Source organism: Triticum dicoccoides, chromosome 6B (genome assembly GCF_002162155.2).
Source record: "Triticum dicoccoides isolate Atlit2015 ecotype Zavitan chromosome 6B, WEW_v2.0, whole genome shotgun sequence".
NCBI classification, from domain to species: Eukaryota; Viridiplantae; Streptophyta; class Magnoliopsida; order Poales; family Poaceae; genus Triticum; species Triticum dicoccoides.
In genome coordinates, this window is record NC_041391.1 from 709,147,610 (window position 1) to 709,199,248 (window position 51,639).

General features: G+C 43.3%; 1 protein-coding gene across 1 annotated transcript; it reads right to left on the reverse strand.

The window, feature by feature from the left end:
* Positions 1–6,538: 6,538 nt before the first annotated feature.
* Positions 6,539–8,312, reverse strand: LOC119325036 (zinc finger protein ZAT5-like). Its single transcript, XM_037598793.1, has one exon. The coding sequence runs from the start codon at positions 7,936–7,938 to the stop codon at positions 6,841–6,843; it is 1,098 nt and encodes a 365-aa protein (XP_037454690.1). The 5' UTR covers positions 7,939–8,312; the 3' UTR covers positions 6,539–6,840.
* Positions 8,313–51,639: the final 43,327 nt, after the last annotated feature.

The following is a 51,639-nucleotide window of genomic DNA, read 5'->3' on the forward strand; positions in this document are numbered from 1 at the left end:
GTGATATTGTTTTTACGTCGTACAAAATATATATTAACAGAGTAATAGCTGGTCAAAGGTTTGTGCCAAGTATTCTGAAACAATGGGCATATTCGAGTTGCATCTCCAAGGTGGACCTGCAAACCTCCAGCATGCGCCCGGACCGCGGGAGCCATCCAACACGGACCTGTATCGGTCCGCAGAACGGTCTGGACACGATTTCTCACTGAAGAGAAAAGTGGGGGCGTTTGCCGGAGTCTGGACCGATAGCAACCCTCTTCTGACTGCCCTGGCCCACCAAGAACCATCACCCGCCCCTTCTGTGCTTTCCTTCTGATGCACGTGCCGCTTACCATGCCACACTCATGCCGGCCTAGAGCATGGCGGAGGCCGTCATTGATGCCGCGATGTGACTGGAGGGATGGAGGGATGTATGCTGACCGACGCGACCTCTCGGTAGCCGCCGCTTCAATGCGAACGCAGGTTCCCGAGGAAGCAACTTCGACTGTTGTGCCGCATTGAAACCGCTCGCTGGGCCTTCGCATGGCCTGGCCACGGCTATTTAAGCTGCGCTCCAGCGTCGTCCACCTTGCATCCTCGGTGGTCGCGGCCGCATGGCGCAGGAGGAAGCGGAGATGATCATCCACAAGCGTCAGGCCACCGCCGGGAAGCCCTGCCGCGACGCCGCCACCTTCCGCCGCCCCAAGCCCGAATCCGACATCGAGTCGGGCGCCGATGACGGAGGAGGAGCCGCCGGCTAGCCCGGCATGACCTACAAGGTCACCTTGAAGTATATGCTAGTTTAGGGTTTTAGTTTAAGGGTTTTACGTACAAATTATCCTAGTATCAATGAAATCCACCGTGTTTATATCGAAATTCATCCGATTTGATTGAATTTCGTCCAATTAGTTTGAGTTGTTGTGAAAATGTATGTGGCTAGCGTTGGATGGCTGCCTTCCACTTCTGTGTCCGTGGACTGCTTTCCCATGTCCGCGGATGGATGCGGGAGGATATTTATAGATTACCATTGAAGATGCCCCTAAGAGTCAAGTTGAAGTCCGTGCATGCGAATTTTGAGCGGATGGAGTACTAGTATGATCATGTGTGCTTGCGTGTTTCTCCCTCTCTGTCTGCTTGTACACACGCATGCCACACGCTGTAATTAACTAGCTAGCTAGTATGAGATCTACATCTGTCGGCAAAAGATTGTTAACTTAAGAGGTAATATCACCAATGGTGTTTAAACTTGTCATCAATGTTCACTTTAGTGTCTGAAGTTGAAAAATACGTCGAACTGGTTCTAGAACTTGGCACGTGTGTGCAAATACGGTGCTAATCCAATCGACAATCGTATAATGCGCTGATGTGGCACCATATTTTGATGGGCTGCAGTGAATGCAGCCCATTTCACACATGTTATGAAATTTGTAAAAAGTTTGTAAACTAATATCACAGTAAATAAATTTTGATTACTTGCATGTTATAAATATTATACATACAACTAAAATAATTTATTTAAAAAGGGTCATGTAATTTTAAAAATATTCACTTATATACATGCGGATTATATTGAAAACTTTTAGTAAATACAAAATTATTAATTATTTAGTATGCACAAAAATTATACCCTGTGGCTTATATTTAAATTGTAAAAAAGTATGGATATCGTGATAACTTCTACTCGTGGCATATATTCTTAATTCTATATAACTTAAATATAGTCACATGTATATATTTATAAAAACTTGAAATATTAAATAATAATCAATATTTTTTAAATTACATAAAATTCTTATACGAAGAAATATGAATTAAAAAATGTGAATATGATAAGTCAAATGTTCGTATAGTTAAAATAATAATAATTAGTTGTAATTTCGAAAATGTTTGTATTATTATCAATTATACAAACATTTCTTAATCATAAATAATAGTTTATTTAAATGATTTTTCAAAAATAATATTTAAATGATTTTGAAAATTACTTGAACATTTTGCTAAATAAGTTATTTTTTGTATGTATAATAATTATAACACACGAATGTTTGAACGTTATTTTTATTACTATCATTATAATTTACGTAATTTTTACAAATACTTAAAAATTTATAAAAGCTAACAAGTGCAATATGGCGGCACATACAGGAACACATTTAAACAACACGACCATGTTCTTTTATAGTATAGGGCATCATTATCCTTGCTTGACAAGAAAACATGAGTAGTGTATTTGTTAGGGTAGGCCTTAGCTAGCTTGCCTTCATAACTTCGAGTCTTGGCGGTACTGTTTTATCGTTTATTATCCGTTTATTCTGACATGTGAGGCCCATTGTTTATGGAGACGTACATAATGCTAATCAAAATATAATGTTATGTCAGCACATTATACGTCTACGGCATGGATTAGCACTGTATTTGCATGCTCGTGCCAAGTTCTAGAACCACTACGACGTATTTTATAAGTTTAGAAATTAAAGTGAACATTGGTGGCAAGTTCAAGCACCACCGGTGATATTACCTCTTAACTTAATTTGCTTCGAAAGAGATCGACGATCGATGTATGTGGTGTGGATATATATTTGACTAATCAACTAAGCACCAGTAGTACTTGCCATAAGGATGGATAATGAAGCAATTAGCTGTACGTACTTGACTACTTGTACTAGTACCGCAAGCTACAAACGTATACCATGGAGTTCATACGTGCACTTCACTTGCACCTTAATTACGGCCACGGGCGCCATTCGTGCATGCCACTGATTTTCCTGTGTGTATTTTTTTTTCTATTGTTCATTGTTGTACGTTCATGTACAGTACATAGTAATCTTGTGTGTGTGTGAATAAAATTTACGCTCTCAATTACCGCAGAAAAAATGAAAAGAAAATGTTTTTTTAATACAGTACAAACGCAAAGCGCTCATATGTAAGCCTAGCCGCTATCATGCGTATACAAGTACGCACATACATACGTGATTGGGCGTGCCCACACGCAAGTCGATAATGTTCCGTACGCAGTTTAATTAGCTGCGTACTGCCGATCGATAGCTCAGTTTTGTACGTACACTTGACTGACTGTGGCAGTTAAAAGTCGTTGTACTAGAGCTTAGCTCCTAGCTAGAAGTAGTAGTACATGTAGCTAGTTCAAACTGGGAGCTTAAAACTAGCAAGAGAGAAAGAAGAAATGAACACGTGAGGATAATAACGGCACGAGACCAAGCGAATGAGACTGATGCATGCCGCATCGATCCGTCCGTCCATCCGTCCATGGACGGACGGCCTTGCATGCACTGTGCGCACTAGATCTTGATGTCTTTCTTTCCCTTTTGTTCTTTCTGTGCTGCTGCGATCAGTTAAAGTGCATATCACGGAAAGTATACTTGCAGCAGGCCTGCAGGCGAGCTTGCAGCACCTGGCCGGTACCCATGCCGCCACACCGCCAAAGTTAGCAGCAGCATATATACTTTGCATGCGTGATCACGTGTACTCGATCTCACTTTTTGGTTACCTTCATCTCGTCCATGCAAAATGTAGTATACCGGTCCGACCATTCCAATTCATTCATAGGATTTTGGTACATAGTTCAGTTGACATCCAATTTATATCCAAAATATCTTTGGGCACTTGGTCACAGGTATATGTAAGAAACTCGCTCTCTTCTGTACCTGGCCATACCTCGGGCCGGGCCAGGCTTTCGGGCCGGGCCTAGCCAAGCCCGACACAAAAACCCAGGCCCGAGCCCGGCCCGGCCCAGCCGTCGGGCCTGTTTTTTGGGCCTGAGCCCGACCTGAACACGTAAAAGCCTATTGGGCTTCGGGCCAGCCCAACCCATCTATCAGAAAAACGCGAAAACGACAGGCCCGCCCCGGCCTTCGAGCTCAAAATCTAGGCCCGGGCCCGGACCGGGAGCAGCGTCGAGCCGGGCTGGGTCGGGCTTTTTCGGGCCGGGCTGCCCATGGCCAGGACTACTCTCTTCTCATATCTTAGTAGGGGCATCCGCTTAATGGATCCATAATATGTTTTGACTGGGGCAAAAAGTTATTGAGTGGGAGCTATCCTACGATTTTTTTTAAACATGACTTTTTTTACAAGAGCACATATAGTTTACTCTAATTTCTATTGTAGTTTGACCATTTGACAGCCCCCCTCCTACTCAGCATAATTAATGAGGGTCTTCCCCTAGCTTTAAGTTGGACTCTTTGGCTCTCCAGCAGTGGCGAAGGCAGAATGATTTCTGAGGTATGGCCAACACATGCAACTAGACACACAACATCACATTTGAATTTTGAAGTTGTCACCTATGCCTGTATACATATAGGATGAAGGCGGAAGACTTTTCAGGTGTGGTGGAGGCCAAACCTCGCCAGATTGCTGCCTCCACCACTGCTCTCCAGGAATGTTGTTGCTTTTTGAGAAAAAAAGAAACATACCCTTTGCAGGTACACTCATGTGCACACTCACTATGTTTGTGATCTATGCTCCAACAATCGAAACACAAAGAGTTATTTGTGGTGGCATGTATCTAGTTGGATCAAGTGGGCATGAAAGATGTTTACCCTACATGGATGTCATGCATTTTAATCTTCAAATTACCCATTTGATACAATTGGTCGATGTTTTTAAATTTGTCGCATGCAACGTTTACTTTTTCGGTGTGTTTTGAACTCATTGGTCTATTTGCATCTTGCTATACAGAAGCGTGTTTGTACTCATCATGGCTGTACCGCTTCAATGCGGTGTTTTGAGTCAATGAAATCTCTTTATCGAAAAAAGATGCATGTAGACATTGCTTGAAGTCATCCAAGTACAATAGCTGTGTGCATAAGGAATCCAGATGTCATGATAACTCAAGTGTCTGTTTGGTATGTTCTTGTTTTCTCTAGGATTGAGGCTATTGCCTAGACATAATAACTTCATATGAGAAACCTTCCAGTTTGTTCAATAGCTCCATCTGATTCGCTCAACATCAACATTGAGCTTTGCTTGGCATTACTGAATAATCAATAATATATCCATGCTTGCGTTCATCAACCGATATAGAAGCCAGGGGTTGATCTTCCTTCCTAAAAAATAACCTACATCCTATTCCAGGCCTCCGGTAATTTGTATGGCTAGCTGACACAAACAAAAAAGTGGGTATGTGTTCAACATAGCACACACTAATTATAATGAGAGGATTATATGCACTTGGCAGCCAGCGCAAGCCTGTGGAGGTAGGTTAATTATGTTAACTATGTCATATGTTTCTGCTGATGATACTGTACCTATTACTCCCTCCATCCAGAAATACTTGTCATAAAAATGAATACAAATGGATGTATCTAAAACTAAAATACATATCTAGATACATCTATTCCTTCGACAAGTATTTCCGGACGGAGGGAGTACTCAACTTGCTTCAGGAGCTGGCTGGCTACTGGCTAGCTTGCAAACAAGAGAAGCTCATCTCCAAGGAAAAGAACCTGATGCATATGCTGGCCCTTTGATTTACTTGGTGGTGGAGAAACCAAACCACAAGATGCATGTATATATCCAAAACACATCTCATCCATATCCAAAGTAGTTCTAGCTAGCTAGTGTATCCAAAACACATCTCATCCACCCAAAGATAGTGGCACTAGCTAGGTAGCTAGTCATCCATCCATATATATACACACATATATGCGCATATATATACATGTACTACATGCATGTATATATGTATGCAGACATATGCCAACTTGCCCAACACCCACACAGTCCTCATGCGTCACTAGCTAGCTTAGCCAAGATAGATAGAGCATCTACTACATACATGCTCAACTAGCTACTTTCCAATTAATTGCCCCCCTTTTTGCTTGCACCGTACCCTCTCTATATTCCCTTTCCAACTTTGCCTACTTCACTATCCATATCTTTCTCAGTTAACCAACTGCAACAAGCTACTAGATACTACTCCCTCCGTTCCTAAATAATTGTCTTTCTAGATATTTCAACAAATGACTACATATGGAGCAAAATGAGTAAATCTACAATTTAAAACATGTCTACATACATCCGTATGTTGTAGTCCATTTGAGATGGCTAGAAAGACAAATATTTGGGAACGGAGGGAGTAGCTGACTTGATCAAGAGGAAACGTGCATGCATGCACCACCACTCGAAACGACTGTCCACTTGATGCATTTTGAATTAAATGCAATTAACAGTGAAGCAAACAGTTTATTAAGAAGAGAAAACGTTCACTGCTTAATCACCTCATCAATTGATTGATTAATTAGCTTATAAGGATACATAAATATAGTTTGTAGTACAATATATACGTAGAAAAAAATGGTGCCTTTTTGTACTTGCATGTGGGCAGTTGCCACTTAGTAGAGCTGAACTAAGCACAGGAAAGAAAAGAAAAGAAAAGAAAAAGGTGGATAGTAGTAGGCCACAACATTGCACCCACTCCCTTAATTTGCATCACATTTCAGACAACCCCCACCACTCACTCACTTGCTCACTCACTCACTCGGCCGGCCTCATGCACACACACTGATCGATCCAACTGGCCAAACATTTTTCTTCTGCTCACAGGTCACAAAGTGGAATTTTTTTCATTCCCATTTATATATTTCAGCACCAATATACATGATCAATCGTGTTTACATGGTACATATACATGTGAGTGTCAATAATTTCCTATAGTCAACCTTACGCCAAAGAATTGAAAGAATCAATTGTATGTTACAGTTTCCTTGATATGTTCCAAGGAGCAAATTTGTAAGTAATTTTGTATAGAAGAAGAAGAGGAAGAAGAAGAAGAATGATCGGACAATCAATCGGTGTTAAGAAAAGTAAAGAATTCGTCAGGCCAGCCAGCTGCATGCGACGTGCCGATCAATAATGGCAATCCACCAGCGCGGCGGAAGCGGCCGTGAGCATCAGCCGTTTCTTGCCGCTGTCGAACGGCCCGAGGCCGAGCACCACCGGTGGCGCCGATGATGGTGGTGGTGGCGGTGGCGGGTGTGAGACGCACTCCTCGTCGGACGGCGCCGGCAGGTTGAGGTCGAGCTCCAGGTTGATGCCGGCCGGGGTGCTGTCTTTCTTCGTTGTGGACGCGGTGATCGCGGTCACCGCGGCAGCGGTGGTGGTTGTGACGCGATCGGCCGGCGCGTGCAGCGGGCGGTGGCGCCGCATGTGCCCGCCTAGCGCCTGCCCGGAGGCGAACTCGGCCCCGCATATGGAGCACTCGTGCACCCGGAGCCTGTTGGTGTTGACGGCGTTGCAAACGGCGCTGCCGCCGTTGTTGAGGCTCAGCACGGTGGTTACGTCCGGCGCGGCGTCGACCTGAGGCGGCGGGGGCTGTGGCGGCGACGCTGTCGTCATCTGCACCAGCGGTGGCTTCGTCGGCGGTGGCTTGGACAGCTTGGCGATGGCGACGCTGGTGGCGTTGGCGGCGGTGTCGTCGTCGGCTCCGGCGAGGCGTGGCTTCTTGTGGCTGGCGCGGTGGCCGCCGAGGGCCTGGAAGGTGGGGAAGCACTTGTTGCACGTCTTGCACTCGTACACGTAGAAGCCAGCCCTGACGCCGTCCGCCGTGGTGGCCGCCTCCGTGTACTTACGGCTGGTGTACCTCTCCGTCTTGGTCGTCGACATCACCGCCGGCGCCGGCAGAGGGCCGGGCGGAGGAAGCGACGACGCCCCCTGCCGGGCCTCCTGCGGCACCGTCGCAGGCGGCGGCCTCGAGTCGACGACGACTCCGGGCGGCGCCGCGCCCTGGGCGAGGAGGATGAGGCAGTGGGCCATGTCCTCCTCCTCGGTGGTGGTGCTCTCAGAGGAGGACGCGGAGGAGCACGCCATGGCGGCCGCCGGCGGCGTCAGGTGGCGCGGCCTCTTGGTGCGCTTCCGCTTGACGACGGCACCGCCGTGCTGCTGCAGCCGATCGTCCACGGCCCCCTCCTCCCGGAAGAGCACGAGCTCCATGGCCGACGCTTGCATGTCGCCGAAGCAAAGAGAGGCGTGGAGAGAGGGAGAGGAAGAGAGTGGCAGGCAGGCAGGCAGGTGGGGAGGGAGGCTGGCTCTGTGGTTTTTATGGCGGGAGGAGAGGGAGAGGGACAAGTGGAGCTACGCTACGCTGGCTAGAGAGAGAGGGAGAGAGAGAGAGAGAGAGAGGCGTTTTGCCTTGCACATATAACAAATGGAAGAGATGAATCCGGCAGCTACTACTCTAATCAATGGAAGTTTCTTTTGGCCTCTAATCAATGGACAAGCAAGCAAGCAAGCAAGCCTAGATAGACAGAAAGCTTTCTCTCTCTAGATATGAGAGAGAAAATTAACGCCCCCACACACAAAGAGAGAGAACAAGAGAGAGCTGTCTGGAAAAAACCTAGCTTTCTCTCTTGTCTTGTCTTTTGGATGCCTCTCCTGATCTCTTCTCAACTCTTATAACCTTCCCATCTCTCTCTTGTCTAGAGAGAGAAAGATAGAAGAGAGTGGTTTTGGTGGTTAATTGCTAAGTGCTATTGTTAGAGAGGGTGGAAACTAGTAATAGTAGAGGGGGGTTAATAGACCGGTGGCCAAGGGAGCTGAGTGGAAATAGCTAGGGGAGGGGATCGATATTATGGGTGTGATAGAGCTGGCTTAATGCCCATCCCCTCCTCACTTAAGCAAGCCCACTTGTGGACAATTCATGGCCATGCATGGCTACCCGCCTAATTTCTTTCATGTGCAAAACATGTCTAGCCACTACTGCTCTGAATTAATAGCCACCCTTAACTTAGCCTGCCCATCCTCTTTTTTCTCTCCAACTGCTTAATTAGCCACTCTGTCTGTGGATCCTAATTAAGCAGTGTGTAGTGAAGGTTAATCTTGTGATGAAGCAAAGCCACCTAGCTAGCAAGCTTGGTAGCTAGGTGAATGAATGAATGGATGGATGGATGAATAGATTTGGAGTATGTTTGGTTGCCACTACATGTGGAGAGAAGGTAGAGGGGGAGAGAAAGGGATCCAATTGGAGGAGTGGTGAGTGAGTACTAGTATTTGTTAATTAGGTGCTATAGTGGTAGCAACAGCAACAAGCCAAGAAAACAAGGGATGGAAGCAAGCTCAATATTCCTCTCTGCATGTGTGATTCCTGGGGTGTCATGGTGCTGCACTGCAAGCCTGGATTGATCAGCCTCTCTGCACCCCAGCTCAAACTAATTCCACCCCCTAGCTACTTTTCTTCCACCACTTTTCCTTTTTAGCAAACATACATATAATAAGCATGTGGCTATTAATTTAGTTGGTGAAAAAATCCTCGCAAATCCACGCGATCTCTTATATAATTTTAGTACTTGTTTGCTGGTTTCTTGTTAAATTCCTACTACTAATATTATTATTTGTTCAAGAAAAACCACAGACAGACAGTTGTGTTGAGCAATATAATTCCACTGATCATGAACAGCTAGCTAGCTAGGTTGCTTGGCAGTTGGCAACTACAATTAGGAGGTAGTGAGGTAGTGGTGGTGGTGCAGCTGCAGATGCATTTGTCCCCAGCCAGTGTCCAGTGGCCACACACACCAAGAAAGAAAACTAAAGAAAATACCTGCAATTATTAATTTGTTCTAAAGTATTTGCACCCCTCACCCAAAATGTTTGTTCCCGACCTGTCCATCGAGCACCTACCCTTTTAATTGCACTGTTTATCAATAGGAACAACTAATTGCTTGAATTTTAAGCTATACAAAAATCTTCAATCCTCTGATGCAAATGGCCCATCTAATATGGTGTTAGTTAGAGGTCACACTGATTATGTGGTACTTCCTTTTCTTACTTCTCGGCATGGCTAGATTTGGGTTGGTGGTACTATAGGTTGCAGTGGCTACACTATCTCAATCAAGATAACATATATGCAGTGCCGTCCTCGCCAAATTAATTGAGTCACACATCAATCACTAATCTGTACGTACGCGTACATGACATATACTCCCTCCGTTCCCAAATACTTGTCTTTCTAGGCATTTCAAATGGACTCAACATACGGATGTATGTAGACATATTTTAAAGTGTAGATTCACTCATTTTGCGCCGTATGTAGTCACTTGTTGAAATCTCTAGAAAGACAAGTATTTAGGAACGGAGGGAGTACTTCATAACCAATAACCATACACATCTATAAAAAAGTGTACTCATCTACCAAAATAGCAGTGGCGTGGTTAAATCTTACTATATTTAACTTATTATATACCAACATATACCACTTAAATTATATCAGTATGTTTATGCATTATACATACACATAAAACAAATTAACTAAATTATCTCGGATATATCCAAGCTTTTTCTTCAGTTTGAAGGAGCGATTGATGTGCCATGTTGTGTGAGAGAAGTCAACGGTTGAGAGGAGAGAGGGATACATATGGTTGAGAGTGATCAAATTAAATTAATCAACCGTGATTCTTGACGTGATCCTGGATCGTTGTTTGTTGTGTGGGGCAACAAGAAACCCCCCTAAAAAATTGCACCCGTCCAATTGGGTGGATGATGCTGCGGTGTGTGGTGGGGGCAAGCAAGGCATCACTTGGCTTAGTTGGAAGCCGGTTAGCTTCCTTTCTCTCTCTAGCACACTTCCTTTCTCTCTCTCTCCCCCTCTCTTTCTCTCTCTAGATCTCCCTCACCACATAGAGAGAGAAACACATGCATGCATGCATGTCCACACTAGCTGGTCACTCACTTGCACTGCAATCCAGAGGGAGTGAGCAGTAATGGATGCCTTTCTTCCTTTCCTGCTTTGCCATAACTTAATTATTAATCAGCTGAGCAGTGCAGGAAAGATGGGCGGCCTTGGGCCTGCCTGCCCCCATGATCCTGCCCATGATTGGCAATTAGCCGGGTTGTCCCACATGTGGAACCCTAGCTTTAAGGATCTATCATTAATCAGTGCTTGTATTTGCTAGGCTAGCCAGACCGCTTAAGCAGCCCCATGAGTGATGAGTGTGTGGGTGTCTGTCTATGTGATCATCCAAAAGATTCAAAAATGCTTTTATATTATTCTTCCTCAGTAGTACCAGACCATGAACATGCCAAGCCACCATCTCTAAAAAGTCAATACCAGTAAACTATTATTAATGGACTGGCTAGTACTTGATGTGAGCCATGATCAACTTGATTGCCAAGCTCAGATGGCGTGACACTCCAATTGAGTGACTTCAATTAACTTAGCTACCTAATTGCCGTGAACGGGCTCCTGCCTCTCGTCGGTGCCGCTGCCGATCTGCTTCGTCTTCTGTACATTGCCTTAAGGTCATGGAGGCGCGACGGATTTTGGCCCTTGCCGACAGGGGACTTTGTTTTTGGCACTCCTCCGGCAGGTGGTCTACGGACCTAGATGTAGTATTTGTTACTTCCGGTGTTTTTTGTACTACTATCTTGACAGTCGATGAATAGACCCGAAAAAAAATTCAAAAATAATTTAACTTAGTTTTTTTTTAGAAATGGAGGATCACCCCCGGCCTGTGTGTCATTACATTGCAAACAACCATATTTAACTTAGGTAATTAAAACTTGTGACCGGCCTCTGTTACAAGCCTTGGGACATGGTGCATAGCTGCTTAATCGACAAACCAAACTGACTGTAAACTGTTAAGGCTTCACCAAACCAGAAAGATTGGTGCGTGTTTTACTTCTCTTTGATCTGATCAAACTAGAAATAGAGAGAGAAACACCTACGTTTAGTCGGTTGATCAACATAGACAAGTCATGAGCAACAGTTAATTAAGCGGTGCGAAAATATGAGTTGGGCGGTGGATGTTGGGCTCCCGTAACCATCCACCCATCACGACGTGGACACGTACGTACCCATGTGAGAGAGAGGGAACAGAAACTGCATGAAATCTGCCAGTGGAGAGAGGGAAATATATATATATATATATATATATATATATATATATATATATAGTGCATATATAGTGGTTGGGAATATATATTAGGGGTGAGATGGAGATGGAGACGGAAGCGGCAAACATGTGGTGCTGTTCATGGACACCCACCATGCACACACACCAGCGGTGCCGGATGGATCGGGCTGAGCTGCTGGATGACGAGTGAAGTAGTAGTGGGACACTCGACAGTAGCCAGCACTGTCATCACTTGGAGGGGAAGGAGGAGGAGGAGATCACTACTGATGATATATAATCGTCGACACCATAGATTAATCAACAAGTGGCTGCTGGCTGGGCCACCACTCCCCACGTCACACTCATGAAAGACATCTCAGAGGGTGGCATGACAAGATGATCTCAAAAAATATGTGTTTATTTCTTTAATTTGTTTATCTGTTCAGTAATTAGTCATGATGGGAATTAACAAGGCAGCAACTGATTAATCAACACTTGTGCAGGGTAGAGTAGCTGGGATTTGACAACTTGGACGAAAATAATTGATTAATTTATATGCTTGGCTTGCTTGCTGATGGAGGAGTATGATTGGTGCAAAAAATTCAGATTAGTGGCGTGGGGTGAAGGGATTGAGAGAGAGCTAGTCAATGGCCTCTCCAGTAGTCAAGTTTGTTGCTTGGTGCATGCCACTCACCTTCAGCTTCACCTTAGGGGTGCGGCAAGTATTGTTGTTGTTGAGATGTTGTTGGCTTTGCTCATGGGCAACCACTCCTCCATCCATCCAGCTACGTGATTGGTGGCTGGGCAGGCCAAGGCCAGGCAACCTCTGGCTTGTTAATATTCCAGTTCCAGAAACATGACACATATGAGATATTCTAATGCTCTCTGTGGCTGGCTGCTTCAAGAAACATCTTAGCCAGTGGTGCCACAGACTTGCTTCTTTCAAATGCTTCTCCAGTCTAGCAGATTGCACATAGTATATTTATAAATGTTTTAAATAGCGGGCTATGAAAAATAGCAGCGGGCCTCTAAATCAGCCATAGCAGAGCTATAGCGGGTTATTTGTGAAGGCGACCATTTAGCGGCACCCTGCCGAAAAGGCTATAGCGAGCTATAGCTAAGCAAAGCTATAGCCAGCTATTTAAAACTATGGTATTTATTAACTTGAGATGAGAGAGGGGATAAGAATAATGAGATAGATAACCCCAGTTCCAGGAATCTCAAGTCCACAAAATGTACTTGACCATCTACATGTTGGACAGAGGAAAAAGGGAACAAACGGAATCATATGTATGCTCTAGTATTCTGGCTCTGTGCATCAATTGTTGCAGAGGCCGGGGTAATCTTCTTTTTTGAAAAATAAATGCTCTAGTAATTCCAAATTAAGCGACCCGCATAAATATTTTAGAAATGTACATAGTTGACAGATAATTATGTACTTTTTAAATAAATACAAGCCATACGTTTCGGTTGCTCATGACCAGTAATCTACCACCCGCATAATTTTTTTAGAAATGTAAATAATTGACAGATAATTATGTATTTCTTAAATAAATAAATAAAAGCCATAAGTTTCGGTTGCCCATGGCCAGTAATCTAGCTAGCACCACTCCACTGCCTAGTCTCTGCTCAGTGCCACTCTAGTCTTATCCAACAGCACAGGAGGAAAACAGATTCCACATAAAGACACTAGATTGATCTCTCCAGCTCCTTCCTTCGCGGGACCGTCGATTACGACCTGAAATGAACCGCCAAATAATATCTAGGATAGGCCAGATGAAGATAACAATCCTTGGCCTTTCTTTTTCTTTCTCGCTTTCCCCTTTTTTCAGAAAAGTTAGTCTGGGATTTGGTTAAGCCGACCACACGATATATATTCACCTTTTTGGATAAATGCCGATGTTAAGTGGCTCACGATCGACACTGTCCGGCCTAACCCAGAGACACACTGAGATGAGATTAAGACTGCGTTTGGCATTGCGGTGATCCAATTAGTTTTTGTCTATATTTCAGAGTTTGTTTGACCAACTACCAACTTATCTCTCTTTTTGCCCATTTTTTTTTCTTACAAGAGAACATAACATAAGCGCAAGGCAGTACATTCAGCAACCGTAAGCCGAGACTAAATAATTAGAATTGTTTCACAAGGTTAATTAGCCATATGGATGTGCCTAACTAAGTAACTGTCAAGTCCATAACTAGTTTGGTGACCGGCCGGCCGAAACAGAGTGTAGCTGCGACTTGTCTGCGAGTTGGCCATTCACCAACTCCTTTTGCCGGAGCTCACTCAACTGATCATCCTGTTGCTTGTATGATTGGAAAAAGGGCAGTGGAGTGGGGACATCGTCCTGATGGCCTGCTTTCAGCCCCGACCTAAACCATGCTTCCAAGATTAGCAAATTCGGTAGCTGCCATGTCAATCTTTATAACCGCACGCCTATCATATGCAGACCCAGCTCGCTCGCATCTACGAATCTGCCACTGTGAGCAAGTGTGCCACACGTACACACCACTAGTACACTTGATAGTTGATGAGGTCATCTAAACTTGATTAACAGCTCACAGATCGACCTCTTCAACGATTAGTAGAATTGTCAGGGCTGATCAATCTGAAGAATTGTGCACCTCTGGTTGGCTCTGTCTGAAGAAAAGGGAGGGCGTTCGTTGTCAAGGTACGCACCGGCTACTACTATTACTACTAGTGGTACTAATCTACTCCAGTAGCGTAGTGTGTCAGACCCAACTGCTAGCTGCGACGACCTCATTTCCTTCCCGGCGTTATCCGCTCGTAGTAGCTAGCTACATACTGAAATTATAGCCAGACCTCGACGTCTCGTCGCAGGACCAGATGAGCTCGGATAAATATCCACAGAGCATTGTGTTCCTCCTCCTCCTCACTATTAGGTGGCCACAAAACGCACACGGCTGTCGTCAGACGACCACACGCTGACCGTGTGAGTAGCCAGCTAGTTACCGGTGACTGCTGTCACTGTACAGACATCTCTCACTCTCTCCATGCCACCACTGGTGCCAAAGTACGTCGTCGTCGTCCGCTGTCGTCGTTGTGGTAATAGCAGCAGTAACAGTAAGCGCCACTCCTACTAGTAGCGGCAGCAGTAAGTGTGAAGTAGAGGATACGGAAGGGTCAGCAACATGCGGCGGCAGCAGTAGTGGCTGTTGTGAAGAGGAGTGTGATCTAGCTAGCGTGCGGCTTGCGGGTCGGAGGAGAGGCATGGAACTTTTCTCTCAGGAGAGGCGGGGATTCAGTCCAGTGAGTGAGTCCCCGAGCGCGACGCTCCAACCAATCAATTCCCTCCCCTTCCCTACACTTCACTCTTAGTCTCAGAGCAACTTTTGAGCTGCTTGGTCCTGTGCTGCGCTGGTAGGGTGTACACATGATTTCTGTGTACGTATGTGCACTTCTTGTGCACCCAAAAGGCCACCCCTTCGCTTCGCTTGTGGCCTTGTCTCATACCGGCCCCGTGAGAAGCATCACCAACCCTTTTACGGACAACTTTCCCCTATTTATCCAAGACGGACCGTAAGAGCATCTACAGCCGGACGCCTCAAACCATTTCTCATACGTCTGCGGACGAACTTGGTCAGCGACTGAACAAGAGAGAAGAAAAAACTTGACCTAACCGGACATCTTATATCATCCCTATTCGCCCGGGCTGTCCGCGAACTCTTATATCCATCTCAGATGTGGGGAGGATATGAGGGCTCACGGACGCGCCCGGGCAGTCCGTCACGTAGGACGCGGCCCCACTCCGAACCACCTTTTCTCTTTCTTTATTCATTCTTTTATTTCTCTCTTTATCTCCACCAATCACATGCAAGTGACCAGACATACAAGAGGAAAAATGAGGAGTGTGACTGCACAGACAGATAAATAGGGGCTCAAAACCGACATGCCCAGTCAGGGACCGGACGCGCGTCCACGAGCATTTAAGAGGTCATATTTGCTATGTTCGGTTGTAGATGCTCTAAACCTCCAGCAACCGTCTGGATCGCGTTGCCCGGAGCGCAAAAGCCATGCAAAGCCCCGTATCGGTCTGCAGAGAAGTCCATATGCAATTTCTCCCGCAAATTGAAGACAAAATTAGGGTAGGTTTGCGGGAGTCCGGATTGGTCTCAAGCCCTCTTCTGACCACCCTGGCCCATCAAAAAAGCCCTTCCCACGCCCGCGCGCGCTCCTATCAGGCGCCGGCTGCCCACATTCATGCCGTTGTAGAGCGCGCCACTCCGCATTGAAGACGGCTAAGGACGGATACGACCTCTCACTGCCTCCGCCATTGAAGCGGCGCGAGCTGAGGGTGCCACTCGCTGCACACCCGACTGAACACGCCTCCTCGCCACATTCATACGCCTTCATTAACACCGCATGGAAATCCAGAAACCTACTCCGGCCACAAGTTCGTTCAGGAGCGGGCCGGCATTAAACGCAACATCGGCTGAGCTCCTCCCATCTGCCCTCTATTTAAACAATGGCAAACGCCAGGCAAGAACCACACCCCTCCGCCGCTCCCCCAATCTCCTCATTCACCACTCTTCTAATGGCTTCCGTAGAGAAGTTCTCCGGCATACAAGCCGGCTGGGTGGCCCGCCGAATACGAGCGAGGCAGCGCGCTGCTCCACCTCCCGCGCTTCACCCGATGGAGCAAGTTGCCGCCCCAAGCCACCATATGGTTCAGCAAGTCGCCGCTCCAGGCCAACTCGATGAGGAGTGGCGAGCTGCTCTACACCGGCATGGCGGCACAGCATCGCCACATCAAGTGGCCACGACCGCGCCATCCGTCGTCGACGCGCGCATAGCCGTGTCATGCACGCAGAGAAAGAAGACGGCCACGCAGACACGGACGAGGTAGCGGCCCGCACGTCCGTGCCCGCCGCCATCATCGAGGAGAAATAGAACACAGAAACCACCACCACTTGGGTCCCAGGAAGGCCATCTCCTGATACCTGACCGATTCTCCTTTATCTCAGACCATCCGGGGCACCCGCTTGAGCTCCACGGAATCACCCTTCCCCTCCGGCTGAAGCACCCTGTTTGCCGCTCCGATGAGCGGCGCAGCCAGACGTAGGGAAGATACTGGGGAAGAACATGCCTCTGGGGCTCCCGGCAGTCATGTTATTCAGCACCGCCGGACATAGGGAAGACAAGCCGCGGATGGCCATAGACTAGCTAGTGTACTGTATCTGTGTCATGGGAGTGGAGCTCCCCGCGACCGTACGTGCACATAGTTTTACCTTATTAATTGAAAATATGTCCAAAATATAATCGTTCTGATCCGGTTTGTATGAAATCCGTCATGTTCGTATGAAATCCGGCCATGTTTGCATGAATTTAATGCAGTTTGTTGAAAAGGAGTTTGAAATGTGTGCGGCTAGCGTTGAATGTCGACCTCCTGCATCCATGTCCGCAGATTGGTCCCCCCTCCCCCCTGTCCGCGAACGGATGCGGGAGGTTTTTTGCGGGTTGCTGTTGGAGATGCCCTTATAATTGGCGGATGTACCATAGTGATACACAATCCTCTTTGGAGAAAGTAAAGTAATAAGGGGGAAAACTAGCCTCGCGCGGAGCTCGACGACCATGGCCAAGATGGCGGGTGACGGTAATACGAGCGTTGGGGCGGCGTGTAGCGAGATGCGGGTCAGCGTGTTGTGTAAGCGTTGGGCGCAACGTTCCAGCGAGATGCGGGGCAGCGTGTTGTGTGAGCGAAATGCAAGAGGGGTTTCCCCCTTGTCTGCGAGATGTGCGAGTGAAGGACAATGAAGATCCAACGGCATACGCAATGGGCAAGGTGCAGCTGGGGGAGGCGACCGATCGCACCCTGCGATCGGTGGATCGACGCCAAGTACTAATCGGAGCTCAACACCATGTCACCAAGAACTGGCATTGACACTGGAATCTTTTTTTTTTGTTGGTGAATCATTGTTATATAAGTTTTGGAAGTGGATCGTTTCTAGGTGAAGTTTAGAACATGTCCTCTCAGTTCTCACTAGGGATATTAAAACAAAGAAGTCAAAAAACAGAAACAAAATTTTCAATGTAATGCTCGATCGTTGAACTTCACTGGCCGAAAATAAGGCCAGTCCTCCCGAGCAAAAATGAAAAGAAAATGAGGCCAATCCTATTCCTCGTGTTATTATGGAGCGTTGTTAACGGGCAGTCTCATTTTCGGAGGCAATTGGATTTCTTCCATCTATTTTTATGTACCTTCGAGTTATCTTTTTTCTTTTTCTTTTTCTATTGATTATCCCCGCTTTGTGCTAGTTTTCTTTTTTTTTTGTTGATTTATATTTTTTATTCTTTTTCCAATTCCTATTTGTTTAATTTTTTTAATTCATGTTCATTTTTTAAGTTGAATGATATTTTTAAAGTAATGATTGCTTAAAAAAATTAAAAAAAACATTATGGCAATTCTGCTAAAAACAGCGTCAGTCCGGATTAATTTCATTCAAATAATGCAAATTAGAGTCCAAAACAAAAACAAAAGAGTTTGAAAACGTAGATACGTTGAAAACGTATCAAGACTAGTACGCCCGAGGAGACGATTATACCCAAATTAACCCGGGTTGTGCCACCAAATGCAGGGGCTAGGCAACCGCAGTCAGCTCAGCCTCGTCAACCGGCTCAGCAGCATGAGCCAGCCCCCCACCCATCTCCAGTTCAGTTACCTCATTGTTTCCAGACACCGGTGGATTATTTTTCCAATCCTGTGGACACCGGCGGGCCGTTCAACAACGGCAAGAAACGGCCCATGCTCATGGCCGCTTCCGCCGTGCTGGTGGATTACCATTATTGATTGATCGGCACGTCGCATGCAGCTGGCCTCACGAATTTTACTTTTGTTAACACCGATTGATTGTCCGGTCATTTTTCTTCTTCTTCTTTTTCTTCTTCTTCTTCTATATGAAATTACATACTTACAAATTTGCTCCTTGAAACATATCAAGGAAACTGTAACATAAAATTGATTCTTTCGATTATGAGGCGTAAGGTTGACTATGGGAAATTAATTAACATCCACATGTATATGTACCATGTAAACACGATCGACCGAGCATGTATATTGGTGCTGAAATATATAAATTGGAATGAAAAAAAACACTTTGTGACCTGTGAGCACAAGAAAAAGGTTTGGCCAGTTGGATCGATCAGTATGTGTGTGTGGGCGCGCATGAGACCGAGTGAGTGAGCAAGTGAGTGAGTGGTGGGGGTTGTCTGAAATGTGATGCAAATTAAGGGAGTGGGTGCAATGTTGTGGCCTACTACTATCCACATTTTTCTTTTCTTTCCTGTGCTTAGTTCAGCTCTACTAAGTGGCAACTGCCCACATGCAAGTACAAAAAGGCACCATTTTTTTTCTACATATATATTGTATAAACAATATTTATTTATCCGTGTAGGTTAATTAATCAATCAATTGATGAGGTGATTAAGCAGTGAACGTTTTCTCTTCTTAATAAACTGTTTGCTTCACTGTTAATTGCATTTAATTTAAATTCATCAAGTGGACAGTTCGAGTGGTGGCGCACGTTTCCTCTTGATCAAGTCAGCTAGTATCTAGTAGCTTGTTGCAGTTGGTTAACTGAGAAAGATATGGATAGTGAAGTAGGCAAAGTTGGAAAGGGAATATAGAGAGGGTACGTTGCAAGCAAAAAGGAGGGCAATTAATTGGAAGGTAGCTAGTTGAGCATGTATGTAGTAGATGCTCTATCTATCTTGGCTAAGCTAGCAAGTGACGCAATTTGGCATATGTTTGCATACATATATACATCTTGTACATGTATATGCTCATATGTGTATATATATGGATGGATGACTTGCTACCTGGCTAGTGCCACTATCTTTGGGTGGATGCGATGTATTTTGGATAGACTTGCTAGCTAGAACTACTTTGGATGGATGAGATGTGTTTTGGATACATTTCATCTTGTGGTTTGGTTTCTCCACCACCAAGTGAATCAAAGGGCCAGCATATGCATCAGGTTCTTTTCCTTGGAGATGAGATTGTCTTGTTTGCAAGCTAGCTAGCCAACCAGCCAACCAGCCAGCTCCCGAATCAAGTTAAGTAAGAGGTACAATATCGTCAGCAGAAACAGATGGCAGAGTTAACATAATTAACCTACCTCCGCGGGCTTGTGCTAGCTGCCAAGTGCATATAATCCTCCCATTATAATTAGTGTGTGCTATGTTGTACACATACCCAGTTTTTTGTTTGTGTTAACTAGCCAGACAAATTACTGGAGGCCCGGAATAGGATGGAGCTTTCTTTTGGAAAGGAGGATCAACCCTTATCCTATGTTTGGTTGATGCACCCAAGCATGTATTATTGATTATTCAACAATGTCAAGCAAATTCCAGCGTTGAGGTCAAACAAAGCGGACAAAGCTATTATTCCTAAAGAAAGTGAATGGCTTCTCATATGAAGTTATTATGTTTCAAGAACAACTTGAAGGTATCATGACATATCTTGAATCCTAACGGAAGCTACAACACCATAATTTTACTTGGATGACACAAGCTATATGCATATGCTTTTTTTTATAAAGAGGAGTAAACACACGCCATTGTATAGCGAAGATGCACATAGCCCAGTGAGTTCAAAACACACTGAAAAGTAAGCATGGCATGGTTCAAATAATTAAAAAGGCACCCGTCAATTGTATTGGATGGGTAATTTCACTAGTAGAAAACAGGGCTTTCGTTCAGGCCTCTCCAGCCCATTAGTCCCGGTTCTGCACGAACCGGGACCCACGGGGTGCATTAGTCCCGGTTCGTGAGCCCAGGGGGATGGCCGGGGCCTCGTGGGCATTGGTCCCGGTTCGTACGGACCCATTTGTCCCTGTTCTAGGCACGAACCGGGACCAATGGGCCTCGCTCCTGGCCCACATACATTGGTCCCGGTTCGTGGCTAGAACCGGGACAGAAGGTGGAACTTTAGTCCCGGTTATAGCCATGAACCGGCACAAATGAGTTGCCTATATATACCCCATCGCCACGGCAGAGCACTCCACAGTGCTCTGTTTTTTCTGGCCGGCGAGGGGAGGGCATTTGGGTGCTCCAGCTCACCTCCTATGCACATGAGGTGTTCGATGAAATGTCTGAGCCACACTAGTTAATCTTTCTCCTCTCGAAACTCGACCTCTGAACTCCATTTTCCCCGAGATTTGTCTAGGTTTAGCGGTCCGTCACGTCCCGTCCCCATCTTCACCGCCGTCGATCGCCCGCGCCGATCTCGTTGCCGGCACCACCGTGGTGAACCTCTTGTTCTTATCTTCTTTCTGAAAGAAAGAAAATTCTTACTTCAGATAGATACTTGTCTAATTTTCTTACTTTTATTATTCCTTGTTATTTTATAGTGCGATGGTTTTCGTATCCGCCCCCGTCGGCCCTCGTCCTGTCTATGATTCGGATCTGGTATATATTATCTTTTTATAACTATTTGGTTCATTTATTGTTTATGACAATTACGCCGACCAACGTGACATAGATTTTATTTATCTAGGAGGTGGTTGAACCAGAAATTCCAACGGACCCTATTGTCGAGAGGTTAAATTTAGTTGAAGAAGAAAACAATTACTTGAAGGAAAAAAATAAAAAATTGAGGAGGAGAAGATGATATTGGAGTTGCATGTTGCGGATGTCGTCGATGATCACAAGATCAAGATGGATGCAATGTGGTTGAAGATTGGAAAATATGCCATTCATACCGAGGCTTGGTATCATTATGCAGTTGGATCAATTGTTACCTTGGTTGCGATCATGATCGCATTTGTTGTTACATTGAAATGTTTTACATAATTTCAATGTATGGTTTAATTAGATGAAATGATGATACCATGCCAAGTTTCAAACTTTTCAGAGTTCATTTGAAATGCTTTTCAATTTCAGGGTCTTATAGCTCAAAATAATCAGTAAATGCATGAAAGATAACAAATTAAGTCAGAAAGGGTTGGAAATCGATGATGTGGCTTTCAATGGTGCATTTTGCACACAGAAAAAGTCTGGAGTTCAAATAAGTTCAAAAAATGAAATCCCTTTGTAACAGACGAGTTTCCGTATGAAACCCTGATACTTCGAAAGAGATTGTCCGTTTTGTACACGAAGTGCATCCAGTTTTTGCCGTAACCCTCTCTACATTCTTGCACATGCTATGTGGATGAAATGATGATATCATGCCAAAAGTCAACCTTTTCAAAGTTCATTTGAAATGCTTTTCAATTTCAGGGTGTCTTATAGCTCAAAATAATCAGTAAATGCATGAAAAATAACAAATAAAGTCACAAAGGGTTGGAAATTGATGGTGTGGCTTTGAATGGTGCATTTTGAACACAGAAAAATTCTGGAGTTCAAATAAGTTCAAAAAAATGAAATCCCTTTGTAACAGACGAGTTTTCGTATGAAACCCTGATACTTCGAAAGAGATTGTCCATTTTGTACACGAAGTGCATCAAGTTTTTGCCGTAACCCTCTCTACTTTCTTGCACATGCTATGTGGATGAAATGATGATACCATGCCAACTTTCAACCTTTTCAGAGTTCATTTGAAATGCTTTTCAATTTTAGGGTCTTATAGCTCAAAATAATCAGTAAATACATGAAAATAACAAATGAAGTCAGAAAGGGTTGGAAATTCATGATGTGGCTTTGAATGGTGCATTTTGAAGACAGAAAAAGTCTGGAGTTCAAATAAGTTCAAAATACTAAAATCCCTTTGTAACAAACGAGTTTCCGTATGAAACCCTGGTACTTCGAAAGAGATTGTCCGTTTTGTACATGAAGTGCATCCAGTTTTTGTTGTAACCCTCTCTACTTTCTTGCACATGCTATGTGGATGAAATGATGATACCATGCCAACTTTCAACCTTTTCATAGTTCATTTGAAATGCTTTTTAATTTCAGGGTCTTATAGCTCAAAATAATCAGTAAATGCATGAAAAATAACAAATGAAGTCAGAAAGGGTTGGAAATTGATGATGTGGCTTTGAATGGTGCATTTTGCACACAGAAAAAGTCTGGAGTTCAAATAAGTTCAAAAAATGAAATCCCTTTGTAAAAGATGAGTTTCTGTATGAAACCCTGATACTTCGAAAGAGATTGTCCATTTTCTACATGAAGTGCACCAAGTTTTGGCCGTAACCCTCTCTACTTTCTTGCACATGCTATGTGGATGAAATGATGATACCATGCCAACTTTCAACCTTTTCAGAGTTCATTTGAAATGCTTTTCAATTTCAGGGTCTTATAGCTCAAAATAATCAGTAAATGCATGAAAATAAGAAATGAAGTCAGAAAGGGTTGGAAATTGATGGTGTGGCTTTGAATGGTGCATTTTGCACACAGAAAAAGTCTGGAGTTCAAATAAGTTCAAAAAATGAAATCCCTTTGTAAAAGATGAGTTTCTGTATGAAACCCTGATACTTCGAAAGAGATTGTCCATTTTCTACATGAAGTGCATCAAGTTTTTGCCGTAACCCTCTCTACTTTCTTGCACATGCTATGTGGATGAAATGATGATACCATGCCAACTTTCAACCTTTTCAGAGTTCATTTGAAATGCTTTTCAATTTCAGGGTCTTATAGCTCAAAATAATCAGTAAATGCATGAAAAATAAGAAATGAAGTCAGAAAGGGTTGGAAATTGATGGTGTGGCTTTCAATGGTGCATTTTGAACACAGAAAAAGTCTGGAGTTCAAATAAGTTCAAAAAAATGAAATCCCTTTATAACAGACGAGTTTCCATATGAAACCCTGATACTTCGAAAGAGATTGTCCATTTTGTACACGAAGTGCATCCAGTTTTTGCGGTAACCCTCTCTACTTTATTGCACATGCTATGTGGATGAAATTATGATACCATGCCAACTTTCAACCTTTTCAAAGTTCATTTGAAATACTTTTCAATTTCAGGGTCTTATATCTCAAAATTATCAGTAAATGCATGAAAAATAACAAATGAAGTCAGAAAGGGTTGGAAATTGATGATGTGGCTTTGAATGGTGCATTTTGAACACAGAAAAAGTCTAGAGTTCAAATAAGTTCAAAAAAAATGAAATCCCTTTGTAACAGACGAGTTTCCGTATGAAACCCTGATACTTTCGAAAGAGATTGTCCGTTTTGTACCCGAAGTGCATCCAGATTTTGACGTAACCCTCTCTACTTTATTGCACATGCTATGTGGATGAAATTATGATACCATGATGTAGGATCGGAAGTATGTCTAAAGGGGGGGGGTGATTAGACTACTTGACCAAATAAAAACTTATCCTTTTCCCAATTTTAGGTCCTGGCAGATTTTAGCTAACTTAGCACAAGTCAAGAAATATTAACACAATTCAAGCAAGCATGCAAAGAGTATATGAGGAGCGGAAAGTAAAGCATGCAACTTGCAAGAATGTAAAGGGAAGGGTTTGGAGAAATCAAACGCAATTGGAGACACGGATGTTTTTGTCGTGGTTCCGATAGGTGGTGCTATCGTACATCCACGTTGATGGAGACTTCAAACCACGAAGGGTAACGGCTGCGCGAGTCCACGGAGGGCTCCACCCAAGAAGGGTCCACGAAGAAGCAACCTTGTCTATCCCACCATGGCCGTCGCCCACGAAGGACTTGCCTCACTAGCGGTAGATCTTCACGAAGTAGGCGATCTCCTTACCCTTACAAACTCCTTGGTTCAAGTCCACAATCTTGTTGGAGGCTCCCAAGTGACACCTAGCCAATCTAGGAGACACCACTCTCCAAGAAGTAACAAATGGTGTGTTGATAATGAACTCCTTGCTCTTGTGCTTCAAATGATAGTCTCCCCAACACTCAACTCTTTCTCACAGGATTTGGATTTGGTGGAAAGAAGATTTGAGTGGAAAGCAACTTGGGGAAGGCTAGAGATCAAGATTCATATGGTAGGAATGGAATATCTTGGTCTCAACACATGAGTAGGTGGTTCTCTCTCAGAAAATGTAAGTTGGAAGTGTAGGTTCGTTCTGATGGCTCTCCCTACGAATGAAGAGGAGGTGGAGGGGTATATATATCCTCCACACAAAAACTAACCGTTACACACAACTTGCCAAACTTGGTGGGACCGAATTGAGAAACTTGGTCGGACCGATTCGGCAAATCTAGTGACCGTTAGGATTTTCGGTGGGACCGACATGCAACTCGGTAGGACCGATATGGTTAGGGTTAGGGCATAACATAATCTTGGTGAGACCGATTACACAAACTCGATGGGACCGATTTTGGTAATAAGCTAACCAGAGAGTTGGTCACGTAAACTCGGTGGGACCGGTTCGCTCATTTCGGTGACACCGAAATGTTACGAAAAGGAAACAACAAGTTTACATTGCAATCTTGGTGGGACCGATTGCTCATCTCGGTGGTACCGAAACGTTACGAAGGGAAACAGAGAGATTACAATCCCATCTCGGTGAGACCGAGATCCCTATCGGTGAGACCGATTTGCCTAGGGTTTGTGGCAGTGGCTATGACATCTGAACTCGGTGGCGTCGGATAGAAAGAATCAATGGGGCTGAGTTTGACTTTAGGTTTAGGTCATATGTGGATGTGAGAAAGTAGTTGAGGGTCTTGGAGCATATCACTAAGCACTTTGAGCAAGAACCTCATTAAGCAACACCTCATCCCTTCTTGATAGTATTGGCTTTTCCTATAGACTCAATGTGATCTTGGATCACTAAAATATAAAATGTAGAGTCTTGAGCTTTGAGCTTGAGCCAATCCTTTTATCCTTAGCATTTTGAGGGGTCCACTTTTCTCATCCATGCCATGCCATTCATTGAGCTTTTCCTGAAATATTTATCTTGAAATAGTGTTAGCTCAATGAGCTATATGTTGTTAGGAATTACCAAAACCACCTAGGGATAGTTGCACTTTCAATCTCCCCCTTTTTGGTAATTGATGACAACATATAGATCAAAGCTTCGACAAATGATAAGAAGATTGAAAAACATTGTCGCTTTGAGAAGTATGTGAAATGTGAGAGCTCCCCCTAAATTTGTGCATTGTTTAAGATTTTCTTTGGACTGCAAAGCATAACGAGTTAGGATCGTGAGTTACTCTCCCATGTCACATACATCTTGGTGGAGCGCTCAAAATAATAATAATTAAATACATGCACTCATCACCAAGCAAAGTGAATGATCATATAGAGATAAAAGGATAATGTCATCCAACAAGCATTAATGTAGCATATGATCAAACACATGATCATCCAGGTATCACACAGGCATAAAGTATATCAAACACGCAAACAAAGTTCAACCACCAAAACAAGAGAGAATAAAAAGCAACGCTCTCTCTCAAAGCCTATGATTTCTACATTTTTCTCCCCCTTTGGAAACAAGTTACCAAAAAGTTCATAGAAAATGCACATTACTAAATCGACTCTCAGGCTTGGTCTTCAGTTGGTGGTGTAGAGATAACGCCAAGGACGAAAGCATCAGTTGATGAAGTTGGAGCTGGTGGAGTAGGTGCTGGAGCTGGTGGCACTGAAGCTATAGATGGTGCAGATGAAGTTGCTCTTGTGTCTGGAACAAGCACTACAGCAGATCTCTGTGCTCTGGGCACTCTAGAAAACGCATCAGTGGTTTTCTTGCCCTTCCTCTTCTGCATGTCATCTTGAAGTTGCTCAACAACTGACTGTATCTCAGTGACCTTCACATCCAAGTCATAGAACTTCTACTCCATGATTCTCTCCAGGCTTTCCTGGTTTTGAGTCAGGGTGGCCAATCCCTTCTCAGTTCTTAGAGTGGAGGCAATCAAGTAGCCAAGCTGATCTTGCTTGCTCTTCAGGAAGTACTGAGATGCCTCATCAATGGTTGGCATCTTGGCAGCCTTTTCAGTCCTTGCCTTCTCCTTCTTTGCTTGTGCTTCCACGGAAGATGGTTCATCTTCATCCATAACCACTGTGTTGTCCTCAAAATCTGGATAGATAGGCATGTGATCCTTGTCCAGTAGGTATGTGCGAGTGCCCATATTGGAGTTAATTAGCTCCTGGATCTGTGGGGCATACCCACAACTTCTCTTCTGGTCTGCAGCTGTCCTCTTGATAGTTTCCACTATGAGGCTCATGACCTTGAACTTTTGAGGCACATCAAATATGTGAAGCAGATTGATAGCATGGCCTCTGATCATCTTGTGATCACCTGATTTAGGCAAAAGAGTGTGCGTGAGGATCCAGTTGATGGTTGGCAGTCCTGACAGAAGGTAATGTACTGATCCAAACTTGTGTGTTTCAACAGCAGCATATGGGATCTGCCTGTACATATGTGCCATAGAGTTGTGATCCTTCTTCTTCTTGGCATATACATCCAAGTCATCCTCTTTCTCCTTAGGTGCATTGAACAGATTTTCCCACTCTTCAATAGTTGATTGGTACCTAGTACCTTCAGACATCCATACTATCCTTCCATCTGGGTAGAAGTGTGATGTGGAGTAGAACTGCATTATAAGCTCATCATTCCACTTTGTGAGCTTCTGCCCAACAAAGTCAGCCAGTCCACAAGCGCTGAAACTGTCATACACACCAGGATAGTGCTCTTCATTCTCCTTGATATATTTCCAGTCCACCCATCTCATGTCATAGACAATTGGCTTCTTGTCAAGCAGCACTGTCTCATAGAAATCCTGTTGTTTCTTTGTATGGAACCTGTAGTCCACAACAGTCCTTCTCCTGACAGCATAGGGATCTGTCAATCTCCATTGTCTGAGACTTACATCCTTCCTGAGCTTCATATCCTCAGCCACTTGGTGAGCATCATTGTGATCTGGAATCTTGGGCTTCAACTTTCTCAAGACATGTTCTTCATCATCTTCTTCTTCACTACAAGAAATATGTTAACTAGTGACCTTCTGTCAGTGACCCTGGAAGAATTGGTCGTAAATCTATGACCATTTCAGACCAATTGGTCAAAAGCTATTCAGGGGGCTCCAAACCCTAAACTATAACGACCATTTTGGTCAGAAAGGTCGTAATTTCCTTACACGAAATGGTCATAAAGCAGATAGCACTGCTCCGCTGCCTTATTTCTAGCTGATCATGACCAATATAGATGGTCATAACCTTGTAAATTGTGGTGGGTTGCTATGACTAAGCGCCACCTCATTAGTTTTGCCTATGTGTCATGTCCATGTGCAGTTTTTGCCCTAGGTTGTGAAGCAACCTATATTTCTGTCATTCCCAAAATTCCCAAAAAAATCTCATAAATTCTTTGGGTCATATCTTCGTCAAATATGTAAAAAACCTTCCTTGACTAGTTCAAAAATAATTAAAAAATATTCATTTTCCTATTCTGTTCAGAAAAACACTTTGTGAAGGAAGTACCACTTTGGCATGTCCAAATGGTATCCATTTTCTATAGTGCTTTCCTATGCCCAAATAACCATCCTCCACCAAATGCCAGCTCAATCCATTCATTATTTTGAGCCCAGCTTCAACATTCGTATTTATGTCCAGTGTGGTACTTTGCAAAGCAAGTACCACCTAGGCTCCTCCTTTTGAGCTGAAAATTTGTGAAGACGGTCTTCTTAGTAACTGATCATCCTCAGCCAAAACTCACGCCCATTAGCCATGTGCATTTGCCATACCGCTAATCAAACACTTGGCTGCTTATTCATGTTTGAGCATCGATCGGTCTCCTCATGAGAATCTTATGTTGTGATTTTCTTCCTAGCACCTAACTGGGGAGTGCCCAACCCACTGGACATGCCTAGGCCGCCCAGAACACAAGGCAACACCACGGTTACGCGGTGACCACGCGGCGGGCATGCGAGTTTACGCGTTCTAGAGATGGGGCCCTTGGCCACCGTCCAAACCTCGACGTATCGCCACCAAACCATGTATTTATGATTAAATAGGTACTTATGTAACTAGAAATGATTTCTGGAAAAAATAAATAGCAAACTATGAAGCACCTGCAGTTCAAATTTGACCCGCTTCCTACTGAATCGGCGGGAATTTATCTTTTTCACCAGAGGTGGATCAAAACTTTTTACACCCAACCATTTTGTCAATTGTGCATTAAATATGTCCTTGTATTTTAGAAAATTGATTTGTTCCAATTTTGCAACAAATATATGGTAGGTCCTTCACAAAAAAAACTCATTTCAAACACTCGAAAAATGGAAAATGAATTTTCCGTGCAAAGAAAATGAAAACTCCCTTAGGAAACATTGTTTGGAATTCCAAGATGCACCCTTGTGCACAATATGAGATCATTTGAACAAACTATGCCATGAATGTGGCTATAAGATTGATCATTTGGCTTGAAAGCCATGAATCTTCACACATGATAGCTCATTTCTGAGAACACTTTTTTAAAAGAATTGCCATATTACAAGTTTATTATTTTTCCTGGAAACATGGTCACATATAATGACACAATGCGAAGGTTTTCCAATTTTTTATTTTTTTTAATTTTTTAATTTTTTATGCCCGTTTCAAAATGCGGTCAAAACGGTGGGCTTGACAGTTCCTAGCTAGTGGTTGAATCTTGGAAAACTTTTGATGTTTCTCTGATTAAATAGGTACTTATGTAACTAAAAATGATTTTTGCAAAAAATAAATAGCAAACTATGAGGCAGTTACAGTTCAAATTTGACCCGCTTCCTACTGAATCGGCGGGAATTTGTCTTTTTCACCAGAGGTGGATCAAAACTTTTTACACCCAACCATTTTGTCAATTGTGCATTAAATATGTCCTAGTATTTTAGAAAATTGATTTGTTCCAATTTTGCAACAAATATATGGTAGGTCATTCACAAAAAAAAACTCATTTTAGGCACTCGGAAAATGGAAAATGAATTTTCTGTGCAAAAAAAATGAAAACTCCCTTAGGCAACATTGTTTGGAATTCCAAGATGCACCCTTGTTCACAATATGAGATCATTTGAACAAACTATGCCATGAATGTGGCCATAAGATTGATCATTTGATTTGAAAGCCATGAATCTTCACGCATGATAACTCATTTCCGAGGACACTTTTTTAAAAAAATTGTCGTATTACAAGTTTATTATTTTTCCTAGAAACTTGGTCACATATAATGACACAATGCGTAGGTTTTCCAATTTTTTGATTTTTTTTGAATTTTTTATGCCCGTTTCAAAATGCGGTCAAAACGGCGGCTTGACCGTTCCTAGCAAGTGGTTGAATCTTGGAAATTTTTTGATGTTTCTCTGATTAAATAGGTACTTATGTAACTAGAAATGATTTTTTGAAAAAATAAATAGCAAACTATGAGGCAGCTGCAGTTTAAATTTGACCCGCTTCCTACTAAATCAGCGAAAATTTGTCTTTCTCACCAGAGGTGAATCAAAACTTTTTACACCCAATCATTTGGTCAATTGTGCATTAAATATGTCCTAGTATTTTAGAAAAATGATTTGGTCCAATTTTGCAATAATTATTTGGTAGGTTCTTCACAAAAAACCCTCATTTGGGGCACTCGAAAAATGGGAAATGGCTCTTTTGTGCAATGAAAGTGAAAACTCCCCAAATCAACATTGTTTGGAATTCCAAGATGTACCCTTGTGCACAATATGAGATCATTTGAACAAACTATGTCATGAATGTGGCCATAAGAATGATCATTTGGGTTGAAAGCCATGAATCTTCACGCATGATAGCTCATTTCTGAGAACACTTTTTTAAAAGAATTACCGTATTACAAGTTTATTATTTTTTCTGGAAACTTGGTCATATATAATGACACAATGCGAAGGTTTTCCAAATTTTTGAATTTTTTGAATTTTTTATGCCCATTTCAAAATTCGGTCAAAACGGTGGGCTTGACCGTTCCTAGCTAGTGGTTGAATCTTGGAAAACTTTTGATGTTTCTCTGACTAAATAGGTACTTATGTAACTAAAAATGATTTTTGGAAAAAATAAATAGCAAACTATGAGGCAGCTGCGGTTCAAATTTGACATGCTTCCTACTGAATCAGCGGGAATTTGTCTTTTTCACCACAGATGGATCAAAACTTTTTACACCGAACCATTTGGTCAATTGTGCATTAAATATGGCCTAGTATTTAAGAAAAATGATTTGGTCCAATTTTGCAATAATTATTTGGTAGGTTCTTCACAAAAAAACCTCATTTCGGGCACTTGAAAAATAAAAAATGAATTTTCCATGCAAAGAAAATGAAAACTATCTTAGACAACATTGTTTGGAATTCCAAGATGCACCTCGTGCAAATATTTGATAGCTTCTTCACAAAAAATATTCATTTTGGACACTCAAAACATAAAAATTAAAATGCTGACATGATTTTACACTTTATTTTTATTTGACCACGACCAATTTTGAATGGTCATAACGTCCAATACTAAATGGTCATAACGTTATACACGCGTAGTGTGTTCTGATTGGGCCATAGCCATCTCACGCGGATCATGCATCAAGCACCGTTGGATGCTCGTGGATTCAACGGTAGCCCTCGCCCCCCCACCCTCTCACCCACCTAGCCCTAACACAACCCCCACGCCCCCACTTCCCCACCGCAACCTTCTCCACCTTCTCTCCCTCTCTTCCTTCTGGATCCACCGCCGGCGCCCCCAACCTCACTCCTCCATCTGGATCTCGACGCGCCGCCGCCCCCACCCCACTCCTCCGGCATTCCCCCCATACGGTCACCGCTCGGCCCTCCCCATCGCGCTCTCGATCCAGATCCCTCCCCTCCCCACTCTCAGATCAAACTGGCCCGAGACGGAGGCCGTCGTGGACATGGTCGCCATCATGCCACCAGCCGGATCATCGGCGGTGAACGGCGTCCGTGATGGTGATGGTGATGCAGGCGGAGACGGAGATGGAGCGCAGGGCCTACGCACGCGTGGGCCTCCTTGGCAACCCCAGTGACGTCTACGACGGCCGCGCCGTCTCCTTCGTCGTCGCCGGCCTCTGGGCCACCGTCCGCCTCTGCCCCTCCGACCAGCTCCTCGTCCAGCCCCACCCGCGCCACGACCTCGTCGCCTTCCCCTCCCTCCACACCCTCGTAAGCACCCCTCCCCCTCCCCTCCCCCATCCCTTGCAATGGATATAGATACATCAAATCCGGTGCATGAACGGACAGATCTAGGAAGCGTGCATCAATCCATCCATTGCACCACAGCACAGATGATGATTAGAATCACAGTAGAACCACCAATCTCAGTTCTTCCAGATGAATCTCCACCAGGTTTGTCAGATCGACCAATCTCTCAGTTCCATCGAATCCGTGTGCAGGTGGAGCACCTGGATGGCGGCGGGTACTACGGTGGCATGCTGCTACTGCTGACGATCTGCAGGATCTTCCACAACCACTGCAAGCAGAGCGGCATCGCCCTGGAGGACAAGAACTTCACCCTGTCATACGACAAGCAGAGCGGCAAGAAGAGCGGCACCACTAAACTTGGACTACGGAAGTCAGGGCAGCAGCAAGTCACGCATCCTCGAGGCGCTCATCGGCCGCGACTTCCTCCCGCGCGGCTCCGACATCTGCACGCGCCGCCTGCTCGTGCTCCAGCTCGTGCACCAGCCGCGCGGCCCCGCCGACGCCAAGAGGGATGAGTGGGGCGAGTTTCTGCACCACCCCGGTCGCCGCTTCTACAAGGTCCCCGTCATCCGACGCGAGATCCAGGTCTGCGCCCCCTCCTGTTAATCTATCCGTCTCCGCAGGTGGAACAGGGGCCCGATGGTAGCTAGATTGATTTGGTCATGTGGTTGGCATGCTCGCGGGCATGGTAGCTCTAGTACTGCATTGCAGCCAATTAATTACCGGGGTTGCAGACGATTGTGTAGTTGCGTTGCGGTGATGGTGGTTGTTTGGACGAATAGTATGCTATGGCACAGCTGTTGCTGCCATACCAGATTTTTTAGGTAGGCATTGTGGTAATTCCAGTTATTTGGCACCGTATCATTATTTGGTTGTGCTGATGCTAGGTCCATGCTCCTTTCTGGGGCGATTTTAGTTTAAGTGGTTGTGGTTGTTTTTACAGCCTATGGTTTTCCCTCTTTTGGATTCATGTTGCTGAAATCAACACTCAGTTATATTTTTTGCCTCAGTAAATTCAAATCGTGTGATCGCTGCTTTCATATGGTTGTTCATGATGTAATGTCCTAGCATGCATGTTGTTCTGGCAAAAGGTTAAGTGCTTTTCATTCAGTATAGTATGGTTTTCTTGTGCTAGCAGAACTGATAGAAAATGACATCACAGAGGCACAAGAAGATGAGACTGAATTATGCATATGTTATATCTACATGCAGTACTATTTATACCTTGCATCCACAGTGTACTTAAGGCACACAACATCGATCTGCGCCCTTTCTGCCTAGCTTAGCAAACCATGTGTGCGCTTCATCTCTCCACTATTATATTGTCACATAGTTAGCCTTGAATTCATCTAGTTTGGATCAAAACAGAGGTCCTTTTGTGGTTTCTCTTCTTGCTGTAACAACCAAACTCATGTACCTAGCTTCTTCTTTGCTGACAAATACATGCATTGCTTTGGTGCATGCATTTCTTGCACAAATGGCCTCCATTGCACAAATGACACCTGATACCTGCTTTTACTAATTCTTTTATGCATCTGCAACTACTATCCTTATTACTGCAACTTGGTTTGACCTTGTCCATCAGTCAATGATGTCTTTCTCACCTAGACACTGACCGTGTAATTTGTTTTTGTCTTTTTTGCTTTGCACCAGAGGGCCCAAGTCGTGCAGTGAAAACTGAGTCAGCTTATTGATGGACCGATGGATGCCTTGTATGTCCCATTAATTAGTGCATACAAGGCATCCCGATGTGGGATTCTCTGAGCCCAGTTTCCTCGGCATCGTCGGAAGAATGTGAATAGGGTTGCACCAGATTACTACTATTTGCACTTGGAGTATATTGTTTTGGTTGTTAGTAGCCTGCTTGTCCTTGTTCGCTCATAGCAATCTAGCGCTCTTGTTTGTACACTTGTATCTGGCCGAAATCGGCACTGGCCTATTCTATCAGTGAGGTGCTTGTTTGGACTGGTTTATACTTATTATTACGTTTCATTAGTAAATAGCTGAAACCAAAATCATAGAGCAGAAATATATTTGGCTGAACTGCTCCTTCATTGTACCACCAAATACTGAAGTTTGGGGTGGGTGAAATCTTAGGCTTTATCCTTCAGGTTTAGCTTGTTATGAAAATTTATTTACTTGTCATGTGTTGTACGCCTGCCTTTCTTTGGCTTCTTGAAATCACATTTTGTTTGGCAGGGGCCAACTTTAATTTGCTCATCACAAAAAGTCAAAAATTTGTATGTATGTGCAGCTTGCTGAAACTTCGACTGAATCTAGTTGGATCTTCAGTTTCTTGTATCTATGAACAAATATGCATCACTTTTTTTCTTTTTGGTTCGAGCAAACTCAAGAGTCCTTTCTAAAACTGTAGCTACCAAGACTTTGATTTTAATCTCCGTTTTCTATTTCCCTAGCTACCAAGACTCTGAGTTTGTGGTGATGGCAGCTGACATGGAGCCGATCCAAATCTTCCCCCACCCCCTGTTGCTCCCTGATGATAACAAGATAGAAATTATGTCCGTATGCTGCATCATATATAGTACTGCTAATTAGTTTGTATGCCGTTGCTTGCGTGATATGGTTAGACCGACGACTGTCAAGCTCATAATTCTGTATGATATGTTAAAGATTAACAGAATATATGATATGACTTGTGTGCTGACCTCTAGTATCTTGCTCATCTGTACTGTGTCTATTGTACGCTTGCCTTTCTTTGGCTTGCTATTTTTATTTATCAAATGAAAGGACATTCTGTTTGGAAGTGGGTGATTTTGCTCAAAAATAAGTAAATAAATTGTATGTGCATGCTGAAATGTTACATGTCTGTTGGTTGCTATATATGGGCAAGACGAATTGAATCCTGCTGTGTACTTGTCAATTCTAGCTTATATTGGTGTTTTGCGATCCTAAAAAAATATTGAATCCTGTTGTGTACTTGTCAATCCTGTTGTGTATTCATATTGTGTCTCTGTTTTCTTGTATGAACGAGTTATCTCATTTTAACTAGCTGGAGAACAAAAAGCATGGTACTAGCTCAATTTGTGTTATCATTCTAAATAAGTTTCCTTTTCTTGAATGGTCTATTCGTGAGATATTTGCCTCACTTTTTCTGATTCTTCTCTGCTGATTCATGTAACAGGGCGACCGAGGAAGGCATGTTGCCATTTTGTTTGTTCCCAGCCTGATTATGGTTGTCCAATGAGTCCGACATGTTGTTCATTTGACTATGGTCATCCAGCGAGTCTGACATGTTGTCATTTTCTTGTAAAGCACTACTGTATTACACTTGTAGAGCTTGTAAAGTACTGTTTTACACATGGTCATATGTATTGGCGCAGATAGAGCTTGTTACTGTGATTGACATTGTATTACATGATCTGGTTGCTCTTATTTGAAGTATCATGTGTGAATTTCGGTTGCTGGTTGAAATGTGAAGAATATGAGCCTGGTAGATGGGACCTACTTACTAGAATATGACAAATGGGGCCCAGTTATCAGAACCTGACAATCGGGACCCATCTGACTAGTGGACCCATTTAATAAAAAAAGAAAATGAAATTGTTTAGACAAAAAGGCCACGGCCCAACAATAAAAATGTCTGCTAATGTTGGGCTTGGCCCATGAAGCCGATCAAAAATCAACATAAAAAACACAAAAATAGGCTGAATTGTTGGGCTCGGCCCATGTAAAACACCCAATTGGACCGGGCCAATTCTAATTTTTGACCTTTTCAATTGGTCGCAAATTTGCCACGTAAGATTGCCACGTCGGATCCGACATGGCCTGGGTGACCAAACTAAAAGGTCATGGGTTCAACGACCTTCTGTTTTGGTCGTAAACGTTTACGACCTTCTCACAATGAAGGTCGTTAATTTTGGTTTACGACTGCCAACTTTTGACCTTCTGTTTTTGTCACAAAAAGGTCGCAAATGAAAAACAATGACCTTTCCGTGACCAATAGTCAAGGTCACAAGTTGACATATTTCTTGTAGTGCTTCAATAACAACTTCTGGCACTGGGGCCTTGTTCTTCTCTCCAGCAGGAATGTTCCTAGGATTCCTCTTGGGTGCAATTTAGGCTTTGGAGGGCAGCTGCCTTGGGTGCTTCTTTGGGCTTTGATGAAGCAGCCCCTGACCTGATGGCATCACCCATAAGCTTCTGAGCTTTAGGTGCTGGTGCAGCAACCTCTTCTTCTTCATCTTCCATCATGGAAGGCTTTCCAACAACCCTGGCCATGGTCTTCTTGACCCTTTCCTTCCTCTTCTTCCCTTCCTCAACAGCCTCTTTGGGTTCAGATTCCAAAGGCACTTGAGTGGAGGCTCTGGTTTTGGACATGTGAACTCTTCTTGCAGGTGCTTTTGTCCTCATTCCAGGCTTAGTGGCAGCAGCTGTGCCATATTCCTTCTTGAGAACCTTCTTCTTGGAAGTAGCCTCATCCTCTACAGCCACATAGTCTTCATCTTCAAACTCTGAGGTTTTCTTATTTCTGGCCCTGGTGGCTGCCTTAGGCAAGTTGCTGGGTGTGCTTCTGCTACCATCATAGCTGCTAGAGGAACTAGTGCCCTCACTCATGTGAACCTGCTCCTCAGACTTGTTCTGACTGTCACTTTGATCATACATGTTGCAAACACTGACAGTAGACCCTGTGAATAGATATAGATGAGGTTGTAGGATGAGCATCATAAAATACAGAGGTTTTTGCAAGAGAATGAGTTAAAAACTTAGTTTTAGTTTTCCATAGAAAGCATTTTGGATATACCGATTTGTAAACTCGATGATACCGAAGGAGCTTTAGGAACCTAAACTAGTGAACTCGGTCAGACCGAGTCACAGTTCGGTGGCACCGAGACTGCTAGGGTTTCACAAAGTCCTGAACTCGGTCACACCGATTTGCAATTCTCGGTCGGACCGAGAATCACATGTGCAATGGCCTTGGCCAAATTGGTGGAACCGATTTCTACAACTCGGTCGGTCCGAGATGGTTTCGGCGGAAACCTAACCCTAAATTTTCAATCCAAACCTAATCTACGGAGTGTTTTGACTGGATAAGATGATCTCAATCGTGGCAAGATACATGGCGAAAACAATGTGCTAGGAATCAGAGTGAGATTAGAACAAGGATCAAGTCCATACCCTAGTTCGGCGATGGACTTGCTACGGCGGCAATGGCGGAGATGATTCCCATTGACGGCGGCGGAGACCAGCGGCGGGAGGCAGCTGGCGATGAGGAGGACGATCTGGAGACCCAGGAGGCAGAGTGGGCTGAGCGCGGGCGAAACAGTTCGGAGAAATTTCCAAAAATTTGCCCATGGATATATATAGCCCGACCCTGTCGGTGTGACCGAGTGGAACAACTCGGTGGCACCGAGATGCATTACTGGAAGCAGTTACTGCAACTCGGTGTGACCGAAATGTTCAAATCAGTTGCACCAAGATTGAAAACCTAGATCGACTTAGTGATCTCGGTATGACCGAAATGGAAGAATCGGTCAGACCAAAACGCACAAAGAAGTTTTGGAAGTTTTAGTCCATGAAGAATCGGGGACTCCGAGTGCTCCTCACACAGAATGGTTCGAATCTGACTTGATCAAACTTTGTGATGTAGCAAGAATAGAGTTTGAGACAAAGAAAAGCATAGATAGCTAGAGAAGGTTCTTAGGCATTCTTGTCCATCCACTTGGAAAAATAAAAGAAACCAAATAGTCAAAACAACAAGTGGATGTCCTCGAATGATTGAAATATGCAACCAACATGCTCACACAATAAAATGACAAAGGAAATATGTGGCAAAGCATGCACAACCATTCTAGCATCTATCAAGCAATTGGCGATGACTAGGTCATCTACATATGAGTATATTGACTTAGGAATCAAATGAGAACATTTGATCATAGGTCATACTCATCGCTTAAGCTCAAGTGGGGTTGCCACTTTTACATAATGCATTGATGTGTTCACACCATTAGAGTTTCTTTAACTCAATTCTTAGAGTAGAGCTCCCCCTAGATGTGAGATCCCCCTTAGAGGGATGAACTAACATTGGGTTTTGTCGATGATGACTTCATGTACGTGTTGAAGATGTGGATGCTCAATGTTGATGTAGATCATTTGGAGCAATCCTTTGGAGTGAGTTGCACTTTCAATACCTACACGGGTTAGTCCCACAAGGAACAAACAAGGATATCCATAGACATAGAGTGATGCACACAGAAAATGATGTCTATGAAAGCATTAGGTTACCTTGTCCCTTGTCTTACCAACAAGAGGGTTTGTGACTCCATGAACTAGTGCAAGATGTGGAAGTTGATTGCACTTGTCCTTGCCAAAATGATATGAGTGAAGTATGTTGGTGGAGTCAACCTCAAGAACTCTCTAGTTCTTCTTCTTCGGGATCCACACCATCTTGATGGGAAACCTTGGGGTTGTAGTCGTACTTGATGAAGTAGAACTTGACGTAGTCTTGGGAACCCACTTGACCAAGGCCTTGGGAGCTTCTTCAAATGTATCAATCTCCTCTTGAAGCTCATCCTTGCCTTTTTGCCTGTGGTCTTGTGGTGGAAGATCATCTTGAGCTTGTGTCCCTTTGAAGGAAGTAGGATCATACTTCTCTTGTTGAGGAACAAACTTCGCCTTGGGGTATTGATCTTCTTCCCACTCAACTCCATTGGCATTGAACTTTCGTTCAAAACCAACACCTTGGTTCTTCCGGTGCCTTCCTTGCTAGCATACAATTTCCTCGAATTGCTTACTCCCCGCAAGGCTCTTGTAAACACCTTTCTCTATAATTCGCTTCAATAAGCTATTTTCTTGCTCAAGTGTAACTTGGCTAAGAGAATCATTAGTAGAATCAAGAGAACTACTAGAAGCAACAACATTAGATTTAACATGATTATTGTTACTACTAGAGGAAGAATCCTTCTTGTTCTTGTTACTAGACTTGACTTGAGGCATGTAAGTAGATAAGAGTAAACGCTAGGCAATGTAAGAGGAACTTTTATTGTGAAGATCATCATTGATTGCCTTTAAGAACTCATGCTCTTGCTCAAGGTTGAGCTTCTCAAAGCGTAACTTTCATGAGTCCTTAAAAGTTCTTGATGATCTCCTAAGATAGTTTCATGAGCTAACTTAAGAGTGTTTAGTTCTTTAGTTAGAAGCTCAATCTTCTCCTTATCATTGCCATTCGTTTTATCTTGATTAGCATGATTAATTGACATTTCATCATAGTATTCATCACTAGAGTTGTCAACAAGTAAATCATCATCACCTAACAAGTCATATTCATCACTATTGAAATCAACATACTTGGGGTGTGTTACCTTTGGGCCTTTAGCCATGAAACATCTTCCAAGTCCCTCATTTGGTGAATCAAATATGTCGTAGGAGTTGGTTGACACAAGTGCTAGACCGGCAACACCTTCATCTTGAGTATGTTTGGAGTCGGAGTGATAGCTTCTCTCGTACTAATTGTCGGAGTCGGAACCGGATACCCATTCATCAACATGAGCTTGATGTCTTCGTTCTGTGTAGCTCCTTGATGACTTATCCTTCCTTTCCGAATCCTTGCTTCTCCGGGATGTTCTTCGTTCATAACGATCATCTCTACTCCTTCTCTCTCTTGGTGGTGATTCTTCTCTTCTACTTCTCCTCTTAGGTGATTCTTCTCTTCTTTTGTAGGGAGCCGTACACTCATTGGAATAGTGTCCGGGTCTTCCACAATTGTAGCAATTGTGCTCTCGACTAGAAGATCTTTTGTCATTGTAGGACCTTGACTTGGAGCTTCTCTCTTTGCTCCTACTTTTGTAGAACTTGTTGAAGTTCTTCACCATTAGGCTCAATTCTTCATTGAAGGTTTGTTTCTCACTTGATAATGTGCGGGCTTCACATGAGGCTTTGTAAGCACCACTTGACTTGTTATGGAGCTCCTCCTTATCCTTGAGTGACATCTCATGAGCAACAATTCTTCCAATGACTTCCGTTGGCTTGAGATTCTTGTAATTGGGCATCATTTGGATCAATGTGCACATGGTATCATATTTTCCATCCAATGCTCTTAGTATCTTCTTGATGATGAATTTGTCGGTCATCTCTTCACTTCCTAAGCCGGCAATCTCATTTGTAATGAGAGCAAGCCTAGAGTACATTTCAGCGACGCCTTCACCATCCTTCATCTTGAACATGTCAAGTTGACTTTGGAGCACATCCAACTTGGATTCCTTGACGGAGTCGGTACCTTCGTGCATATCAATCAAAGTATCCCAAATTTCCTTTGCATTATCAAGACGGTTGATTTTGTTGAATTCTTCGGGGCACAATCTGTTGAAGAGGATATCACAAGCTTGAGCGTTGTATTGCAGCATCTTCAACTCTTCACCGCTAGCTTCACGGTTTGGTTCTCTCCCATGAAATAATTCACCTTGCAAGCCAATACACACAATAGCCCAAACGGCAGGGTTATGTCCAAGAATATGCATTTTCATCTTATGCTTCCAACTAGCAAAATTTGTACCATCAAAGTAAGGACCTCTACGGTGGTAGCTTCCCTCACTAGACGCCATACTCTCCTAGGTTGTGAAACCAAGGCTATGACCACCAAAAGCTATGGAAATCAAAGCAAATGGAGACCAAGGCTCTGATACCACTTGTAGGATTGGAAGTATGTCTAGAGGGGGGTGATTAGACTACTTGAGCAAATAAAAACTTATCCTTTTCCCAATTTTAGTTCTTGGCAGATTTTAGCTAACTTAGCACAAGTCAAGCAATCTTAACACAATTCAAGCAATCATGCAAAGATTATATGAGCAGTGGAAAGTAAAGCATGCAACTTGCAAGAATGTAAAGGGAAGGGTTTGGAGAAATCAAACGCAATTGGAGACACGGATGTTTTTGTCGTGGTTCCGATAGGTGGTGCTATCGTACATCCACGTTGATGGAGACTTCAACCCACGAAGGGTAACAGTCGCGCGAGTCCACGAAGAGCTCCACCCAAGAAGGGTCCACTAAGAAGCAACCTTGTCTATCCCACCATGGTCGTCGCCCACGAAGGACTTGCCTCACTAGCGGTAGATCTTCACGATGTAGGCGATCTCCTTGCCCTTACAAACTCCTTAGTTCAACTCCACAATCTTGTCGGAGGCTCCCAAGTGACACCTAGCCAATCTAGGAGACACCACTCTCCAAGAAGTAACAAATGGTGTGTTAATGATGAACTCCTTGCTCTTGTTCTTCAAATGATAGTCTCCCCAACACTCAACTCTCTCTCACAGGATTTGGATTTGGTGGAAAGAAGATTTGAGTGGAAAGCAACTTGGGGAAGGCTAGAGATCAAGATTCATATGGTAGGAATGGAATATCTTGGTCTCAACACATGAGTAGGTGGTTCTCTCTCAGAAAATGTAAGTTGGAAGTGTAGGTTCGTTCTGATGGCTCTCTCTACGAAGGAATAGGAGGTGGAGGGGTATATATAGCCTCCACACAAAAACTAACCGTTACACTCAACTTGACAAACTCGGTGGGACCGAATTGAGAAACTCGGTCGGCCGATTCAGAAAATCTAGTGACCGTTAGGATTTTCGGTGGGACCGACATGCAACTCGGTAGGACCGATATGGTTAGGGTTAGGGCATAACGTAATCTCGGTGAGACCGATTACACAAACTCGGTGGGACCGATTTTGGTAATAAGCTAACCAGAGAGTTGGTCACGTAAACTCGGTGGGACTGGCTTTTCCTATAGACTCAATGTGATCTTGGATCACTAAAATATAAAATGCAGAGTCGTGAGCTTTGAGCTTGAGCCAATCCTTTTATCCTTAGCATTTTGAGGGGTCCACTTTTCTCATCCATGACATCCCATTCATTGAGCTTTTCCTGAAATATTGATCTTGAAATAGAGTTAGCTCAATGAGCTATATGTTGTTAGGAATTACCAAAACCACCTAGGGATAGTTGCACTTTCACATGCCAACTTTCAACCTTTTCAGAGTTCATTGAAATACTTTTCAATTTCGGGGTCTTATATCTCAAAATAATTAGTAAATGCATGAAAAATAACAAATGAAGTCAGAAAGGGTTGGAAATTGATGATGTGGCTTTGAATGGTGCATTTTGAACAGAGAAAAAGTCTGGAGTTTAAAAAAGGCCAAAAAATGAAATCCCTTTGTAACAGATGAGTTTCCGTATGAAACCCTGATACTTCGAAGGAGATTGTCCGTTTTGTATAGGAAGTGCATCCAGTTTTTGTCGTAACCCTCTCTACTTTCTTGCACATGCTATGTGGATGAAATGATGATACCATGCCAACTTTCAACCTTTTCAGAGTTCATTTGAAATGCTTTTCAATTTCAGGGTCTTATAGCTCAAAATAATCAGTAAATGCATGAAAAATAACAAACGAAGTCAGAAAGGGTTGGAAATTGATGATGTGTCTTTAAATGGGGCATTTGAACACAGAAAAAGTCTGGAGTTCAAATAAGTTCAAAAAAATGAAATCCCTTTGTAATAGACGAGTTTCCGTACGAAACCCTGATACTTCGAAAGAGATTGTCCGTTCTGTACACGATGTGCATCTAGTTTTTGCCATAACCCTCTCTACTTTCTTGCACATGTTATGTGCATGAAATGATGATACCATGCCAACTTTCAACCTTTTCAGAGTTCATTTGAAATGCTTTTAAATTTCACGGTCTTATAGCTCAAAATAATCAATAAATTCATGAAAAATAACAAATGAAGTCAGAAAGGGTTGGAAATTAATGATGTAGCTTTGAATGGTGCATTTTGAACACAGAAAAAGTCTGGAGTTCAAATAAGTTCAAAAAATGAAATCCCTTTGTAACAGACGAGTTTCCATATGAAACCGTGATACTTCGAAAGAGATTGTCCATTTTGTACACGAAGTGCATCCAGTTTTTGCCGTAACCCTCTCTACTTTATTGCACATGATATGTGGATGAAATTATGATACCATGCCAACTTTCAACCTTTTCAGAGTTCATTTGAAATACTTTTCAATTTCGGGGTCTTATATCTCAAAATAATCAGTAAATGCATGAAAAATAACAAATGAAGTCAGAAAGGGTTGGAAATTGATGATGTGGCTTTGAATGGTGCATTTTGAACACAGAAAAAGTCTGGAGTTCAAATAAGTTCAAAAAAATGAAATCCCTTTGTAACAGACGAGTTTTCGTATGAAACCCTGATACTTTGAAAGAGATTGTCCGTTTTGTACACGAAGTGCATCCAGTTTTTGTTGTAACCCTCTCTACTTTCTTGCACATGCTATGTGGATGAAATGATGATACCATGCCAACTTTCAACCTTTTTAGAGTTCATTTGAAATGCTTTTCAATTTCAGGGTCTTATAGCTCAAAATAATCAGTAAATGCATGAAAAATAACAAATGAAGTCGGAAAGGGTTGGAAATTGATGACGTGGCTTTGAATGGTGCATTTTGAACATAGAAAAAGTCTAGAGTTCAAATAAGTTCAAAAAAATGAAATCCCTTTGTAACTGAAGAGTTTCCGTATGAAACCCTGATACTTCGAAAGAGATTGTCCGTTCTGTACACGATGTGCATCTAGTTTTTGTCGTAACCCTCTCTACTTTCTTGCACATGCTATGTGCATCAAAATGATGATACCATGCCAACTTTCAACCTTTCCAGAGTTCATTTGATATGCTTTTCAATGTCAGGGTCTTATAGCTCAAAATAATCAATAAATTCATGAAAAATAACAAATGAAGTCAGAAAGGGTTGGAAATTAATGACGTGGCTTTGAATGGTGCATTTTTAACATAGAAAAGGTCTGGAGTTCAAATAAGGTCAAAAAAATGAAATCCCTTTGTAACAGACGAGTTTCCATATGAAACCCTGATACTTCGAAAGAGATTGTCCATTTTGTCCATGAAGTGCATCCAGTTTTTTCCGTAACCGTCTCTACTTTATTGCACATGGTATATGGATGGAATTATGATACCATGCCAACTTTCAACCTTTTCAGAGTTCATTTGAAATACTTTTCAATTTGAGGGTCTTATATCTCAAAATAATCAGTAAATGCATGAAAAATAACAAATGAAGTCAGAAAGAGTTGGAAATTGATTATGTGGCTTTGAATGGTGAATTTTGAACACAAAAAAAGTCTGGAGTTCAAATAAGTTCAAAAAATGAAATCCCTTTGTAATAGACGAGTTTCCATATGAAACCCTGATACTTCAAAAGAGATTGTCCGTTTTTTACATGAAGTGCATCCAGTTTTTGCCATAACCCTCTCTACTTTCTTGCACATGCTATGTGGATGAAATGATGATACCATGCCAACTTTCAAACTTTTCAGAGTTCATTTGAAATGCTTTTCAATTTCAGGGTCTTATAGCTCAAAATAATCAGTAAATGCATGAAAAATAACAAACTAAGTCAGAAAGGGTTGGAAATTGATGATGTGGCTTTGAATGGTGCATTTTGAACACACAAAAAGTCTGGAGTTCAAATAAGTTCAAAAAAATGAAATCTCTTTGTAACAGACGAGTTTCCGTATGAAACCCTGATACTTCAAAAGAGATTGTCCGTTTTGTACACGATGTGCATCCAGTTTTTGCCGTAACCCTCTCTACTTTCTTGCACATGCTATGTGCATGAAATGATGATACCATGCCAGCTTTCAACCTTTTCAGAGTTCATTTGAAATGCTTTTCAATTTCTGGGTCTTATAGCTCAAAATAATCAGTAAATGCATGAAAAATAACAAATAAAGTCAGAAAGGGTCGAAAATTGATGATGTGGCTTTGAATGGTGCATTTTAAACACACACAAAATTCTGGAGTTCAAATAATTTCAAAAAAATGAAATCCCTTTGTAACAGATGAATTTCCGTATGAAACCCTGATCAACTAAGAAGCCACATCATTTAGCTCAAAAATAATCGATTAAAATATTCTATTCTGATCAATTAAAACAAAAATACAATATTCCTTAATAGCAAAAAGAAAATGAACTAAAAAACTTTTATAAAACACTAATAGCAAAAGGAATGAACTAAAAAGCTTTTATAACCTCTAGTATTATAAGTATTTTCTGTTCAAAACATGAAAAGGAGAAAGAAACAAAATAAACTTTAATAAATAAGTAGAAACAAAATAAAATAAATGAAAATTTAATAAAATAAAAAAGTAGAAATAAAATAAAATAAAATAAACTTTAATAAAATAAATAAGTAGAAACAAAATAAACTTTAATAAAGTAAAATAAATAAACTTTAATAAAATAAATAAAATAGCAATAGTAAGTATTTTTTTGTAAGTAGAAACAAAATAAAATAAATAAAGCAACAAAGAAAACAAAAAAAATTAAAAAGTGCCACCTACTCGGCCACCACGGCGTGAATACGACTAGAAACCCATCCATGAGCCAGGATTCAGGCCCGCAGGAGGCCCAATAGGCCCACATGCACATAGTGATAGATTAGGGCCGAAAGCCTGCAGTTGAGAGGAGCTCGAGAGGGTGGGCGCATCAGCGCTAAAAATCCCCTCCCGGGCCCTCTCAACTAGCGAGGTGGGACTAACCTTTTGGCTGAGACGGGGGCTGTAGGAGGCCTTTGGTCCCAGTTGGTGCCACCAACCGGGACCAAAGGCCTCTGCTTCCCGCCCTTTGGGTTGCTGAAAAAAGACCTTTGGTCCCGGTTGGTGGCACCAACCGGGACTAAAGGGGGGTATTGGTCCCGGTTGGTGCCACGAACTGGGACCAAAGCCTTTGCTATAAAAGTAGCACTTAGGAAAATTTCAGAACCGTCCATCCCCACTTCGATCTCTCCTCCTCCTCTCCCCCGACGGCGGCGAATACATCCACGACACCAGCAGGCTACCCAGCTAGCTCTCGCCACGCCCTGTCCCCGACGACGCCGCTTGTCGCGCCCCTCTGCCCTGGCCTGACGCACCGACGCGCGCCCTGCCCCGTATGCCTCCTCGTCGCCCGTCGCCGCGCCCCTGCCCCGCTGTCACCGTCACCGTGCCCTGCTTCCTCGTCGCCGTCGCCGTGCCCTACCTCCTCGTCACCGTCGTCGTGCCCTGCCTCCTCGTCGCCGTCATCGTGCCCTGCCTCCTCGTCGCCGCCCCAGTGAGCTCATTCTCCTCGTCACTGGCCGCACTCTGTAGATGGATGATGATGATTTTGTCTTTATATTTTATTTAGAGTTCATTTTGATGTTCATTGTGATGAATTTTGCTAAGTTTAGATGCATTTTCCTAATTAAGTTTAGATGTGTAGTTATTTTTATTTAGATGTGTAGTTAATTTAGATGTTGTAATTTGTTCATAAAAATTGTGCACTTTTATATGTAAACTTCATTTTTTTTCATATATACGAAAATGTAGAGTGAAAATGAAAACAAGCATATAAGAAAAAACAAAGGAAAAATGAAGAAGGAAAAGAAAACCACCCGGCCGGCCACCACCGCATTTTCATAAAGTGTTTCCACCAAGTCCACGTGGCACCGAGCACCCGCAGCGAAGCAATTCTTTTTTCTAAGGTAGTTTTTTTGTTAAAGTGAGGAGGGACGTCGGACATTACATGAGGGGGGACGTCGGACATGACATGAGGAGGGACGCCGGAAAAAATAAGAAGAGGAAGAAGAAGAAAAAAAAGAGGAGAAGAAGAAGGAATAGAGGAGTGGAAATCATTTTTTTCTTCTACTCCTCTATTCCTTCTTTTCTTCTACTCCTCTATTCCTTCTTCTTCTCCTCCTTTTTTTCTTCTTTTTTGTCGAGAATGAGGGTGTGATACGTCTCCAACATATCTATAATTTTTGATTGTTCCATGCTATTATATTACCCCTTTTGGATGTTTATGGGCTTTATTTTACACATTATTATCATTTTTGGAACTAACCTACTAACCGGAGGCCTAGCCCGTATTGCTGTTTTTTTGCCTATTTCAGTATTTTGAAGAAAAGGAATATCAAACGGAGTCTAAACAGAATGAAACTTTTGGAAGCGTGATTTTTGGAACGAACATGATCCATGGGACCTGGAGTGCAAGTCAAGAAGCAGCCGAGCCGGCCACGAGAGGGTAGCCCCCCCCCTATAGGGCGCGCCCCGTGTCTCATGGGCCCCTTGGGCGGCCACCGATGTACTTCTTCCTCCTATATAAGCCTACGTACCCCGAAAACATCCAGGGAGCACCCGAAACACAATTTCCACTGCCGTAACCTTCTGTATCCGTGAGATCCCATCTTGGAGCCTTCGTCGGTGCTCCGCCAGAGGGGGAATCGACCATGGAGGGCTTCTACATCAACACCATAGCCCCTCTGATGAGTTGTGAGTAGTTTACCACAGACCTTCGGGCCCATAGTTATTAGCTAGATGGCTTCTTCTCTCTTTTTGGATCTCAATACAATGTTCTCCCCCTCTCTTGTGGAGATCTATTCGATGTAATCTCTTTTTGCGGTGTATTTGTCGAGATCCAATGAATTGTGGGTTCATCATCAAGTTTATCTATGAGAAATATTTGAATCTCCTCTAAATTCTTTTATGTATGATTGAGTTATCTTTGCAAGTCTCTTCGAATTATCAGTTTGGTTTGGCCTACTAGATTGATATTTCTTGCCATGGGAGAAGTGCTTAGCTTTGGGTTCAATCTTGCGGTGTCCTTAACCAGTGACAGAAAGGGTTGCAAGGCACGTATTGTATTGTTGCCATCGAGGATAAAAGATGAGGTTTATATCATATTGCATGAGTTTATCCCTCTACATCATGTCATCTTGCTTAATGCGTTACTCTGTTCTTTCTGAAATTAATACTCTAGATGCAGGCAGGAGTTGGTTGATGTGTGGAGTAATAGTAGTAGATGCAGGCAGGAGTCGGTCTACTTGTTACGGACATGATGCCTATATACATGATCATGCCTAGATAATCTCATAATTATTCACTTTTCTATCAATTGCTCGACAGTAATTTGCTTACCCAATGTAATACTTATGCTATCTTGAGAGAAGCCTCTAGTGAAATCTATGGCCCCTGGGTCTATCTCTTATCATTGGTGGATGTTGATCGGGATCTTGTCCCTAACAAAAAAAGAAAGAAAGAAAAACCCTATGCCGATTGAACCCATCTGGACAAAGGAAGCATTTGCTGCTCAGTGCGGGGTTCTTGTTAGGGACAAGATCCCGATCGGCATCCACCAATGGTTTAAGCCTAAGAAGGAAGACCCTGAGGTGTCTTATGTCAACGATATGCAGAAAGATGATCTTTGGACCGCGCTGAAGGCAAATTTCACCCTACCGCCAGAGGAGGATCCGGAGAAGCCAGTTAAAGAGAAATTGATCAAGTCTCATGCTCTTAAGAAGATGGTAGAACTATTCAGGAGGTGGAAGAATGAGCTAAAGACATCGTTTGTCGACAAAGAAAAGACACCAGAATTCAACGGCCGGTATGAGAAGATCAGAGATCATTGGCCCGCATTTGTGGCCCACAATACATTGAACAAGAGTAAGAAGATGTCAGCGACAAACAAGAAAAATGTTGCGAAGAAGAAGCTTCACCATCGCACGGGGTCAGGTGGCTACCTCAAAGCCTGGTCGTTGTGGGCCAAGGCTAAGAATGACCTGGTTGATAAAGGGGTCAAGCCAGAGATATTGAACTGGCCAGACCATTGCCGGACTTGGTTCTTCGGGGTTGGCAGAACCTTGGACCCTGTATCAGGGAAGTGTGTTTGGACGAACGAGCAACTGAGAATACCCGTCACGAGGCTTCAGGAGTATATCTATGCAGCGCAGCAAGGGGCGTTTGTTCCAGACAGAGAGAACGACGAGCTCACAATGGCCCTCGGGAATCCTAAGCACCCTGGACGGACACGAGGCACGCCAGGCTCCGTTCCGTGGAAGGATGGATTTCTGTACGCAGGCGGTTACAAATGCCAGGAGAGGAGGAAGAAAGTGGAGCATACTCAACTGCAGGCGCTGCACGCAAGGGTACAAGCGATAGAGGAACGAGAAGCAAATCGCAGCAAACGACCTACCGAAGCTTCCCCCGAAGCTACCCCACCATCTCAGCGGAGAAGTAGCGTGGCTTCCACCGAGCTGCTTCAGCAGGAGCCTGTCTTCACGGCTCCTGCTAGCTACCCCGTGTATGCTATCATGGAGTCTCAACATTGCCACCTTATGACGCAATGGATGAAATTGAAAGTCAAGGCGGTTGTTGGCTCTGTTGCACCTCTTGAACCTGGCGCAACGTATCACTGTCGGCCGATTCCAGAAGGATATGCTAGGGTGATGGTGGATGAAATAACAGACGGATTTGAGGACCTCGAGCTTGACCACCCTACGGGTGAAGGGGAGACTCAGATGGGTTCTTCTTCGAAGACTCCATGCCTATGGCGGAAGGACTTCATCAACCTTCCGAACTGGAAGCCTCCTCCTCCTCCTCCTCCTCGGCGAGTCAGGGCACTCCGCCTCCTCCTCCGCCTCTTCCTCCAGCGAGTGATCAGGGCACTCAGCCTCCCTCTCCGGCGCGTGGCGGCACTCCGCCTCCTCCTCCGCCTCCTCCTCCGGCGAGTGATCAGGGCACTCAGCCTCCTCCTTCTCCGCCTCATCGGCAAGGGCAGAAGAGACCCGCCGCCGCTCCGGCTGCTCCGGCGCGTCGTAGTCCTTCTCCTCCGCCTCCTAAGAAAGGAAAGAAGACAACCACAGCCGCTCCGTCTGCTCCAGCGTCTAGCAGTACAGCCAGAGGCGGGAGGCAATACAGATTCGGTCCTTCTCTGAAGACTCCAGAGAAGTTACCATACAAGAGGACCCTGGAGTAAAACGCGAAGATCGTGCGAGCCGAAGTGACGAACTTCTTTGAAGGGGTGAAAGCAAAGAAACATCCACCTCCAGAGGAGAAGATAGATCCGATGAAAGCGAAGCGTACTCTGGCTGCCTTGAAGAAACCACCAAAGTCTTCGCCGAAAGGCAACTATGAGCGCATTATTGAAAGGTCATTTATCAAAGTGGAGCGGTCGGGAAGTACTATCAGTGATCAAAGGTTAAAAGAACGACGAGCTGGGAAAAAAATTGCCCAGCTCGGAGAACAAGTGAATCAATCATGTCCCCCGCTCAAGGTGTATAGCGATATCGTCGCTAATAATCCGAGGATGGTGCCCGGTTATACCAATCTTGGAGATTACCTGCCCGATGATGTACATTATGATTTCTTGGAGGTGGACGAACACAGATACGAGTACGGGAAGCCTCTCGTCAAAGATGACAGATCTCTAACAACGATGATGCGAAGATTTTATGATTGGTACATGAAAACCTGTAGAGAGTCTGGGGGGAGGAATATTTTGACGCTGAGAGTTAAAGAGGAGCATGACCTCGTTGGAATTGATCTGTTGAATGTTCCATTTGAGGAGTTCTTCTAGTTTTTCAATCAACATGCCCTCAATAAATAAACGGTCACTTGCTACTGTATGTAAGTACTACTTCTGTCATTAAGTCTCTATATATAGGTCAGCTCTTTCATTGCATGTATTTATAATTGTCCTTACTGTATTATGCAGATTGAAGATCGCCAAATTGAAGAAAAGACAAATCGGTGATATTGGGTCATTAACACAAATCTCATAGATGCATATATGGTTGAATTTCAGGAAAAAGATACCAAGGCCAAGTTGCTACAATCGTTTGTATTAAATCAAAACAAAGCTATAATACTCTTTTCTTACAACTTCAAGTGAGTGATACTTTCTTGTGCATATTCGGTTTCGCTTATTAGTCGAGGTTATAGTAATGTAATTGATGAGTTATGCATGCATGCGCAGGTTCTAGTATATTCTCCTAGAGATTAAGCTTGAGCAGGGACTAGTAACCGTCTTAGACTCGAGACGAAAAGATACCACGGAGTATGCGGACATGACTGAAATGCTAGAGAGGTAAGTTAAATCGCTCATTATCGCACCATATCGGCAACTTTGTTCATTTCCTGATATCAAGTAATTGTTCTCTTTGTCTGGCAGGGATTGAAAAAAATTCACCTCAAAAACTCCGGGACTGCCGAAGAAGCTGCAATTTAAACACCCGAAAGTAAGTGCTATAGTACCATGTTCCGTGCAGCTCCTAGTGATTCAAGCGCTAGTTTCATCAATACCATTTAGCATGCTTGTTTATCAATTTGATTGACCTCTATTTCTTGTAAAGTGGTTGTGGTAGGAAGCCGGGAATAATTACTATGGATACTACGTTTGCGAGCCCATCCGCCACACGACCTGTGAGCAGGGCTACTCTGACAAACAATATGAAGTGCGTAAATAATAATATTCACAATTTTATTTTATTACCATCATTTGTGTTGACTTTCATTTATTCTTCAAATTAGATATTTCGGATGCGGGATGAACTCCTACCACGAGATCGTATGCAAGCAATTCAAGAGGAATTGGCGGCATTCTTTCTTGACCACGTGATCGATAAAGACGGAGAATACCATGTGGACCCTGAGTTCATATATAATTAGGAGATTATATTGTAAGAGATAATTATATTGTATATATGTAGCCAGCGTCGAATGGATATACGAGAACTTGTTGTTCGACCAATCTCTAGAGAAGGAGAGGTGGTCGATATCACTTCTCTCTGTATGCATATGTTCATGACGATCTTCTGTTTCCTTCATTTGCTTACTAGCTAGCATGTCTAGTCCTTTCTATACTTATAGTACGTAGCGTCGACCAAGCACGGAGATAAGAGAGGACACTTCTCTCTATTAATTAGCTAGCTAACACAATATATGAAACACG

Bases quoted from the DNA above. Each gene is read 5' to 3' on its own strand.
- LOC119325036 (XM_037598793.1), bottom strand. From the start codon at position 7,938: ATGCAAGCGTCGGCCATGGAGCTCGTGCTCTTCCGGGAGGAGGGGGCC.